The 61914-nt window shown below is 40.5% G+C and overlaps 1 protein-coding gene across 4 annotated transcripts; it reads right to left on the bottom strand.

Annotated features, from left to right (window-relative positions):
* Positions 1-22344: 22344 nt before the first annotated feature.
* On the bottom strand, positions 22345-43278 carry tbx1 (T-box transcription factor 1). 4 transcript variants are annotated; one of them, XM_068006110.1, is made up of 9 exons: positions 43119-43278; positions 39649-39765; positions 38340-38676; positions 32846-32947; positions 30242-30413; positions 29983-30138; positions 27743-27810; positions 27452-27567; positions 22345-24847 (listed from the first exon to the last, which is right to left on the bottom strand). In XM_068006110.1, exons 1-9 carry the CDS (start codon positions 43141-43143, stop codon positions 24483-24485), a joined length of 1458 nt encoding a protein of 485 aa, XP_067862211.1. In that variant the 5' UTR covers positions 43144-43278; the 3' UTR covers positions 22345-24482. The 4 variants fall into 4 exon arrangements, with proteins under 4 accessions (XP_067862211.1, XP_067862212.1, XP_067862209.1 ...); XM_068006111.1 differs by lacking the exon at positions 43119-43278 and adding an exon at positions 40108-40436; XM_068006108.1 differs by lacking the exon at positions 43119-43278 and having other exon boundaries at positions 39649-40099.
* Positions 43279-61914: the final 18636 nt, after the last annotated feature.

Here is a 61914-nt window from a genome sequence, read left to right as displayed (position 1 = left end):
CTAATTGGAGAGCTCTTTCAAAGGGCCTCCGCAGGCACGATGGGCCGAATGGCCTCTTTCTGTGCTGTATGATTCAATTCCTGAAACAGTCGGAACTCTGTTCTAAAAGTGAAACGAAAGTTGAACTTTTGCATTAAAACATTTGGTACACCATTAGTAAATAGAACATTGTGGGGAAATCATACAAAAAGTAGGAGCATATCAATCTGTCTGTATCTATATATCTTTATCTAATTTTCTATGCAGTATATATTAATTTATTGAATATACTTTTAAAAAAACGATGTGGGGACACAACCCGTATAGAAACTTACGAATAATATAAATGAATCATATCAAAAAGACTTGCATCATAACTGTGACAGATACAGTAAACAATAATTCTGTATATGTTATACTTAGAATAACATGCTCACTATTACTAATACTGGTCAGTAGAAAGCCTTGCATTGATACACCGCCTTATCACGCCTCTCAGACACGTCTCAGAGCGCTTTGCACGCAGTGAATTACTTTGATGTGTAGCGATTGTTATGCATGAAAACCACAGACTAGTAATATTGCTGGAGTGGTTATTTTTCAGCACAGACCTTTCCTCCCAGATGAATATTACTGGGATGCCTGGTATCCGTTGTTGTCCTGTTGACTTGCATATTTTCAGCCATATGTCCTTTTTTTTTCCTACTTGCATCTGTTGTACAGTAACTGGCAACACACAGGAAAGGAAATGAAATCAAAGGCACGACTTACGGGCTTCAAAATAAAAAGTTAGGAACGAACTAGTCGTGGAAAAATCATAAAGTTACCCCGCTCTGCTGCTTCGACCTTGAGAGTCCCTGACAGCTTCCCATCACTGACTCACATCTCTGCAGTAGAACAAACGTTTAATGGGGTTTCCGTCTATTCTGTGATAAATCGAATTCTTTTAATATTGCAAACAGATGTAGGCAGAGATTTACGAAAACATAATGACCAAGGAAGTGTTGAGAATCATTTGAGGTAAATTGGGAAGTCAATAAAGGGAAGCGAGGGTAGAAATGGCAATTCTTTGTTGAAGCTTGATCCACCACGTCTAGTCCCAGGTGCGTGTCAACAATGATTTATTATTTTAAATGAAAGTCGCCCTGATGATGGACTGCACGTCTTGGGCTGCGTTTGCACTAATGGACTTGGTGTGAAACGGTTTAGCTTTGCGCCGCTGACCATCTCGCGTAAATGCAGCCTGAATCTGGTTCAAGCACTTGACCTGATGCCAGGATGAAGCAGAGTGCGACTCCCTGAAAGAGAGTTTAGCTCCATCCACTTTGCTTTGGAGTCAGTTTGGCTCCTCAATCCCAGTTTACACTCCCACGTTTAGTGTTGTTGCGGAGCCGTTTCTGCTGTGAACCGATGCTAAACTTGTGTGTGTGTGACTGCGCCATAAATGTGAATTAATTATTGACTAAGAGTCAATTTTTTTTGACTGCTTCAACTCAAAAAAGAACTCTCATTTAAAAAAGGTTTTGATAGAGAAGACGTTTCTACTTGTGGGGAGAACAAAACTAGGGGACATAAATATAAGATAGTGACTAATAAATCCAATGGGGAATTAAGGAGAAACGTCTTTACCCAGAGAATGGTTAGAATGTGGAAATCCTACCACACCCAGTAGTTGAGGCAAATAGCATAGAAGTATTTAAGGGGAAGCTGGATAAACACGTGAGAGAGAAAGGAATAGAAGGTCATGCTGATAGGGTTAGATGAAGAGGGGTGGGAGAAGGCTGGTTTAGAGCAGAAACACCCGCATAGACCAGTTGGGCCGAATGGCCTGTTTCTGTTCTGTATATTCTATGTATTTCTTAGCAACCACCACCAATTAATTCCTACAGGTTACTCCTGTTTGTAAATTAAAGCAATTATACATTGGGGAGAGTAGGGACGATTGGGACACTGAACACACGTTCAAAGAGGTAGCTTTTCAAAAGACTTTTAAAACAAATGGAGAGCTGCTGCAATGCAGTGTGGGATTGAGACAGAGTTCTAAAGAGCAGAGGCTTAGTGACCGGAAGATTGGCTTCCAGGGGTGGAACAAAGGGAGTGAGGGACTAGCAGTAAACCTGAGCTGGAGGAGTGGACATTCAGGCTGAGACATGCGATTAGAGTAGACTGTCCAAGTTTTGTGTTTGTGGGCTGCTTAGGTGAATATCATGGAGCTCGGTGGGCCACATATAAAATTTAAATCAACGTTGCCATTAACTTAAATACATCTCTTGCGGTGGACACTAATAGGTCTTGGTGTTCTGGTTTACAATTGATCCACCAGCAACAGCAGTAAAGAGCTGCTCCTTGAAATTCCAACAGGACAAACCAGAGAGTTAAAAAAAAAATACAATCACAAATAGAACTGAGTTGCTTGTGGGGCACATAGGGCCATACTCTGGACAAACTCAGTCCAGAGAGATCTTTTGGATATGGTGGACTGGATTGTAAAGGAATTTGAAAATGAGGACTAAGACCTTGAAGTTAATGCACTGGTGGATATAGAGCCAAGGCAAGGACATGGATGATGTACATGTGGGGCTTTGTGTGAGAAAGGACTCGGACTTCAGGCTCTTGGTTAACTGGAGTCTGAGAAGGGAAGACTGGTGAGGACCACATTTTAGAAACTCTGTTCTATGAGCGATGAAGGCATAGCTTAGGATTTCAGCAATGGAGGGATGCAACATAGGCATGTGGACATGTCCTAGAGGTGGGACAGGATGGTAAGCTCAGGACAGCGGCTGAAGTTATGCACTGCCTGGTTTAGCCTGAGGAGGTAAATAGAACTGGAACCAGAGGCATATAGGTGCTTGAGGGCACTAAAAAGTACACCTTTGATTATGCTGATGGAAATTTTAGCTTGACCAAGGCTTGATGCCGAAAAACCAATAGGATATTAGAACAACTAGTCTTGGAGTCAGTGTTGCAGAAGTAGAGTTCAATGTGATCATCATACAGAGAACGCTGAGCCCATGCTTGTGGATGATACTGAGGGGTAGCATGTAGATGCTAAATAAGAGAGGACCATGGATGGAGCAGTGGTGCACAGCACAGGTGGCTGCAGACACAGGCATAGGAGGAGGAATTGTTTGAGGAGATGGAGTGGCTGCATTGGGACAGATGGAGAGTGCTGCAAAGAACTGGTGATCTATCAGGGTGCAACTCATAAAAGATTATGGGGGTGAATTTCTGCAGCAGTTCTCCAACTTGTTCATTGTCACTTTGCCAAAAGAGCCATGGAAACCCCCAAAAAATGGCATAAACAGCATTTACGCCATTTGCACAATGTTTCTGCGGCTCTACTGATGAAGTTATGTCAAACAATCTGGAGAACCCCGGAAAAATACACAACTTATATGTTTTAATACTTCTTTGAGATTTCATAGGTGATGAACATTAGAGCCACTTTACAATTGATTACACTGAGTCTGGCTAGTTGGAATATATAAGCCTGTGTGTCCTATGGCTCTGGATTCTTTTTCTTCTCTGATGTTAGTAATGACATACGAGGAAATATGTAAGAATAGGTGGGACAAGTAGAGTGGAAGCTTTATCACTTTACTGTTCAGCAAATGAGATAAACTCACAGTACACCCAGGTGTTAGAAATAGTTTCAACAAGTATCACTGGGCTATTAGTCAATGATATAATGTAATCAGAATAAGCTTAACACAACAACAACTTGCATTTATATAGCACGTTTAATGTAGTAAAATGTCCCAAGGTGCTTCACAGGACTGTTATCAAATAAAATTTGACACCAAGCCACATAAGATATTAGGACAGGTGATCAAAGAGGTAGGTTTTAAAGAGCGTCTTAAAGGAGGTGAGAGAGGTGGAGAGGTTATGGGAGGGAATTCCAGAGCTTGTGGCCTAGACAGTTGAAGGCACGGCCGCCAATGGTGGAGCGAAGAAAACTTGGATGCACAAGAGGCCAGAATTGGAGGAATGCAGAGACCTCAGAAGGTTTTAGGGCTGGAAGAGGTTATGGAGATAGGGAGGGGCGAGGCCACGGAGGGAATTGAAAACAAGGATGACAATTTTTAAATCGAGGCATTCCTGAACCGGGAGCCAATGTAGGTCAGCGAGCACAGGGGTGATGGGTGAACGGGATTTAGTCTGTTGCAGAAATGTCTGGCGTGACCAATATTAATTGTTTTATGAAGTTACATGGCTGAATGGTTGAAATCCTGCATTTAATCAAAAAACAATAAACATGTCTATGCTCAGGACAATCTTTCCCAGATGACTTTGCTTACAGGGTCTCCCTTCAGTTCATAGAAAGCGTTGACTTTCCAATAGGAATTGATTTTTGTGTTGAGCACAAGAAAACGCGTGGCGAAGCTTGAATTGTGAAATTAATTGTAATGATTTGGTGGCTGCTTTGGGATAGCTGGGATTGGAACCAGGATAACTCATTGCCATGAAAATAGATCACAGATGAGTGGCAGTGCAGGAGTAAAATCAGAAAGCACTTTTTCACACAAAGGTTAGTGAAAATCTGGAACTCTGTCCCCCAGAAGGCTTTGGATGTTGGATCAATTGAAACTTTCAAGAGTGAGATCCATAAATTTTTGTTAGACAAAGGTTTCAAGGGATACGGAGCAAAAGCTGGCAAATGGAGTTGAGGTACAGATCAGCCATCATCTAATTAAATGGCAGAACAGGCTCCAGGGGCTGAATTGTCTACTTCTGCTCCTGTGTTCCCAATGAAGCGTTGCATATTCTTACCGGTTAATGCATCAGAAATTCTTTGAAATATTAAATGCACGCAAGACGTGCAGGTACTTTTTGGAGACACTGGAGTTGTTCTTGGAATTATTTGATATGTACACTGGGTGCCAAAAACAATCAACCTACTATAAATTACCAGTTATCTGCTATCCACCTAAATGGTAAAATGATTAATAACATGATTGGTAGCAAAAGAACTGCTTTGATCTGAGGTGTTACGGCAGTCCTTGAATATTATAAGTGCTACTGTTTTCTTCCAGTTGCCTGGTATCAACATCACAGCAGTGGAAGGGTCTCCATAGATTTGAAGCACTCATATTACATTCATCAAGGACTCAGTTTAAAGATTCTGGAAAGGGCATTAAGCTTTTGGACTTTTTATTAATTTTGGGATAGTTTTGTATAAATCAAGTATTGTACTGCTGATTATTTGGTCTATTCTTTTGCTTCTATGTAATTATATTTTTGTAAATAAATTTGATTACAAGTTTTAGCCTGAATGATATGGTCAGGACAGCATGGTGTTTTTTACCTTTTTTAGAATGGCCAAACATATGAGCTGCAGTGCTAGAAAAAAAGTGTAATTGTCAGTCCTGCGGCACACTATCCCATACGTGACATGCACAGCGTTTTAAGTTTCAGATAATTGGAGATATGGATCTGATAACAGACATGCCTTTTTGCTGTGACCCTGAGTAAAGACTGCTGGAGACAACCTGAATTGTAACATCCACCCTGTACCACACCCTAAACCAGACTATTTATTTTATAAGAGTCTATTGTTTACTCCAATGTGCTGCATGCACAAAGAAAAATGAAGAAACACATCACTTTTTATTCAAGCTAATTTAAAATTGAAAGGTTAGGCCAACTCAGGCTTAAAGTTGGTATATTACTCATGCATTAAAGCATACAGTAAAATGAATTGGCCCAAAAACCAGTTGAGGGAGGATAGGGGAGGGGAGGAAATGGACAATGTTCACCACTGAGTATCCATTTCAATTGATATTCCCATATGATGACCAGCCAGTCACAAATCCAGATCACAGTTCATATCTGATTTACTGATGTTCACATGAATATGGTACAATACAGCTGAGGAAAATAAAGTGTTCTTTTACAAATTAGTAATTGTGTCCCAGTTGTGAAGTTTAAGGCAGTGCATACTATTACCATTAAACTTTATTGAAGAGACATGACATATGATAATTGCCAGTTACCATGACTTTATCTTTAGAACATATTAGAAGTCAAGAAGCTTTAAGAATACTTGAGCAAGGTCTCGATTAAGAGAACCAAGGTGGAAATTAGCAGCTCCACCTGGCATGTGATACTGTGTGTATCTCATGATAGCATCATGTGTGACAATGCATCCAAGAAGGCACGTATGGTTTGATTAGTCAGTTAGTATAACCAAGACATACCTGCTAACCTTGATTACCAAATGAGAATGCACACTTTCTCCTGCTTTTTAAAATATTAGAAGCAGAAGTAAGCCATTCACCGCCTCGAACCTGTTCTGCCATACAATTAGATCATGGCTGATCTGTATCTTAACTCCATCTACCTGCCTTGGTCCTGTATCCCTTTAATACCCTTGGCTAACAAAAATCTTATCAATCTCGGTTTTGAAATGTTCAATTGGCCCAGCCTTAACAGCTAGGAGGAGAGAATTCCAGATTTCCACTACCCTTTTTGTAAAGAAGTGCTTCCTGACATCACCCCTGAACAGCCTAGCTCTAATTTTAAAGTTATGCCCCCTTCTTCGGGACTTCCCCACCAGAGAAAATAGTTTCTGTCTATCTACCCTGTCAACTCCTTTTAATCATCTTAAATACCTCAATTAGATTGCCACTTTTAAAAATTCGTTCATGGGATGTGGGCGTCGCTGGCGAGGCCGGCATTTATTGCCCATCCATAATTGCCCTTGAGAAGGTGGTGGTGAGCCGCTGCAGTCCGTGTGGTGAGGGTTCTCTCACAGTGCTGTTAGGAAGGGAGTTCCAGGATTTTGACCCAGCGACGATGAAGGAACGGCGATATATTTCCAAGTCGGAATGGTGTGTGACTTGGAGGGGAATGTGCAGGTGTTGTTCCCATGTGCCTGCTGCCCTTGTCCTTCTAGGTGGTAGAGGTCACGGGTTTGGGAGGTGCTGTCGAAGAAGCCTTGGCGAGTTGCTGCAGTGCATCCTGTGGATGGTACACACTGCAGCCACTGTGCGCCGGTGGTGAAGGGAGTTGAATGTTTGGGGTGGTGGATGGGGTGCCAATCAAGTGGGCTGCTTTATCCTGGATGGTGTCGAGCTTCTTGAATGTTGTTGGAGCTGCACTCATCCAGGCAAGTGGAGAGTATTCCATCACACTCCTGACTTGTGCCTTGTAGATGGTGGAAAGGCTTTGGGGGGTTAGGAGGTGAGTCACTCACCGCAGAACACCCAGCCTCTGACCTACTCTTGTAGCCACGGTATTTATATGGCTGGTCCAGTTAAGTTTCTGGTCAATGGTGACCTCCAGGATGTTGAAGGGAATGCAAGCCTAGTCTATGCAACCTGTCCTCATAATTTAACCTTTTTAGCCCAGGTATGTCAGAAAACCCAAGCTATCTAGTTCATTGTATTAATAAAGTAAAATTTGATATCTGTGTGGTTGATGCATATTAGGTACATTAATGCAGCTTAGTTTTGGCTGTCTTTATTCGGATTAGCTAACTCAGCACAGATCACCGTTTCATCCTAGTGTCTTCGATACTGAGCTGTCAGTGGCAGCTGTGTCAGTTGTGATGTAAATGCATATTTAATGGTACCCAGCTTTGCTCAGTTGTAGCCCCACTCCAGAACCTGAATGCATAATGTAGTTGACACCAAGTACTCATGGAATACTGCATTCCTATATAGAATTACATAGAATTTACAGCACAGGCCATTCGGCCCAACAGGTCTATGCTGGTGTTTATGTTCCACACGAGCCTTCTCCCACCTTACTTCATCTAACCATATCACCATTTCGTTTTATTCCTATCTCCCTCATGTATTTATCTAGCTTCCCCTTCGATGCATCTATGCATTTCTGGAGGTATCATCTTTCAGATGATATATTAAAGCTGAGGCTCCATTTGATTGTTCATTGAAAAAGAGCAAGGAGGGGTCCTGGCCCTCATCAAAACAGATTAACTAGCCATTTATTTAATTTGCTCTGAATGTGGGATCTTGTTGTACCCAAATTGGCTGCCACATTTGCCTGTAATAAAATAGTAACTATGCTTCAACAAGGCATTGACTATGAAGTGTTTTGTAACGTCCTGAGGATATGAAAGGTACTATATTAATGCAAGATTAATGCAGTAATTATATAGAGACTAAGAATAGATACCTGGGAAGGATTAGAATGTAATAATTACACAAAGGATTTGGTAACGCTAGACAAACTACTTCAGGAAATGTAAACTTGAATGGTTTAGAACCATCATATGAAGCCCAGAATAAGATTCCAGACTTGGGTTTATTTCAGCATATTTATTTTTTAAAAATACATATATGAAATTCGTGTGGATAGATTCATTCAGTTTTAATTCATTTTTATTTTCAGACAGCAGTTCTCATTTGTGACTAGTGATGTCCATGTTGAAAATGTAATGACTGTGACGTAATTGCTGCAAGTTCACCACTTTATGTACAAAACAATACTGGGAAATTATGCTTGGTGTATAGGTCAGAATGTGATATAATGAATTCATGTTGTTGCCACAATCAGTGTAACAACTGAGTAAGAGTAGATGGAAAAAAAGTAATAGTTTCACTACAAAATAATATTGTTTTCTTTAGAGATGTATTCAAGATGAGCCATTTTGAGATACTTTTGCTGGAAAGCACGAGCTGATGTCATGTGATGTTGCTCTTGGGGTTGGAACGTGGTTGTAATGTTTAGCTGCTAACCTCGCCTGTCCCTTTAAGGCTGTTGGTCAGGCGCTCCCTGTGGAGAATGGCCTAAGTAGCACTGTTACATCTTTTGGCTTTTTACAGTAGCTTTTCACAGGTTTAGGATCTCAGACCACTCCTATAGGAGAGGTGTCTCCATGGTGCCTTCATCTGCCCAATACACAGGTAACTTGTAGCATGCCTAGGGATTGAACAGAAAGCCCTTGTTGCTGTTTTAAGCTTACTAGTTATATTACGTGCCCTCATGACCTTCCTTGACTTGGGAAGATGATAGAAAAACATGTCACTGGACCTTGGCTCAAGATTTAAAAACTGCCAAATAAATTTGTTAAACGGCAAATGAATGATTCAACAGCGTTAATGACACACTGTAGATGTTCAGGAGTTATAGGCTTAACCATCCTTCCTCAGAGAATTTGTTCTCGGGTGTGGGAAACGCTGGCAAAGCTGCATTTATTGTCCACCACTAGTTGCCCTGAGACGGTGGATCTTCTCCTTGGATTGCTGGAGTCCTTGTATTGAGGGTGCTCCCGTGATGGTGTTAATTAGGAAATTCCAGGATTTAGTGGCGTATAGTAGTGTAGTGGCTGTAGTACTGAAATAGCAGCTCAAGAGGTCATAAGTTTAAATCTCACCATGGTAAGTTATGAAACTTAATTAATTAAATCTGGTAATTTATGGGTTCCCCATAAGCTTCTGGATGGTCATAATAATCCAACTGGTTCACGAATGGCCTTCAGGAACACATGACTCTTAATGTTGTCTGAAGTGACCCAACAAGTTGTGAAACAACCACTACAAAAGATGGAAAATAATAAATAGTTGTACCCATTATGCTAAATTACAACATAACCAGGTCCCTGAATATTAACCTTTTATTTGATGGTTTGTTGCTGACTGTCCGTGGTGTGTCTCCAGTCTGTCGATGTCTCCCTGAGGACTTCAGATAGACTAATAATCAAATGGAACAAGACAGGCTGTGAATTTTATTTTAACATTTGACCGGGGAAAAGGAAATTTTAATATGTATCTCTTAAACTAAATAGAGCTGACAATCAAACATATATGCAAACAAAACCCACAGGATGCTAGTATTTGAACTGAATGGGTTGGCCGCTCCTTTGGATATCTGACACAGGCATCATGTTTATATTCTGTGGCTATTGTGTATCAAAACAAGCTGGACAGTTTTCTGTGAGTGAACCTGGTTTTTAACCCTATTTGTACTATGACAGAATGGGAAAAAAAACAGTACCTTGGCAAAATTGACAGGATGCTTCCTTTCTGTCACAGGCGCAGACTGAGATCAATTAGTAGCTAATTGCTCTTTCTGTCGAACATTTCTCTAAATTGGCAGCTGCTTGACCACCCCCCCCCCCCTTCCTTGGAGAGAAGCAACAATTTATCTCACAATCAGAAAAATCAGCAGGAAATAACTGTTTTCCTTTCTCTTTTTTTAAAGTTTAAAAAAAAATTGCTCACTTATAATTTAGTATTTCATAGATAGCTGGATATCGGGACTGTGATGGACATGCTTGGTGTAAGCCTTTGTGTGTATATGTGACTTCTTACAGGCGGCTCCAACTCCAGTTGTTGTGGAGAGCTTGCTGCTTTAGCAAGAACTGTAAACATCTGCATTTGGTTGGCATGTTAGGAAAATTATATTGACTTGGATACGATGTGAAAGAATCTAATTGTGGGGTGCAGTTATCACTAAAGCATTGTTAGGTCAGGAAAAATAGTGCTCTAATGAAAAGAAGTGTGATTAGAGGGAAAGTAACTACAAGTATGAATGAGTCCTCTTTATAACATGACAGGAATCATTTTGGAGTGCATTTACACCTCCACAAATGAACTGACAGTGAACCACTTTACACTGGCTCTTCCAATCCTAATCTTGCTTCCTGAGTTTGAAGTCTTTTGATTTTCAGACCCTTTGATGTCACAATATTAGGACGATGCCCCTAACAGTACTGTGCACTTCAGAGAGCCATGTTTACACCTGAGGTCAGGTGTGAAACCCCTTAACTTCAGGGAGTTTCACTACCAATGTTCTAGAGCGATCTGTAGTCAGGTCACTAGCGAGCATCACTGTTTATACACCAAGTGGAAAATACTTCATTGCAAAATTAAAGTTGGTGTATAAATGCCCCTCTTTACCACAGGCAATTGTAAATAGAGAGTGATTATACCTCCTGAAGATTTTAATTGGATCCACCCTATAGTGCCCCCCAGCTTTGGCTATCCAACCATGAAAGCCTCAGCAAATCTGCCCTATTTCTGCTTATAATTCTTATCTGCTGGTTTGTCCTGTTCCAATTCCTTGGGCCTGGAGGTTTAGAAAAGTCTGTTTTCAGCACTATTTCCTCATTGGTAGAAAGATCCAAAATTACAGTAATAAGGTGTATGCAAATTATTGGGAATGTGGATTTAAACTTTATATGTGATTGGGAGGCACCATGACAGCATCAACGTGGTCCAGTAAGACCAAATAAAAACAGAAAATGTTGGAAATAATCAGCAAGTCGGGCAGCATCTGTGGAGAAAGGAAGAGAGTTAACATTTCAGGTTGAAGACCTTTTGTCAGAACTGGAAGAAGTTGAAGATTAAATAGTTTTTAAGCAAGTACAGAGTCAGGGAAAGGGGGGGGGACAGGGAGGAAAGAACAAAAGGGAAAGTGTCTGATAGGGTGGAGGGCAGGAGTGCTTCAATGACAAAAGGGATGATGGTGCAAGGCAAGGAGGGTGGTAATGGGACAAGTAAAGAAACAAAAGATGGGTCTAGAGGAGCTGTAAATGGCAACAGCAGAACCATTACCAGCACCTGCTGTCTGAAAAAAATGGGAACAGTGGTTATGATCAGTAGTTATTGAAGTCTTTCGATTAGGCACTTTACAACCTTCTGGACTCAACATTGGTTTCAATAATTTCAGATCATAACCATTGCTCCCATTTTTTTTTCAGACAGCAGGTGCTGGTAATGGTTCTGCTGTTGCCATTTACAGCTCCTCTAGACCCATCTTTCGTTTATTTACTTGTCCCATTACCACCATCATCCCTTTTTGTCATTTAATCACTCCTGCCCTCCACCCTATCACAGACCTTCCCTTTTGTTCTTCAAAAGCAAAATACTGCAGATGTTGGAAATCTGAAATAAAAACAGAAAATGCTGGAAATACTCAGCGTCTGTGGAGAAAGAAAGCATTTTCTGTTTTTATTCCTTTTTGTTCTTTCTTCTCCCCACCCCATTAAAGACTATTTAATCATCTTCAACTTCTTCCAATTCTGGTGAACGGTCATTGGCCTGAAACGTTAACTCTGTTTCTTTCTCCACGGATGCTGCCTGACTTGCTGAGCATTTTCAGCATTTTCTGTTTTTATTTTAGATTTCCAGCAGCTGCAGTATTTTTTGCTTTTGACCCAGTAAGACAAAAGATGGACAGCATTGCCTTAGATTACCATTTAGTTTGATATTAAGTGTTACAGTAGCAGAAAACGTCGCTAGATGGCAGTGGTTCGTAATTTTATGAGAGACTGTATCAACGAACAAGGAGTGTTTGCAGTAGTCTACAGATCTGCACACCACTGCCAGGCATCCGGACATCTATCTCTTAAAGGGCAGTTCTGATGAAAGGTCTTCGACCTGAAACATTAACTCTGTTCCTTTCTCCACAGATGCTGCCTGACTTGCTGAGCTTCTCCAGCATTTTCTGTTTTTATTTCTTAAAGGGCAGCTTGTGGTATATTAATACATTATTAATTTTGAATGTGCCAAGGACGTGCAACTTTGTGCACCTTCAAAGAATGGCCGCGTCTATGGTTGATTTGTATACAACGTACTGAAGCATCATTTATTTATAGGCTTCGTCTAAAACTCACTCGCTCCTTTTTTCTGGGCAATTTTTTTTCTTCAGAGTTTGGATCTGGTCTGAAATTAATTTCAGTGAATCACTGAGTTATTTTAAAGGTGATCTGAACTCGGGCTATTCTTAAATGCGCTACACCGCAGTTTCAAATAATTTCAGATGCCCGTGTGTAACATCGGTGGTGGGGAAAATGCAGAATTTTTCTGTGAAGATCTCTTGTTTCGGAGCGTAACGGGAGCACCTCGGCTTCAAAATTAAATCTAAACTCTGTATTCAACTTCCAACTCTCAAAACACAGACACAGCATCTGCCAAAACCAGGCTACAGAATATTGTTGTTATTCACAGTATTTTAGAGACGTAACATTCTTTTTTAAAATGTTGGTGTAAGTAATGATACAATGTCACCTCAACTGATTAAAACACTCCCTAAACACAATGGTGATGAAACTCACACAGGACCGATTGAGGCCCGCCCTCAGGTCCCTTTTTACCCTGCCCTCTGTACTAAATGTTCTGTACCTATTATTATTTCTTTGAAAAACAAAAAACGAACGGGATTCCCAGAGAGATTGATAATTGTTATTGGATTGGATGTTAATGGATTTATTGTATTGAAGTCCCATATTAGATTTCCGGCAGCTGGTTTCTCTCTTGTAATTTACAGCATTCCGTTTCCCTGGACCTCTCGCACACTCTGTATAATCATCCACCACACACCAAAAATACGTGACCCTCGATTTCGAATTTTCTAAAGGACTTGTCCAAATTTATTTTAAATGTAATGTTATTGCAATATCTGGTTAATAATGCCAGTTGCTAATCATGCCCACCTATCGAAAGAAAGACTTGCATTCATATAGTGCCTTTCACAACCTCAGCCTTTGCAGCCATGGAGTGCAATCACGGTTGTAATGTAGGCAAGGCAGCAGTCAATTTGCACACAGTAAGCTCCCACAAACAGCAATGAAATAAAGAACCATCTGTTTTAGGGATAAATATCGGCCAGGACACCAGGCAGAATTCCTCTGCTCTTGCAATTACTGCCGCGGGATCTTTTAATTCCACCAGTGAGGGCAGATGAAGTCTCATCTGAAAGACAGTACCTCCCACGGTGTCGCCCTTCCTCAGTACTGCATTGAGGGGTCAGCCTGGGTTTTGTGTTCAAGTCTCTAAGAGTGGGACTTGAACCCACGACCTTCTGAGTCAGAGACCAGGGTCTGTTGAGGCGAATGGTATGCTATCGTTAACCCGCCTTATACATATCTGTAGGGACAATTATCTGCCCATAAGAACACCCCACCCTCAACAAAGACGAATTCGGGGACCATCAGACTGGAAGGTCGAGGCAAGGTCCCTTCAAGGTTGTTGGTTGTATTGGCTTCGCCGAATTGGAAAGGCTACCTCGAGAAGAGGTTGAGGCTTAACTAAATCATGACATTAGACGTGGGGGATATATGAAGTGTTGCCCATCAACTAGTTAAGTAGATATTGCTAATGCTATGTAATTCGATTTAGAACTATTGTTCTAGAATCCATCACCGTTTTATATCCATATTTTTGATGGTTCGATAAAATATAATGATTAAAGTAATTTAGATCACTATTGTTGAAGGATGCAGCATTTGACCTACAACAATGAACAATTGGACAATGTGCTTCGGCGTTACTGGGAGAAGCAACAATTGTGTTGTATGATTTCTTTAATATAATTGTGGCGTAATTCGTAGGGGCCACATTATTTACATAAAGATAGCGTCAAAAGAAAGAGCAAAATCGTGTTGAAAACAAGTGGACCACGTTACGTAGCAATAGGTGATGTAAATAAATGCAATGGGGTAAAATCGGACAGTTGTTATCCTCTTGAAAATAAAGATATAATTAAAATGTCTTCTAAACAACCGCACTTAAATAAGAGATAATTTATAAGGTCCCTTCTCAAGCACAAGTATCGCTGCGATGGTTGATTAATACTGAAAACTGAAGCAGGATTATAAAGGCTGTGTCGCTTTCGTTTATTGAGATCTTAACTATATTTTAATTACTTTTAGTTTATATCTTCGAGCGATAATGTGAGTTACAAAGAGGGCTAGAAAAACAGGGTATGTATAATTGGAAAACGATTATATTTGGGAACGAATGCTCGATGAGGAAGCCTTTTTAAACGGTCTGGCATTGACTTTGTAAAGTGATAGTTAAGCCTCACTATTGTAAATCTGGATTAAAAACTTTCCGATACATGTAATTTTAAAAGCGCCGTTACAAATAAAATGTATTATCAAAAATCTTTGAAGTATATATTGAATTATTTCAAAATGCACAATTATCCAATACTCTCTGGGACATCAATATGCATAAGTTATTGTAAGATTCACAGTATTTACATTCAGAGCTTCCTGTTACTAATATCCTTTGGGTAGTTGGGCCGGCCAAGTGCCTACATAAAGCGGGATTTTGTCTGTACTTACAGTGAGAGTAAATGGGTGGCTGCAGCAGCTATAAATGGGAAAATTCACCATTATCTGAATAACCAAAGATTAAACCCCCACACCGTTTATAAAATTTCGATAATAACAAATGGAACTGGGGGTGAAATTGATCAAATCTCACCGTTCAGTTACTCTGATTTTTTTTAAACACACAAATACATCTCTGAGCCACACCTTGCTTTAGCGGTGATTGTTTTGAACCCAGTTCTGTCTATGTTCAATATGTTTTCGCCCCTCTGTAGGCTGTGTACAGACCGGTACAGTAGAGGCATTAAAAAGAAATGAAAGGAGAACAAACACAGCTGGGTTACAGTAACGGAAGAGTTTGTGCCTCTCAGTGTGACCATCTTCCTGATGGGAGAACATTGAATCCAGCTCCATCTCACGCGAAGGGAGCTCGATCCCAATTTCGGCTTTCCGTCTGCCTTTTCCTCTACAGGAAGGAGCTGGCAGTAGGACATTAATTTTCCCACTATTCATCAGAATAGGGGGAGGGGGAGTGGAGGCCGAAAGCCAGGCGCTCTGAAAATGATGCCTTAATAATGGGGGCGCAGTACCTCACGGTGAAATGGCAGCATATGTGAGCCGAGGGGTTATCATCTTACACATTGTATCCATTCTAAAAGCGAATCTTCGTTAGACGATGAAATGAGCTTTAATTTATGAGATTGCAACTGGACAGCTCAGTAATAGTTTCCCGTTTGGATTGTGGCACAATTAACTCTCATCTCCCTGTGTGACTCTCCTTTTCTGTCTTTTTTTTTCTCTTTACCTCTGTCCCTGTCTGTCTGTCTGTCTCTGATTCTATCTCTCTGTGTCTGTTGCTCTCTCTGTCTCCCCTACACTCTGTCTCTTTCTATTTCTCTATCACTCCCTCTTCCTCTCTGTTCCTCGCTGGCTGTACCTGATTCTTTTTCTTTTTTGTCTCTCTTGCTATCTCCGGCTCTCCTCCTCTCTTCTGTTTACTTTTTCTTTGCCTCTCCTGCTTTCTCCCGTTTCCTCTCCTACTTTCTCTCCTCTCTCGCTGCCTCTTTCTCACTCTGTCTCTCTCTCTCTGCATCTCTCTCTATGTCTCGGCTTCTTTCTCCCCCTCTTTCTTGCTCTCTGCCTGTCCTGCTTTCTCTCTCCCTCTCTGTCTGTCTAACGATGTGTGTGTGTGTCTGTCTCTCTCTCTCTCTGGCCGGGCTGTACACCGGATCCCTGTTTGCAAACAGGACTTTCACTGTTAGAGAGACAAAACCCCCATCTTCCCCAGTTTAAAATCGAGGATATACCCGGGGCATCTTAAACTGCTTGAAATCCAAACACTTAAAAAACATATATGCCCAGCCTTGGGAGTTTTTGGGAGAGATTTTAGTTAGAATGTAGGGGAAGAAAATCAGGACAGTGTTTGCAGACGATGATTAATGCGGACAGGAGGGAAGATATTGCACATTGTATATATATTTTCATTTCTCCTCGCCTTCCTCCCACAGTCTACAGTTTGAACCCACACGTGGCTTCACAGACCACAACTACCCGACTGTCCGATCGGATCTTCTGCTCTTTTCACCCTCACTCGTGTCCTGCATCAGTAGTTGCCTCTTCACCAAGGCTGGGCATATATGATTTTTTTTTTAAGTGTTTGGATTTCAAGCAGTTTAAGATGCCCCGGGTATATCCTCGATTTTTAAACTGCGGAAGATGGGGGTTTGTCTCTCTAACAGTGAAAGTCCTGTTTGCAAACAAGCGTCCGGTGTACAGCGCGGCCTCGGGGTGAGTTCAAAACGGGAGACAGTGAATCGGACAGGAAACAGCATCTTAAAAATATATGTATTAATCAAGATCACATCACTGCAGGTATCAAGGACTGAGGTGTGTTTTCTTATCGGACCTTCAATATAGTCCGCTGCAAAGTTCAGAACCGAGACAGAGTGACCAGCACTGGGAGTCTTGTCTATTTAATCCCACAAACCAATAAACCAGGCGGGTTTGGGGCTTGGAATTCGGTGTGAATGTTTTTTTTAAATGAAATAACTCTAAGTGTATGTTCAATAATTTATATTAAAATATCTTCAGTTCGGATTTGTGCATAACGTTTCTGCTAAATGCAAAAAACGCACGATCATCGACCCTCCCAGCTCAGTTCAATGATGAGAGCACGGTTTAATGGGACGGCTTGAGACCGCACATATTCAATTCTGTAAAGGCAAGTTGAAATAATTAATATGCAGCGTGATTTACCCCACCCCTTTGTAACACCTGGCATCGGCGATGAGTTTGTTGTTTTGTATAAAATTCTGGAACCTGTTGAAAAGATTGGAAGCAAAAAGGTGGAGAGTTATGGCGACCATCACAATTTTTGGAGTGTTGTTTGTAGACTAGGTGATGGGCGAGGTCAGGAGAATTCAAAAGGTTTTGTTCAATTTTTGGAATGTCGAAGAATTGGAGCCGGTCCATGGCCTTGCTTGAGTTGACGTCGCTGGTTTCAGATCTTACACAACAGCTGAAATCCAATTTCTCAGAAATACCCGGATCCGCAGAGACACGGAAACACGAGCAGAGCCAGCACCCACCTCAGGCAAACCACAAAACACCCGCGGGCAGCGGCCCACAATTGTACTTTAGGCACGCAGGGAGACTGTCTCAACCGGCTTCGGTCCTTTGTGAACACATCTGATTATTTATGTATGAATGTGAGACTGGAGATCATAGATAAGGATGAAGAGGGACATTAGGTCCATTTAATAACATCTACAATCTCCATTGTGGCGCCCAACTGTTTCTCAAACGATTCCACAATATTTGTTGTCTTGATTTCCCTACTCGGAAGTCCATTCCACGAGTTAATTACTCTTTATATGAAAAAAAACTGGTAGGTTCTAGACTTCCGTTTTATTATTTTGTCCCTAAATTCCCATACCAACTTTGCTGCATTTAACTTTTCTAAAGGGTTTAAAAGCTCTTCCATGCCTCTATTTAAGGGCCCTTCTCCTCTCTCGAACTGCAAACACAGAATCTGGGTTTGACACTGAGTGTTCCAGTGGTCACCGTACAGACTCCACAGAGCCGAATATGAATTCGGATCAGTATAACAAGACTTATCTAAACAGAATTGCGCGTTAATCCAGATCAGTATAACAAGATATATCTAAACAGAGCTGAAGATCAGAAACTGATAAGCGTAGATTTATTTGCTCATTATATTTATCCACATCACTTATATTTGTTTCATATATATATAAATTACTTAGTATAAATATTTAACTTATCTAGCGTTCAAAGAAATATTACAATAAACCAACTGATGAAACGAGGCATTAAATATTTTACATAAAACACTTCGGTCTGTCTGCAGGTACAAAACTGATCAACAACGTGAAGTATTTTCTTCAGATGCTGTGCTGAAATCCATTGAACAGAAATTAGTAACTAGGTGAAATAATATGAGGGCGGAGGAACCGAAAATAATTGCCACGGAGACTGGTTTCATAAAATTGGAATTAAACATATCTGTGGCCCTGTGATTCTCAGTACACAATTCTTCCTCTCTCCGTTACCCCTACCAATCCTTTTTAACTCCCTCCTTCCACCCCCCTCTCCCCTGTTAAAAAAAATTAGGTTGATTTCACAGAGTTAACAATATTTGTCAAGCCCGCGTCTAATTCATCGAGAAAAGCCTATCACAATTCAAGAAGGAAATAGAAGATTGAGTTGTGTTTATTTATCTGACGACCTGTAGTAAAGCCTATGGACGTTCACCTCAACATAATTCTTATGCAAATATCTGTTGAAAATGATTTTCCAAATTGCGGTTGACAATGTCATACAACTATTGTGTTTTTTAAAAATCTATTTAGATCGGGAAAGCGAGATTGTGAATGGTTATTTATGTTTTGATATATTTTCAGGTGTTTTTATATGACAATATTACCTACGTTTTTTGTACTATTAAATGTAAAAAAAAACGTAGAGCCATCAAGCGCATTCTGATCACTTTGGAAAGAAAATTGTTTTTACATTTCAAAGATCAGTAATATAATCGCGTCGAATTAATATTTTACAAATCGTTTATTCGGTTAAAAAACCCACAAAATTGTTGTTTGCAATATGGGAATGTGATGGTTTATTCCTAATGCGATTAGGGGGGTCGCAGCTGTGGAAGGATTGCGGGGTCAGAGAAGATACCTCCTATCTAAATAATTCATTGATCATATTTGTGTTAAGTGATAGTGGATAGGTCGTTCTCCCAGGGAGACTGGTGTGAGTTTATTCCCACTCACCGAGTGTTAGAATAGCTCTCAGCTATTTCCCTCTTTACAGTCAAAATAAGGCGAGCTCGGCTCAGCCGCCCCACCGTGTGATAATCAGCGTGGAGACACGGTGAGACACGCCGCCTTAATCCTCTCCTGCACTTTGAGCAGGATGGTTTCTTGTTAAAGAGACTTGCAGCGGACCTACGACACGAGGAACACAGGGACAGGAGTAGGCCATTCAGCCCCTCGAGCCTCTTCCGCCATTCGATTAGCTCATGGCTGATCCGTATCCTAACTCCATCTACCCGCCTTGGTTCCTTAACCATTTCAAAATGGCAACGCATTTGAAAAAGGACCACTAGTGAGAGGAAAGACTTGCAATGATACCTCCGGACATTCTGTCACGGCCACCTGGTCCAATCCCCGGAACATGACGGGGGCGGGCGGCACGTATTACGGTTCATTCCGAAGTGTAAGTGCTCCACTTCCTGTGAAATCTTAAGCAATTGCAACAGAACGATAGTTCCACTAGTTCTTATCCCCGTAGTCACTGCCTAATCGAGATTATATACTCACCTTCACAACCACCTTCTGTCTGGTTGAGGAAATATTTGTGAATGGAGGAAGCAGATGGCCCCAGAGGGACCTGATAATGGTGGTTTATATAAACCCCTTCTTGTTTCCGTACACGGTATTCCTCAAATCTGTAGTCGGTATTAAATGAAAGTTAATTTATTACTGACACCTGATATATTATTGATATTAAGCGGGGATTTTGCGTGAAACCATTTCTCATTACTCTCCTATGTGTAAATATCACTTTAAATCCACGTCGTGTGTGAGCGGGTACAGTGTTGGTTAATTTAGCTTCCAACCTGTGTAGGTGATTATTAAAAAGTATCAGTGCGGTTTTGGAGAAGGGGGGTTTAAGTGTTGCAAAACCATCTCATTGCGGTTAAGTCTTTTATTTAACCATGAGCCAACATTTCATGTCAATTCCAATAATCAACCACCCCCCCCCCCAATAAACAAAGTCGGTTTTATTGCTATTGTTGAACCCATTACCGTGGGCCATATTGCGCGCACTCCCCTGCCTATGGCCATCACTTTCTACCGCCAGCACTCTTAAACAAGCCGAGTTAACAGATTCTGCCTGTGTCATGATCACTGCACCTGGAATAGTGTAAAGCGCTTTGCGACGATTTCGAGAGGACGCTGTCTAAATCCCAGTCTTACCATGTTAATGGCCATTTAGTTTTACCGTTGTTTTCAGACTCGAGTTGTCAGCTCTGGTTGGACCTATTCCTGGAGGTTTCATCACAGGATCTGCCGACTCCACACGCCCCACCCAGTCATTCAGCCATTTTCCCCATCTCCAATATTTTAATAACTAATAAACCAAAAGTATTCAAAGAAAATGAAACAAACCACACATTTTGTTTTAATACCCCTATTGATTTTTCTCCCGGGTTTGCTCGCAGCAATGTCCAGGAGGTTAATCTTTGATTCCTGGGGACTCCAGGGCAATCCTGGAGTGTTGGCAACCCTATGTCAGACCGTGGAAACTTCTATGGGTGAATATCAAAAAAGCCAATCCGTGATACAGACTCCTCTGCCGGGGTTGGTCAAATTTCATTTAATTCATTTTCCGCAGCGCCGCCGATTGCATTTTAAATTATGTTCTCCAATTAGATAGAAAATTGGAAACTAAAGCTGCATGTTTTATTTTGCCTCCAGAGGCCCCGGGTGTAATGAGACGGAAGGTGTCGCTAAGTTTGAACATCAGCCTGACTCCTTGGCCCGCAGTCAGGCATAAACTGGGTTATTTTTCTAATAGAGTGGAGAACGCGCGAATGTTAAGGAAACAATCAGTCGGGCATTAGAATTGATCTATTTTCCTGAACGATCCTTTATACTTTGGTCCAGGCGTCTGAAGTCTGTTTTAACACAGTGAATTGTAAGGAACATTAGGAACAGGAGGAGGCCATTCAGCCCCTCGAGCCTGTTCCGCCATTCAGTGAGATCATGCCTGATCTGTACCTCAACCCCTTTAATCCAAATCCCTCGATACCCTTACCTAACTAAAATCTACCCGTCTCAGTCTTGAAAGCTCCAATTGATCCCCAGCGTCCACAGCCTTTTGGGGGAGAGAGTTCCAGATTTCAACTGCCCTTTGTGTGAAGAGGCGCTGCCTAACTTCACTCCTGAATGGACTGGCTCTAATTTTAAGGATTAAAAGGCACAACTGCACTAAACACAACATTGATATTTAAGTCTATAAAATAGGAATAGCCCATGATTAAAATTTCATTAGACGATTCAGTGTCATTAATTACTCGTCGACTAGATTTTTAAAATCTGAAGTGGCGATTCCATTAAATTAGATTTCAATTCTGGTGAAGAGTACACATCCCGGGAATGAATCTATTCTTTCTCTTTTACATGATGTGTTTCCAGCATTTTCTGTTTTTATCTATTAGATCTAACGCTGTTTGTAATTAACTGGCAATTTACAACAGTTTCACAGCCCACATATTACACAATGAAACATGGGCTTTGATAAATAAATACATAAAGAGTTGTTTTATGTTTTATAATCACAGTGGAAGTCTGAGAGGATTTTTAGTTGAATTATTTTAATGGGCTTGATAATAGCCGTGTGATTTTCAAGCTTTTCTGAGTCAGAGGCCTGCTACAAATATTACAGTACTGCGTGTCTGTATCTATAATCAACCTTTTCTAATGGGTTCAATTTACTGATTCCAGTGTTAATCCTGGGAATCTTTCTGGGTTATGTTTCTAAGGTCGGATCTCCTGGACCTTATCTCCTAACCCCAGCGTTCAAAGCGGATGTCTCCTGTGAAAAAGATAACGGCGCCTAACATTGTGCAGACTGTGAGTGGGGCGAATAGAGAGGAGGGAGGCGGAGAGAGGCACTTCGGGTGAGATTTGTTTAGTTTCACGGTTCCTGATGTGTTCATTGGTTTTTGTAAGAAGGGATAACATATAGAGGTACAAAAATAGACTCAAAATAGAAAGAGGTATTTGCTCTCTGACAGGATGGGTTTCTAAAACACTTTTTTTTATTAACGTGATATTTATTTATTAAAGACATCTTCGCTTCGATACTATTTCTAGTAACTTGGGATGATGGTGACAAGGACCAAAAGTTGGTCAGTTTGTACGCTTCCCATTTATTTTTCACACATACTCTTGCATTCGAGGTGTTAACCGAGCACATCCACATCGTCCTTGGACTCCATCCAATATTCTTGACTGTCAAACGGCTGTCAGCTCCCGGGTTTATCACATTTACAGGGAGCCCGTACACTCAGCAAACAGGGTCAACCCATCACAGTGTCTTTATAAAGTCTAAGTACAGTGGGTAGCTTCAAAAATTGTTGTCAACATACATTTGGAATTTTTTTCCCTAAATGATAATAATGATGCTATTCACTAGAAGAGAAAAAGGAACATTTAGTCTTTCTTTAAATTTACCAGTTTATATAGAAAATTACAACACGCTGGTTCATTTAAAAAAATACGAAAGCCATTTTACAACAAACAACGTTTTCACATTAAAACAATATCGATCTCTAAAAGGTAATGGTTACTATCTAAATATACAGTATCTACAGGTTAAATATCTACACTTATCTACACTATCCCTGTTTACAGGTGCCATCCTTTAGGTTACTGTTACTCCTCCACACAGTCCCTGTGTTTTTAATATAATCATTTGCGTCATCCACATTGCAAGGAACAATAAATACCAACTTCATTCCGCGATATGATCAGTGTGACCAAACCTTTGGCACTATAATTTGAATCGGTAATATCCGTATGTGTATACACAGTTCAACATGTCACAAAATAACAACATGGCATAACGATAAGTACCGACTAGTCGGCGATTTTGTTGTTGTTCTTGTCGTGTTTCAGCCTGTTTCAGAACACATACAGAAATTAAGGCATTCTCTGATAGAAAGCAGAAGGGACAAGAAATACAAGCGATTTAAAATCCGGACATAGAAATAACGTTAGGGCTGATTATCTGATCGCACATGCCTGTATTTGAAGAGTAACACAGTAATATATGTAAAATACATCCTCACATCCATTTCCCAAATATAATATTTAGTTGCAATCTGCACACAAAACTAGAGAAATATATATATATATATATTTTAAATTACAATATTACAAATGCTTGGATCAGTAGGTAGCTTTTAACTTGCATTGTATATCTTATCTGAGCGAATACAATAATTCATGGTGGGTTCTGAAATGATCTTTGTTATTTTCGTTTAAAATGTAATACTTAATGCACCGGGAATGTGATGTGCTGCTCTCATTTTATTTGTCTACATGGCCACCGGTATTAACACACAATCAAACGACTGTACTGCCTGAATGATACAGCCATTGCTAATACAATCGAAGCCACACTGTAACAGAAACTCGTTAAGCCTTTGGACTACGTGGTTAAATTTGATAAGTTCGTGCCATTGTGAAATTGTCGCCACCGTCCCCGTAATAAACAACATATGGCTTCTCTCAAAAGCTGAAAGTGCAACTCGACACCTTTGCCGTACAAAACAAAAAAAAAACAAATAAAACTCCAGTTGCCGTTTTACGTTATTATCCACAGTTTTCAGTGCAGTCGTTTCGCTGAAGCCACTTCGCTCACTTTCCTCTCCCTCCATTTCCCGCCACGTGGGGACGGCGCCGCCCACTTTGGCGCCAATCCCTGGGAAACAAGAACCCCGCCCGCGCCTTTTCCAATTGGCTGGCCAGTGCCGTCAATCTCCCGCCACGCAGCCCGCTGATTGGTGAAGCGCCGCGTCAATCAATCAAACAATCAAAAAAAATTTTTAAAAAAAAAACCAATCGCAACTTTACAATTAAAAAAAATGGACCCGCCCACTCACAAGCCAATCACGCCTGTAGCCCCGCCTTCCAGCTGCACTGCCATTGGTCAGTGGGCTATCAATCAACCGCCGGGCTGTCATTGACCCATCAAAGTGAAATGTCACTCAACCTGAGCGCGTGCCGGTTCCAACACGGACCTCTCTCGAACTGCAAACGGTGATAACAGTTCAATTAAAGCAATGAGACAGATAATTCGCCCTTTTTTTTGTGCATCTTCTTTAGTTTGCAGCATTTAGTAGTTTCTTTTTGTTTAAGTACGTAGCAGGAAATCCTTGAGGTTATCTGTGCCCATAGTCATAGTTAGTGGGGGCTGCACTGGCAGGGTACATGTTTGCAGTGGGGTTCATGTGGTGGTAGCTGTGGCCCGCTATGCCGGGCAGCGGGTAAGGGGTCGGCCTGGCTTTGGCACCGATGTAAGCATCGTGGTATGAACGGTACTTGTAGGTGTGATGGAGGCTGTCCGGTGGCTGCGTGTGGGGGTCCAGCCGCAGTTCGTGAGGAGGGCTTGGCCGGGTGAGCGGATGAAGTCCGCCGGGGAGAGCCGGGCTCAGCACCCGGGACATTAGCTGCTGCTGATGAGGATGTTCCGCGTGCATGGCTGTCCGGCTAGGATCCCGGTCATAGTCACCTCTGGTGTCTCCATCTACAAATACAATGTGCCAAGGTTTAGAGTCCCACAGGCTGAATTTTATCTCACAGAACATCAACTTATCAAATCATGAACCATCAAATTATGAAGGGGTTTGATAGGGTACAGGTGGAGAAGATGTTCCCACTTATGGGGGTGTCCAAAACTAGGGGCCATAAATATAAGATAGTTACTAGTAAATCCAATAAGGAATTGGAGAGAAAAATCGAGAGAGTGGATAGAATGCAGAGCTCCCTACCACAAGGAGTAGTTCAGGCAAACAGTACAGATACATTTAAGGGGAAGCTAGATAAGTACATGAGGGAGAAAGGAATAGAAGGATATGTTGATAGGGTGAGATGAACTAGGGTGGGAGGAGGCCCACGTGGAGCATAAACACCGGCATGGACCAGTTGGGCCGAATGGGCTGTTTCTGTGCTGTACATTCTGTGTAATTCTATGTATCTGAAATCCGTTCCTGTTCCTGAACAGTTGGGCAAAAGATTGGGCTGTTCTCCCTTCAAAAATGACAGGAAATGCAATCCATAAATTCTATTGAAGGAATAAATGCAAAGCAAAGTTAACACATACTGGAATTAGCTATGATATACGAACCCTGCATTACTATGTCAATGCTTAGGCCATCGGCCGTCTGAAAGTGTGTTGCAATAAAGTGTGCACCTTTTTTAAAGACTCTCAAAACAACCAAGATTATTCCTGCAGAGAAATGTTGGTAGCAGGGACTAATGAAAAAAGAAATGAGATTTTTAAATGAGGAGATAACGGATGGGGTTTTGGATGTGTGTTATTGTTGCGGTAGCTCGGTGGTTTGAGCGGGGACAGGGTTCTGTTCCTGCAGGGCGAACTCAGCCTCTCACACTTCCGAGGTGAATAATATAAGCACCTTATTTGTGGGTGTGGGGAGGAAGCAGGGTACTGTGCGGGGTACTGCTAGTCCCATTGTCACCGTATCTGTACACGCCTGGCTGTTGAGCAACATAAGTGAGGATCGGGCCAGCAAACCCCATCAAAAACGTGTTTGAATGAACTCTTCTCTCCTTTCTCCCTATGATTTGGTGCAACAAGGGATCCGAAGGATTTCTGAGAGAATAATTTAGTTTAACTCGTCTCAACACAGGAACTCCTTACAAATCGCTGTAAACAAAAAAAGGGCAGGGATACGGTGCTATTTAAATCCTGAAGGCTCCAAGAGCGTAAATTACTTGACCATTGCACCAATTCTTTTATTGAATGTTGTGCTGTGGCAAAAGGGTATTTCCTTTTTGATCTGAGGTTGGATAATCAATTGCTTAGAAGTGCGTGTAGCTTGTAAAACAAAGCTGCTATTGGGGTAATACCGTGAACGTGACCACCAGCGGTATTACCCCATCAGCAGCTTTGTTTTACAGGCTACACGCAATTCTAAGCAATTGCGGCTCTGTCCAACTGGTAAAGAAAAAAACTTGCATTTATATAGTGCATTTCACGTTTTACAGCCAATGAAGTATTTTTGAAGTGTAGTCACTGTTGTAATGTAGGAAACACAGCAGCCAATTTTCGCACAGCAAGATCCCACAAACAACAATGTGATAATGGCCAGGTAATCTGTTTTAAGTGGTGTTGTTTGATAGATTAATATTGGCTAAGATACCTGGGAGAACTCCCCCGCACTTCTTAGAAATAGTGCCATAAGATCTTTTGCAATCACCTGAGAGGGCAGATAGGACCTTCGTTTAACGTCTCATCAGAAAGCAGGTACCTCCGACAGTGCAGCACTCCCTCAGTGCAGCACTGGAGTATCAGCCTAGATTATGTGTTCAAGTCTTTGGAGTGGGATCTGAACCCACAACCTTCTGACTCAGAGGCCAGAGTGTTTCCACTCTCGTTTAGCAGCATGTTTACTAAAGTGTATGAGAATGTGCGTTTCATTTGAACTATCATAAGTGGCTGTAGAACAATCCACGGTGGATCTGGACACTAGGGGCTTTAGTTTGGCATGTTTAATACAGAACTGCACATTGTGCTTAGAAACAGGGTTGATAAAATTATTACTGTAGCCTTGAATTGAAATGTACTCTTTAATTTTTAGAACCCACCTCACCTTGCAAATAACAATGATGTTAAAGTTATTCATTTCTATTTTCCAGATCCATTCTCTAAATTCACACAAAATAAGCTAATTGGGGGACAACGAGTCCTCCAAAATCAAGAGAGAAACGCGACATTTAATTCACATTAAACATATAAGATCCTCGAAGAACAGAGAGTTCGCCCAGTGTCCTGGCCAACATTTCACCCCTTAACCAACTCCACCAAAGACACATTAACAGGTCATTCATCTCATTTGCTGTTTGTGGGAGCTTGCTGTGCACAAACTGCCCGCCAGATTTGTCTACATAACAACAGTAACTGCACTTCAAAAAGTAATTAATTGGCTGTGTGAAGCGCTCTGGGATGTCCTCAGAACGTGAAAGACGTTATATAAAGTAATTTCTTATGCTTTATATATATATATTAAAAAGGGCTCACATAGTTAGCTTTTCTGGAAAAAAAAGCTACAACGTTTGGCGGTATTAACCCGTGTATTTGAGACACAGAATGAAGAATGCGAAGCTGTACCTTTCTCACTGCCGTTCTGTTGCGGTGATGAGACCAGGTTACGGTTTCTGGCGAAAGCGCTGATTAACTGTAAAGAGCCGGGTCTGTGATTCCTCGGCCTAAAATATGGCACAAAACTGTTCATTCGAGAACATTTATATCAATCTCAGGTACTGTGTGGTGTTTTTAAATAAATGATGACATAAATTCTTTTCTTTAAATTATCAAACCATAAACAAAGGTTAAAAATAGTCATGTTATCAAATGAAGGTCACTCCCTCCCCGTCCCTTCCATTAAAGAAACGGACTTACCAGTCTTCGGGATCACAGTCTCTAAATCCTTTTGCAAATGGATTGCTTGCGATTTTTAGTTGTGTTATCTGAGGAAATTAAAAATAAATACTTATTTCCAATTCGGTTTTGATGCAACGGTGGAACTGAACTACTAGTCTATAAAAAACAAGTTTGATGTCTCTATTTGGGGGGGTGGGGGGGCTCCTCTCTAGCGCTTCCTCTTAAATATATTTACTCCAAATATTAAAATACCCTTAATGGAATTCGCGCGGCCTGAAACCCAGATCTAGTTAAAAGTGTATTTGCACCCAATGGTCAGCGTGCTTTGGTTTTTTTTAATGTGTTGGATTGATTTCAAAATAAAAGGTAAAATCTAAGGTCAGCCTTTTAAAAACAACAAAAAAACCCAAAACGATAAATAAATGGGCACTTTACAATATTCATTTATACACTAATGCCGCACGCTTAGCCTTTATAAGTCAGGTTGATGTATGTGAGTTTGTCACAGTCTATAAAACATACGTTGCTGATAATCGGTCACTTTTAATGGCCTCTATAGCCATTTTCTCCTTTGTTTAAATGCACGGAGGAATCACGTTACAGCGGCAGATATAGCTGCATTAAACATCTTACTAATATAGCAAACTATTAAATGATAGCTCCCTTGCATATACAGTGCTGTCACATACAGAAATGTTCAGGCGCGAAATTTTATATTGTTGTTAATTCATGGGTAAAATATGCCCCTGTAAATTTCCGGAATGGTTGTAAAACAAACTTTAATCCGTTATTGACAGTTGCAGACGGAAAGGTCAACTGACGGAAAGCAGGAGGTATGGCAGTCAGACTTGGAACAGCTGTTCACAGACATCAGGACCATGCCAAGAGTGTTACACATCGGTATTTCATTAAAAAAAACTCGAACTGAAACAGATTTACAGGCACAACCAGTATTGAGAGATCTCTTCATATTCTAGTTCTTACAGACTAATATTTCAGGGGTTTGGCAAAAGCATTGTCATTTAAAGTGGAATATAGCCCACTTGGTGTATATGTAACTGAGCCCGCACCACCTTTGATTGACACTTCTTGCTGTGACACTTGCGTGAAAAAAAATAGCGGGGCCTTGAATTTACACAGATAATTGTGTCCCAGTGGGTTTTAGGAAGTTTTCTATAGTCATAATTGCAGGTCGGGAGCCTTTGGGGTTGGCTGAATGTGCAACATTATGGATTTGGAGCTGAGCTCCCTCAGCTATCAGGTTCCGCGCAGAAGTTTTGGGAATGAGTTGAGCAGATGCACTGGAATGAGGGTACGCATTTCCCCAGATACTCTCCAAAACAGACTTCAACTCTCAAACGGCAACCGGGAGCTGCCAGTTCAAATCTGCCTTTTAAAAATCTGCTTCATGCTCCAAGCTCTCTGTAATCAGGGTTCATGCATGCCAAGCAGAGATGTACAACAGATGACAATATGATTTAGCGCGAAGATCCGAAGGCATGACACTGGTGACACATATACATACTTCAATTTTATATGCACGTAGAAAGCGAGCGAGACAGAGCATAAGAATCCTTTTTTGTTGTTTCAACTTTTTTTTTAGTTCTTTCGCCACAGTGAAAGCCTTACGTTAAATTTCAATAAATTTAAAGGGGACAAATAGTTTATTTTTCCCATCTGCGCATTTGATTCCTGAAGGGAAGCAGAGCAGCCCTGTGTCTTTAAGTGCTGCAACACAAAGCGATTGCAAGTGACTACTACAGTGAATTCACTGCAGACGCCGCACGGCCTTTGTTTGGTTAAGATTACCGATTTATTTACAGCTCTTAAATCAGTGCCATGCATTATATCTTCTACCGTCGCAGAATGTTTATTTAAACGTGGATATAAAATGGAATTACCACTATTGCAGTCCCCATTGCACCCGATTTCCAGTATGTTAAAACTGTTCAGTTATTTCAAAAGTTAATACATAAATAATAAAAGTTCACAGTTTATGATAAATGACAGTAATTATGATTCAGAGACCAACCATTTCATCAATTTTTAAATGCAAGCTAACTGCCCTACAATGGTGCCCAAGTCTGGCAGTTAGCTGCAGTAAGTTAATGATTGCTTCAGATTTGTAAAAAAATCTTTCCAGATCGTCATCGATCATTAACAACTTTGATGAATGAAGTATTGCAAATCCGACAGCCCCGTCAGTGCGAGGGCAGAGGATGATCCCATAATGAATAATAATCTCCAGATACACATACCCGGTGGTTCTGATACGCCGTGACCGCTGTAAATCTCGTCTCCTCAAATAGAAACGTTTTAAAGTTCTCCTCGGCGTACTTTTCACTATCTTTTCTTGGGTCAACATATACGACATGAAACCGCGGCTGGTATCTGTGCATCGAGTTTAGGATAATCTGCGTGAAGAAAAAAAAATAATAAAGGAGATTATTTGAAAATTCATGGGTCTCAGTTTGGCAAAAAAAATCTAAATGGGACGTAAATCTTCAGTCTACTTACATGACCGTTATCATCCAATAAATTATTGGTTAGTTTTAGCTTGTCGAAAGAGACTATTTGTTTCATCCATTGAGCGCCCTTGGCTGGTGAGTCAGGATGATAATGTACTCTGCCCGGGGTGGCTGGATCTGCTTTACCGGCCACCAGCCAGGAGGAACTGTGGAAGGCATACCTGCAGAAAGCAAAAATAAATAAATACATTCAGTCAGCCGGACAGTAAATCAATAAGCACGGGCAATTAATTAACTGAGCGCAAAAAATTAAAGAAACGCAATTAATCAATTAAGTTAAATTAGAAGACGAACCAGGTTTCAATTTATAAGCGTGTCAGAATTTCCACTGCCCTTGTTTTTTCAATCGGCCCGATGAAAGGTACGTTAAGATGTCCTGCAAAACCCGAATTAAAATGCAAAAAATTCAGCCTAATAATTGCGGGTTTTCATGATTGTCATTTCATGCTTCGGACGCAGGGATTAAAGAGTTTATGGTGAAAACATACCCAGATATATATTCATAGCGCCATCATTGATAGTAATTCGAAGGTTAAGTTGGGAAAATTGGATAGGCTCAAAATGGTATGGAAAGAGGAACTAGCTTATTAGTAAATAAAACACACCACAATAAACTCAGAACAGTGGAGGAGACGCCTTCGGCGCGCGCATATTCTTTCCTATAAAAGGCCTGCCTAATCTAAATCACTTAAATAAATAAACATCTTACATTTTCATTTTGCAGTCACCATATGCACCTTTAGGCTTTCTTGAAATCACTCTTAAGAGATAAAAACTTCAACACAAGTCGATAACGGAACTCTCCCACCCCTTTCGCCCCAACATACAGAGTCATATATGATCAGGTGCTAAAAAACACAAAAGTCTTTTAATTATCCAGCACCATATTCTGTTTCCACTAACACATATTCCGATGAAAAATCTATAAATTCGTGGATTTACGGCCAGAATAAGAAACCTTTTTCTAATAGACAGAATTATTTTTATGTGTCACCTGCAAACCTTTAAAACTGGTGCAAGAAAATGTGTCGAATCGCAGTGCTTGGGTTCTTTGAGAGAGCAAACCTTTATTCAAAAAGTTTTATGTATAATTCACCAATGTGTAAATTAATTGAACACCACAGAATATTATGTTGGTTTTATTTTTTGAGAAACGTGTAACAGAGCGTGGGGGAATGGCGCCCTCTCTTTAAAAAATGTAAATTTTAGAAAAAAGCAACTTTTAAAAAGGGATGCAGACTTAGTCACGCAGCAAAAATCCCGCGTCTTTTTTTCATAACTTGCAAAAAGCCTCGAGGAACATTCCTTTTGAACACAGATGAAAGACGACTGGGTGTGTGGAAGGTGACGAGTGTCAGGCGCGTTCGGTTAAAGGACACTTTCTTTCCCTTCCATTATTTTGTATTTTAAAACACAGCCACAATAAACAGTTGCCGCAACTGTTCATTCACACAAAGTATTTTCAGCAGCTTGCCAGAAAGGGTTATATAACGTGGCCGGAAGCTTTATTTCAACAGCGAAGAGCTAGGGAGAGCTGCTAATTATTTTATTTTTAAAATCTTTTCATTGGAGCTGCAGCCTGTTATAGGGATGAAATAACGATTGCCCCTTTTCATTGTACATTTTCCATATGTTGTCTTGAACTTTTCCTCTCTGATCTTCAAGTCATAACCAGTGTACATTTCCGGCGTGTGTATCGATTATTTTATTTCGGATGAAGACTCTTTAAAGAATACTCTTTTTTTTTGCTTGCAGTTACAAGCCGCTACTGAAAGGACGCCATCCACAGTACACAGTGTTTAATCCACACAAATCCTCCGTTAATGTAGATCAGAACTAGCCTGTTTCCTGTGTCAATATTTACTGCAGTAGCTTTGACTGAATAACTACTCAACATTGTAACAAATGGATTCAGGTTAGTTTACATGATACACTGGATAATGTGTGAGGACGCGCTGCGTGATAAGACTTAGCAATAAAAAAAACATTCTTCGTAAGGAGGGCAATTAATAGAGCAAAATGCTGCAACAATATTGCATTTTAATAATGGCTGCTTTTATTATATAATCCAACCCTATGCTTCGGTATTCTGAACAATCTTCGATAAATAACATAAAACGCAAGTTCATTTGCAATTTCATGCCAAACGGGAAAAAACACAGTATCCAAAACTTACAACTGTCCTTTGCAATAAGCTGTTGGTCATAGCCAAGTTAACACTGATCTAGCTTCACTTGAACTGATTTAGATTGAGGGCATCATTTAATTCACCTTTTAACTGCAAAAGCCGCTACGTGTACAGATCCTGGGGGAAGTCCTGGGTTGCAGTTTAAAAAGTGTTCTTCCGTGTTTAAGCAGGGCGATTGCTATATATATATATACAAAAGCAAAATTAGAGTGATTTTTTGGCACTGTAAGTTGGCAGGTAGCGATGTGTATTCTGCATTGCCGGTGGTTATTTTTATCTCTCGTTGTTGTTGCCCTGAGGAAATGTCCGTCTAAAACTGCTTCACCGCCAATGCTAAAAGCAATTGGGATTTGTTTTTTCCCCCCGCTCTCTAAAGAAATATTGACAAAGTTTTATTTTACTTGCCGGTATCTTTTGTCGTCCACGGGCACAAAATCCATGAGCAGCATATAGTCAGACATGGGATCCATGCCGAAAATCTTCACTTGAAAAGTCGGGAACATTCTCCTGTGAGTGGGGAAAAGGAGTGAGACGATTAAAACGCACAGTCACTAATTGGAGAGGTGCGTTTATAGAGAGACAAAACCTGCTGGTCCCAACTCTCCTACAATCAGCGGGTCACAGAAAGGATCTCCAGCTCCCCCTTCCTATTCCTGATATCCCTCCCTGGAAAGGACCTTGGCAAGTCTTTTTTTATATATAACCTACAACGTAAATTGTTGTTGTTACTCACTCAGTTCCCACCTGGGGGAAATCCAGTTACATATTTCATATATAGCTGCTTCGGTTCATTGCCTGGGTTTCTGCCCAAATCGGGTCGATTCACAATAAATCACCTTTGGTACCATACAAAGGGCAGTGCTTTGCTTACCCCTCGCCTCTCCCAAAATATAGGGTCAAAATAGTGCCAACGGGATCTATGTAAAGCTACCTATCTGGTAGCTCAGAGGTCTACAGCCTTGCTCCTTTTCTGAAAGTTAAGGCCACGCAAAGGAATGCCATAATGATTCCACTATTGCTATTTTTCTAAAAAATATGACGGAGAATTGGAGAAATCAACTCCATTCAAATACTCAGCAAAACCCTGTTCATTTTACAAGTTAAAATATAAATTGTGTGCAGAAATGGGTATCACTTCATTCGGATCCCAGTGTAAAGATTTAACTACCAAGTCTGGCGTGCGGACATCTAATAAACTATTACTTTTAAAGTGAAATTTAAAAATGCATTTTATAATAGATACAGAAGATAAGACGAGGTGCTCGTTCATAAAAGGATCCCAACAGGTGATAATTGAAATTAGTTGATTGCAAACTCGGTTACTGCAACATAATATTAAATTAATTATGTATGGACCAGTCTAGATACAAGAGTTCAGTCAGCTGTCTTCAGTTCAGTTAGGGATAATTTAAGGATTTTCTATTCTGGTCTGTGCTCTAGATACAAATAAAATATATCTACACAAAATAAATGGCTGTTACAGGTTATTTTGTGGTTACGTGAGATTATTTTACAGGAGTTTTCATATTACGTAGCCTTGCATCTAATCCTAACCCTAAAGTAGGCCAATGCCCACTGGAACTGCTCTAATTAATCAGCCTGCATTGCTGTGTATGTGTTTGTGTGTGTGTGTGTGCGCAAGGGTTAATAAAGTATGTCCCTTAAATGACCACATCGATAAAAAGAACACGAATTTATAATAACCGAATTTTAAATCTGACAATCTTCATTTCTCCCATAGGAAAATGTTTATCTGCTCAACAACATTTTAGATGAACGTAAGGAAGGGTGACTTTAAAGCACAGCCAGAATCTGGGTAGTAAAATCTTCAGATAGAAGGGTAACGATTTACCCTTTTAGATTATCTATTTTCCCGTTTAATAAAAGAAAGCGAAATGCACTTTTGTCAAAATAGGTTGCTGTTAATATTAAAGGGTAGGGGCAGCGAGCAGCAGAGTGGGATCAGACTGGATTGCCCGTGTGCTCACTGCATGGCCGAATGGCTTGCTTCCTTGTCGTAACATTCTATGATTCTGAGTGGAGAATGTTCGCTACTTTCCTGCACAGGTTACACAGGACATGTTTTAAGGTTTCCATTTCTGTTGAAGGTTATATTATCCTGTAACATTCACTTGTTGCTGTATAACGATCATTCCCTTGTTTTTCCCTAAACATTTTTTTTTTGCCAGACAGTGTGTTAGAGCGAACAATAATACATTGTGTACTGAGCTCTCCTGAACTTTGCAGGGCCTGTATCCAATGATCCGATTAAAACCGTTCACTGAAGTCTGATACATTACATTTTATTTTAATTTAGTTGTGATTTCGGCACGCTGTGTTAATTTGACTCATTGTATTTAGAAACTACAATAAGTAATGTCACGACGTTTACTACGCTCCAGGCTACGGAAAAGAGCGTGCAATTTGATTTAACCTCCTTTCTGACTGACTCGTTGGGAATGATTCTTCTCGGGAGTTTAGAAAAGCCCTGAATTATTTACAACCAAACACTCCGCATTAGTCTAAGCGAACTGAGCAACCTTTCTGTAATATAAAATCCCTATGCTATAACTTCCCACCCGCGCCTGAATACCTATCAATGTTTTTCTCTCGAACAATCACAAGATATTCCGCCGCACTCATTGCTATGGGTACGCTGAGGAACGGATTTTTCTTTTATTCATCTGAAGCAGACTTCAAATAGAAAACTACACAATAGTACACAGTGGTGCATAGCCTATGCGCCGAGTTACCTGTCCTGGTGGCATCAATATCTGAATGAGGCCTAGATTCACTGAGCAATTTAGAAGGACAAATTTAGTAGGATTATCCGGACTTTATAAACGAGTAAAACGTTCAGAGATTGACAATAAACGTTCTACCATTGCAAGCTCCAACTTTACCAGTCTGGAAAATGGCAGTTGTTTTTTTAATGTACAGTATAGAGTTGTGCGTAGTCCAGGATTCGGTCCTATATACACAGTCCTGTTTTAAAATTGGCTTTTACTTGTTTCATTTTTCTCTCTCCAATCTGACTTGTCAAATAAAATTTACAGTTCAGCCATTGAGTAAATTTTCTCCAAGAAAGATAAATTGTTACCGTGTAATAGTTTTCATGCATTAGATAGAAAGCCCTGTAAATCACAGTCCCTTTTAAATAACCTGAGTGTAATTGTGCTGATTTGTTTATATGATGGATATATGTAGGACATATATAAATATATATATTTGCTTAATTTTAGAATATGCTTAACTCCGTTTAATATTTATAACGACTTTGCATAACGCTTTATGCCCTAGCCACACTTATAGGTTAATTTTACATCGTCTCTCAAACTGGCCTGAAGCAAAGATATAAATCAGTAACACACTCTGGAGTAGGTTAATTATCTTTTAAAAAAAAAACTTTTACGAATTGGGAGACTTTGGCAAGAACAAGCATTTCCTTTCCGTTCTGTTTTCCCAGCATTGTGCGGGCAGAAAGAGGTTTTATTTCGAAGAGTTTTTTCTCTCTTTAAAACAACTGACCGGAGCTGCAACACACGGCAGGCGGAATTTAAACAGCCATTGTCAGTCCCATCCACGTTCAGTGGCCGAATCATTTCAAAACAAACCCACACTCCTCCATTTCTTCAAATGTATTTTTTGCAATGTAAGTGGGGGGAAAAGGCCAGTCAAATGTGCACACACAAAAAAAACAACAATTACAAGATGCTAGTCCAAAAAAAACCTACAAGCATATTTGGCACTTGTTAAACGGATTAGATTGATTTTATGCCAGGTTTACAACATAAACGAGCGCAGAAAAACCATCAAGGAGCCAGAATCGTTTGAGTCCGTGCCATCAGACTGATTGCTGTTATGGTAAATAGCTGAAAGTACAATAGGAGTCAAACTAATGTAACACCCACATTCACATTTACTAAAACTTACACGGGATAAATTAAAGGAACATACTGGCAACGTCAGAGCACCGACTTCAAAAACAAATTAAGATTTAAAACTTTAGGTTTCTGTAGAGTTGAGATAAGGTAACCACGAGACACCCATTAATCCAATATTAATGCTGTTCACCAACCCCTCCCACCAAACCCCCCCCTCCCGAACCGCCATTTTCTGCCGAACAAATGAACAAGATGAAGTGCAGCTCTAAAAACACTGAATTCTGCGACTGAAGGCACTGAATAAAAAGGAAACGCCGCCTCCCGATCGACCTGTTTCAGATCATGCCCAGATATGCGCTGCTTTATTTCTTGAATTCTTTTTGAAGCTGAACATTTCTCGGTAACTAATATACCCGTGGCATCGAGGCCACTCAATCGGATTTAGGTTCACGGCTCCCCGTTCATAAACATACTGGAGTTAAAAAGCACGGCCGGCTTAGGTGAGATCTTAAACCATTTGCTGAATTGAAAACCACGATTAATTGGGGATCTTTACTAAAACTGCATTACCCAGAACAACCCAGACGCCCCAAAACAATCTCTGTTACTATTTATGTTATTTTGCCCGGAGCTTCATCCCGATTTAAAATGGACTTGACTTTTAATTTAAATATGGAACTCTCCCGTTCCTCTGTTTATATATGGCGATTATCTAAAGATCCATAAAGAATCGACAGTACCAGGGGAAACTAACTTACCAAGTCTTAAAGACAAGAGAGACCCACAGATTGTAAGCAGGAACCAACCAGGTTTTAGTTTGATAGTAATATTACAAACAGCTCACAGAGCCTTAAAATATTTCACAGATGTTTTAATCTGAATTTTACACATTTTAAACCAGTGTTGGAACCCAGAGCTCTGCTCTCCCGCACATTGATTTCTCACTGCGCGGAGTTAATTGGACATTCTGCAGGTTTACAGCTGCCGAGGGGGGAGTGGAGGGGTTTGAATTGGGTAAAGTGTGTTTACCCGATTTATCTCGAAATAGCGAGCAAATAGAGTGTGCACAAAGCCCTCCGACAATAGGAACTGCAGGTCAGAGACGGAGCAGAGCAGCGCCCCGTTCTTTATCTGTTTTCACAATCTCCCAGGTAGAAGTTGCCGCTCGTGCGACATCCTCTCTTTAAGAGAAAGAAGTGAAAGAAAGAAAAACCCTAGTTACAGATCTGATGAAATGAAAGAAGGACCTGACTCCTGACTAACCTCCCAGACCCGAGTTCACCGCGGGGTAATGCGGTGTGTTCGAACAGCTCGCCTCTCAGCGACTCAGGCAGCTCTCCCTCAGATGTTTATACACAATATTAATATTATTAACTCGCATCTATTACAATCCTTTCAAGGCCAGGCTATCTGAGTTGTCGGCTAGTAATTGGAGCGAGCCCAGTCTCACCATCTCAAGTGTGCTCCTTTAGTATTTCGGTTTCGGTCACATTCGAGAATTTATTGATGGTTTCAGATAGCGCGTAAAAAGAAAGGGCGGTATTTAATTTAGGATTTCGGAAATAAATCTAACCTTGGTCTTTAAACGACTTCGAATATAAACTAACGGGGAATAGCAACTGCGAGTTTTATCCCACACAATTTAAACATTTACCTTAAATCCCTGGAGTTAATTGGTGAGAGTTGATATACGGTGCTATTTTTTAAAGTTTAAAATAATGAATTGGAGCGAGTTGACTTTTAACTGGACAATTATCGGTCAAATGTGCCCATACGAAAAGTCTGCAAAAAACCCGGATTGGCAGCTGGACATACAGATGTGCTTCAACCCAAAAGTTTTTTAAAAAAGAAAAGCGGGCGAAACGTTCCGAAAAGTTCATTTAAAGTTGAAAAAAAACACATTCATATTGAAAAAAGAGAAAGAACTCACACACACACAAACACACACACACCAAGAGCTCTAAACAATGCAAAATATGGCGGCTGTGTATTTAAAAAGTTGCCTGAATCCTTACCTCCCCGCTTTGGTGACTATCATCTCGGTCCCGAGTTGATTAAACTCGTCCCATAGCGCTTTCATCTCCAGCTGCACCGTGATGTTGGCCACCTTCGGGTTCTTCTTGACCGGCGCTTTGCTGGATGCGTTGACCGATGAGCAGTTGGAAGGGCCGGTGTCGGTTTCTGAGGACGGTGCGGAGCCGCTGCTCGCGAAACTGCTGTAAGTGTTGTGCTGGGCGGCCGAGCAGGGCTCGTAGTGAGTCTCGTGGCTGTAGGGGCCGGGGTCTCCGGGAGAAGGCGAGAGGTGGTAACCCCCGGACGAGTTCAAACTACTAATGCTGTTGGCAGTAAAAGCTGCAACATCGCAGAGATGAGAGAGTTGCGTTAACCAGGGGCTGGAAATCGCCGAGATCATTTCCCAATTTATTCCTCGCTCTCTTCCCACCCCCCTCCTTTAAAAAAAAAATTAAATCTTTTTTTCCCGCTTCTATTTCTCTCTCTCTCTCTCTCTATCGTCCTTTCTTTCGTTCTCTCTTTCTCTGTCCTTCTGTGCCTCTCCCTCTCCTTCTCCGATCTTAGTACGAGAGACTAACCCAATGGCACCGAAGTCTGCGCTGCGCTCCTGCACTGTGGTACAACACGTCTAGAGAGCTCTTATCTTCCGCTCAGGGCCTCCTCTCGCCATGAAACCGGTTCCTTTTTTTTTCTATTTAGATAAGGACCTACAGGTAATGTGACTTTGGTCGCCTTGGGACGAAGCCCCGATGGTCTGATTGACAGAGCGGTGCGCCTTTTTTTAAAGGTCTTTCCGACACCCATTACTTAAAAGGGGGGAAGGGGCGGGGGGCGTGGGGGGGGGGGAGACGTCGCTCACACAAAAAAACATTTAAACAATGGGGATCCACGATTGCATTGAAAACCCATTCAGACAATAACAAACACGGATCCACCATCAATAAATAAATGACATCAGGCTGATTATCAGATTGGCCCCACACGTTCAAAACCAGCCAAAACGAGCGCATTTACTTGTAGTTTTTTTTTTTGGGGGGGGGAACGTTTTCGACACATTTCCCTCTGAACACACAAAAAAAAGACACACACTGTATCCTATTTTCATATCGACTAATCGGTGACACACGGTTCGATAGCGATTCGGAGCGTTGAGGGCAGCAGCCCCTAGTGTACGCGGCGAACACGTATTTAAATTGCGTAATCGTTCCGGGAGACTTGTCTGAGTGGAATTCATTCGAGCGGGGCTGTCTTTTAGCGATATATACATTTATATTTCTTTTTTTTTTAAAAAGCGCTTGGGCTAACACCTACCTTCCATGTCCCTTGTCACGGTGCTAAAATGCATCCTACTGCAAGTTAGACTGGGGTCGAAGTGCTTGCCGAAGGCAGTACTTTGCAGGATCGCTTCGTTTCCTGGTTGCTGGCCCGCTGAAATCAGAGAGGCAATACTGAAAGCATTCGCCTTGGGAGAAAGAGCACTGTTTTCGTCCATAGGAGAGGGGTCTAAAAAGCGCTCCAATTGCCCCCTTCCTTTCCTTCTTTCCTCCCTTACAACACTGCAACCAAACACAAGAGATCCGAGTTTAACCTTTTGTTTTAGCCACGGATCTCAACTTTTTTTTTTAAAAAAGTTTTTTTTTTCTCCCTTTCCCTTTTCTCTTAAAAAAAAAGTTACATGGAGTGTGGGGCCTTCAGTACCCTACTGTTTCTTTTTTTTTCATTTTCCCAGGCGAGTTTTTTTTTTGGTGTGGAAATAGGCGCCGTTATTACCTCAGATATGTTGGCCGATTCATCTAAAAGATGTGTTCATTTTTTTTTGGAAAAAAAAAGTGTGTGTCTTAGTAGCTCCATTCCGCATGTTTTTTTCCCCGCAAACGCCCGCTGCGGATGTCGAACTCCACCATTCACCAGCCGCTTGGGTGATGTCACTCGAAACTTGCAGACGTACCTACAAGAACCAGCTACTGCAGGGAAAATGTCAAAACTGACGGCTCCCTTCCCCGCCCTCCCCCGTGCACTGCTAGAAATGTGCTTTCCATGTGATGTTTTATTTGAACAGGTTCCTGTCAATCATGGGGCAAAACATTCGAATCCAGCCAGAAGACAGAGAGGAGGGGAGGGCAGGAGGGGGTGGGGGGGAAAGAATTCACGTCATTGCGGATGTCCGGCGGGGCTGGATTCATTGCGTCTGCGGATCTGCACTAAACTTGAACAGTTTGTAATATTTTAACAGTGTGTAAAGATGGGTTCGCTCGCCTCTAATAGAAACGCCAAACAAATTAATAAATGCAGGGTTGCAACTATCAAATGCTATTCCAGATCTCTCTGCAACCCGGCCGGTTCCGCACATTTGAGGTCAGTTTAGGATAGGCAATTGTAGACCAACCAATAAATATAATTATAAACGCGATACTAATACATTCACGAGCAAGAAACTTGCCAAGGCAATGCGGATCTGCACGGGGCTAGTTATCTATGCATTATTTTTTAATCATCTCTAACAGAAAAGTAGCTAAATCCAACATTTGGCGTCGGAATGCGAGTTATTTTTGCACAGCTCATCAACGCGCAGATTCTTCCGATTCTGCGATTTCCTGGACGCTCTAAGTTCAGTTCCACGTTGAATGTTAACAATAACAAGGATGGTGTGTGCACGCAGCACTGAAGGAAAGTAAGCGCCAGGACTAGACTCCAGCAATTTCACATCGCCTGCCTGATCCTGAGCATTTTTCTCTCTTCCCCCATTTACACACAAACGCCTACACAGCTTTCCAATTTTGGGCGCCCCCCTCACCCCCTTAAGATCACGACTGCTCTGCATTTTTTCTATTACTTGAAATAAAGGGAAATCTCCGTTCATAATGCGTCACAATCATGCATATTACCGTCAGCAATCAACCCGATATTAACAGCAGTATTAATATTCGAGAGGTTATTAATAATCATCATATTTAATTTAAAATAGCGGACCTGCGAGATTTCGCTGCCTGAAGCTGCCAACGTTACACTGTCTTTTCTCACTATTTCTACTGTTAACACTTCCGCAGTAGGTGAATTTCAAACCATGTACTTGTTTCATTATCAAATTAACACGATCTAAAAAAAAAACTGCAAACTTTCGAGTTGGTTTTTGTTATGCGGTCAGTTGTTAGACCGAGGCTCAGTTTCAATCTGCTCCAGAGGAAAGCGCCCTCCTCGGCGGCACCTCGGGTTTCTTTTCCGATTTAAAGACATTTTTGATCATTTACTTTTCATAGAAACTCGGACGGCAGAATTGAGGGAAATTCAGGACTGGCTCCCAGACCGGTAGATATGTTATTGCTGTCGGACTGTACTGTGGAAATGAATAACGTTGACTAGACGTGGTAAACGTCCTAATATCTGACCATATGTTTTACACGCTCATTCACAATTAAATAACTAATTTAGTTCTGTGCTAACATCGTTTAAGGACTCGAGGCGCTTTCAGTCCCTCATTGCGGTACGGACTGTCGGGCCAATGCAGCAAGTTAATAATGCAGGGTTAAAATGTTCATGTTATGTTAGAGACCAACATATTCCACTGTTCTTTTTAAATTTAGATGAGATCCGGCGTGTTTATTAAGTTTTATAATAGTTATATTGTAGTAAGATGTTTTCAGAAAGTAAGACACCGGTCCTTAACGAGTTAAAACATACGTTGTAGTTTAAAACAGCGACAACTCTTGGCCCGCGTTGATAAAGGAGTCTGTACCCGGGGGCTACTCTTGGAGCAGCGGCATTCACTCGGCCAAGGAGTTGCAATCATTCAAAACGATGGGATAGGATTCCATTTAATGGCCGAATATCCCGGTGTAAGCGGGTTCTCCCTATCCCCGTGTACGTGCGGTCCTGGGCTTCGAAGCGGTGAATGGCTTTCATAATGTAGATATTTTTAAGATCGTCTTGTAAATATGTCTCATCTGCTTTAAACACTGGTTGGTAGATTTTCATAGTGACTACTAACCCCAATCCCTCCATTAAGATTTATTTGGTTATAAAGAAAAGGGCGTTAAATCTGCACGCGGTCTGACTGAAATATTTACTCCTTAAAGTAGCTGAAAGCAAAACTCTACAGATAAGAAAGACAAGGTGATTCATGTTCTGTCTGTGTAATGTACAAGCCAAAGCCGACGCTTTTAATCATTGCCACGTCGGAAGTGTCTTTTTTTTCTGACTCTGGAGGCGTTAAAAGATAAAACGCATTGCACGGGCAAAGAGGAACTGCTTAACCAGTCTTTTTTGCGGGATCCTCCAGGGAGCCGGCCGCAACGCGACCAGGGCAGAGCTACCACAGGCTGGGGGGCGGGGGAAAGATAGTCAATGGGACTCTCCCAGTGCGGCAACAATCGTCGAGAGATTCAAGGGACTTGACTCAGAAACTCGTGGATTTGTTGCTATTTAACAACTCCAGAAACTCAGCAATTTATTCTAGCAAGTTATTCTCTTTCTTTGGGTCTGCATCTACCCTCTTCGCAAAACCAACATTATATCTGCACTACATCCCACCCCTTAATGCATAGATTAGTTGATTGAAAACAATTTGGGAAAGCTCCAAACAACAAAAAAAAAACAGCATCTTTAAATACAAGAGATCTTGTTGGAAAAGTAATACTTTTAAAGAAGTAAAATATACTCTAAAGTCTGTTGCTACTCTCAATCAAGGTCAGTCAGTCAACTTAGACATTGTCAGAAATGATTAATGAAACCCCAGCTTAATTTAGAACCAGTGGCATTATTGTTCGGAATAAAACAATACTTACATTGAAATTGGTGATAAACAAACATTTCTTTCGGTACAGATTCTGTACCAACCTCTCTTGAAACTCCCCAAGAGTTCTTGTGCTCAAGAATGTTCTTTAAATGTTGGTTTTGCTCTCCTTTTTATTGGTTGTGCGCGTGCCTCTGGTCCCTCTCAATGACGCATCAATTTTACCTTAACCACAAAGTTTTAATTGACTCATTAACGATCAGTTTAATGGTTATGTACGTCATGTGCATTATATCTTAATCTTACACATTTCCACCATATCCAATGGGCGTGCAAGTTAAGCAATCGCCGTTTTCAATCCCCGGGCCTCCGCAATCTAGCCGAAAACAAGTAACGCACTAAAAGCCTCTGAAAAATATCCATTTGGTATGCTTAATATGTATTTCAAGATATGATTTTAAGGCTACATTATTAAACTACCGCTGACATTCTCAGTGCAATATATGTCCACTGTAAACGGCTCAGTATTGTTAAACGCATATTCTTCTTTTGGAACATACACACAATCTGTCTAAATTTGTCTAAATGTAAACCCTGCGCTGTCTACAAACCCATGCACCGAATAGCAGCTCCTAATGTTGACACTGGGCCTTTATAAATGAATTCTTTAAACTGAAATCTGAGCTTGATTAATGGGCCGGAGTTTTTTGTTACTGTAATGTTGAAACTGGGTGCCCTCAAAACCGTTCAAATAAACAGTGAGAAGGTGACTTTGTAACGTTCATTTATCATAAAGGGGAATTGCACAGAATAGAGGATTTGCAGCATCGACGGTGGGGTCTTTCCTATTACCTGCTTAGCTTTTTTATATCCATAAATCAGATAGGATTAGCCCTCCGTTAAAACCTTATCTTCTTTTCCTTAGAAACTGAGCTGACGGCCTACTTCAATTCAGAAACATGCGGGATCGGCCTGGATAAGTCTATATTGGCCTTTAAACAATGTCTGTCATATCATCAGTTTACTGACAGCCCATGTCAGACTCTGGACTCTACCTTATTTAGTAGAAGCCCTTTAGAGGCGTCATTCCCCGAGATTTTAAAAGTTTACATTCAAACTTACAGACAAGTCTGAGCACTACATTTCGGAGCCTTCAATTCTGACCGTTTCCCCCCTAAATGTGCACAGATACCTCGCTCGGCCTCACATACCCCGTGATGAACTTCAGATGCAAATGAAATTGACGCATGCTTGAAACTAACCGGCGACTAATCTAACTCCGGATTAACCCATGGTATAGAGTGGGCTGCAGCGACTGTGTTTTTTTTTAAAACCGAGTCTGCCAAACAGAGTTACTTGTTGAATGACTGCGGTGCTTAACTCGTGTACAGTGCGTTGAAGGTCCATTTCAAACATCCCGATCTCTCCCCCTCCCCCAAAATGATCTCTCTTGCTAATTTCAGGTTGACTTTATGTACCACATAACGTTTCGAATCAAACAGGTCGCGACCTCCCGAGTAACCGGTTAACATATCATAAGAATATCCAAACAACGTCAAAAGATCCACACTGTGTTAAAACTTCAACACCAAGCTTGAGAAATAGGAACGTTTACGAGACTGCGACACTTACGTGGGGATTTAAGTCCTTGAAGGTTTGCTTTCTTCCTGTAAAGTTTGTGATCAAACCCTTTTGTTTTTTTCAATGCGCAGATGACAGATGCTCCATTTCACTCCTTTTACTGCCTCAGCACTCTGCCCTTCATGCCGTTTCGGGACGTTTCTTCATGTTGTTTTCAAATGTACCGCAAACCCACGTATGGGTAAGATCGTCAGCTCTTCAAGCTGAAAGTTCAGCTCGGGACTGCTGACGGTCTCTCTCTCTCTCTCAATCTCTCTCTTCACACACACACACACACACACACATCTCACTTCAGGGCTGCATTCTGGTCCAATATGCAGAGGGAGAATGGAATTTTCATCCGATGAAATCGAGCATGTTTATTTCTTTGTGGTTTTTTTCCCCCTCTGGTGATTTGTTCACCCGGGTTGGCTCTCTCAGTTAAATAAAAAGTGAATGCCTTAACTACAGACCCGGAAAGGTGGTTGTAACTTGCAATTAGAGTTCTATCATGATTAGGAAGAATCAGAAATTCTTGATTCCTTTAACACTGGAGAACAAAGAGGAAACCATGTCAAATGTTTACACATTCGTTCTGTTCTGTTCATCCTCTCTCTCTTTCGTTCTCTCTTTCTCTTTCCAGATTTTGCAAGCAACTTCCTGCTTGCCTTCCTTTGACGCGGGTATGTCCGTACCAGGTGTTCGCGTTCACCTTGGATCCAATCGCCGTAATATTTAATGCCTTAATTGTTATTTTTTTCACCCCCCCAAGGGCCATCTGTTTTTCTCTCTTTGATGAAACCCTAATGTGCAGATGAAATATGAATCGATGTGACATGTACTGAAAACGTCAAATTACTTATGTAAAACAAGCAGCAAAAGGTGAGACCGCCTACATATTTTTTAATAAAAGACGGAAGTTTATAGCGAGGAAAGAGAGAAAAGAGAAATAAAATTAATGACATATAACCGTGCTTGCTCCTAAGGCTGCCGGGAACGTGGCAATGAGTGTCAATAAATACGTACTTAGAAATAATCCATTTACTTTTTGTTATTGGTCACATTCGATTCTTTGAAGTCACGAATTCAGCAAAACCGAGAATTCTAAATCCAGCCTGTGATTTAAAATAAAAATCGACCGACGGCGTCTAAAACAGAGAACAAGAGGCCAGAGGAACAAAAGTTGAAATAGTATTAATACACATTTTCAAACAGTCTTCTCAAATTGCCAGTCAATACACGCTACATACGCCCTGGGTGATCTTTGCATCAACGAAGAAAGATGTCTGTGCAAGTTTGGTGGGAGAATTCCCCGTGATATCTCTACACACCAAGCCTCCCCTTTACATTCAGCGCCCATACTGTCAGACAGAGAGTTTGAAACTAATCTTCTGATCATTACACGAAGGCAACATTTGTAAATTTGTTTCTTTAACCTAGAGGGGCTATAAAGGATTGTAAAATGCTGATTAGCTTCTTGTCAATCTTCACCAGGGTATGCCGTTATCTGTTCATTATAGAAGCTTGATGAACTATATATAACAATTTTGTGGCATTGATTTTCTATCTAACGTCTTTAATATCTTTGGCCACTTCTATCAACTGCCCATTTGAATGTCCATAGGACATTTACATTGCGATATTTGAGGCTTTGGATTGTGAGCTTGGGATGTACTGTTAGTACTACTAGAAAATATCAACAGCAACTTGCATTTATATAGTGCATTTAAGGTAGTGAAACGTCCCAAGGCGCTAAATTTATGTCATTTATCCTGATACTAAATGCACAATGGCAGATGTAAGGTGGTCAAAGGCTACCTGATAACAATCTAACACATGTAGAGCGGAGCGACAGACAGCGCCGGCAGGTACTGGAGTTGACAATGTGTTTACCTATTAAAGAAAGGGGCAATTTCCCTCCCCTTATGAAAAAAAATCAAGATTTAAAAATAACTATCCAGGCACACGTATCATCCGACGAGATCATTTACACCACTTTATGAACTCCAAAGTGAAATCGGAACAGTTCCGATTCCAGGCCAAGGTATTTCACGGGCATATAAATCTTTGTTGACATCGGTGTCACAGGATATTGTAACACATTTAACACAGATGGGAAACAGCAAGATATTTAGTTGCTCTTTTAATAGACGCCTTTCTATTAACATGCGTGTAAAAAAATAACGAGGTTGGGTTTTATAATGAAATTCATCCCCTAGCAACGGCAGAAGAGAATCAGAACCGCGTGATGTTCCTTTATTGGCACCAAATTTTCAAGCAGTTTCCCTGAGAGGCGATTGTAAGGAAACCAGAACGCAGGTACTAGAGTTGCATATTAAACCCCACTTGACACGCAAACTCTTCGTCTCTCCAGTGCCATTTTCCATCCAATTGTAAACCTGAGGAAGGAGGAAGCCTCCGAAAGCTTGTGAATTTAAAATAAAATTGCTGGACTATAACTTGGTGTTGTAAAATTGTTTACAATTGTCAACCCCAGTCCATCACCGGCATCTCCACACATTTTCCATCCAGACTTGCTCTTTATCTCTTTAAATAAACGTAACATAAATACATTTTAGATGTGGCGGCACAAAGTAAGTTTTTAAAAACGGGTATGGTGTAGTTAACGCTTAGAAAAGCTAAGGTATTAAATAGGGAGCATGCCGGTCAGAACCCTTACTATCTGTGTGGAGGAAAGTCGTTCTTTGTTCACGGTTTGATTCGTTTTTGAAGATCTGCCGATTTGACCTGTTTCCACGCTGCATAACCGCGTTGGAATTTCCTTTTACTGTTTTCTTTGCATTTCAAATAACAGAAACATTAACGTGATAATAAATAAACTCCCACCAGCTTGCTAAAGTCACACCTATTTCGCTGACCTTCGTGTCAACGAAAAGCGGTAAAGGTGCCGGTTTTCTGGTGTCGATTTTAATTCTGCGTTCTGCTAAAATAGCATCCCAAAAAATATCAGTTCTGCTGACTGCATGATGCATAATCTGTCTAAGTAACACAAGCAAAAAACACCGATTATAACACTGTCCACTTACAATCAGGAAGTGTGCTCGAAATCAATAATGGGGTTTTTCAAGGTGCAATTATAAAATGTTTACCATCTAACTATTAAAAATAACACCTCCGAGGTCGGTTTGTTTCGAAATCCCTCGGTGTCTATTTCGCCGCTAAACAAGATGCCTCACACGCTCGCTGGGATTCATCACCAAAAAAGCACGCCCAGGTCTTCTGTGTAAAATATGTGAAATACTTGGCACGTTTCTTTGGCAATTGTCGAATCCCCTCTCTCACAACTTGCAAAATTTCCAAGTCAGTTTCAGGTGCAGTGTACAAAATCCTCCGACCAGAAAGATCGCCTGAAAACCATTCCACACAAACATGGTCCCTACAATCAGGGGAGCTGAGATATTATCACAGGACATGGAAGCTCAGTGTTTACTATTGATATGTTACTTTAACAGTGGATACATTACGATGTTATTTGTAATCTCGCAATAGCACTTTTAAAATTAGAACTATACCATTTGATATTCAATTGAAAGCTCATTGGAATTTATCTTTTTGTAAAGTCTGATATTATAGCCGTTTGGATAATTGGGCAAGCTCTCCATTTTTTTTGGTTATGAGCTAATAACAATATCACAGGAGACATCCTATAACGAATGCAATAATTAGTTAGCTGGGATTTTTTAAAAAAGCTTGGCACCGTGGCCCTTCTTTGTTTTCGGCCCCATTGTGGGTCGGTTAAAGATGCCTGGGTTAAAAAAATAACATTTTCTGTGTCGGGAAGCCCTTTGCTATTGAGCCGCACTTCCTAATTAAGCAGGTGTGTAGATACACGCGATTTGCTACAGTTAATGTGCCCTTTATTAAGTGTTTGTTGTGCCTTAACATTTTAATAGGCTAATCAACAGCACCACTCCAGACTTTTCTTTGCCATTCACGTGTCCACCATCAAGAGTGATTCATGACCCTTTAAGTTTCCTGAGGAGACAGATATTTAACCCAGATAACGAGCTTCAGCAATCACCTGAAAGGCCGCCTGACCTAAAATAAACTCAATTTAACTCCAAGTTTGGCATAAAGAAGACAAACAACAAGAGGGGGAGAGAAAAAAACTAGCCCGGTCAAATGAATTCGCCTAATTGGCAATCTGATTTAGTACCGATTTGTTGATATGATATTTCGATGAGGGGGAGAGGAGGGGAAACAGAGTCGAATTTAATGTGAGTGCATTGCCTAGCGTGTAATTGTGGCTTTTAAAAGCCACATAGTCGCTAAATCAACAGAAGGTAGACAATTGGAAAAAAAGCTTTGCTGAGGTAAATCTTTCCTCGCCCGAATTTACCCAGCAGATCACTCCATCTCACGTACCAGGTTAGGACGTTAATCCTTCGCGCCTGTTTTCAGAGTACAAAAGAACGGTGGAATCTTTTTAAACGAACTTCTGGGGGAAATGGAAGGGATCTTTTATGGCTATTCAGAGTGTCTTTCAGCATCAAGTCACCTGGAAATATAAATGACCACTAGAAAAGGTTATTGGTGGTCCTTGAGAGTTTAAGATTTCCAGAAGCTTCCATAAGCACAGTTGAATCAAATTAATGGTAGATTTTTTTGTATATGCAGTATCTTATCTGCCAGTGTGTGTGTATTTATATATCCAGCAAATATAAACTCAGAACGAAATCTACGTCGCCAAATTGGAATAATTTATGTTACTTCGCTTTATTCTTTGTTGTATATTTTAATCTGATAATTTAAGAGTATGTTCTATTTACAGCTCAGATTTCACATGCTGCATATTTCCCCTGTCAAAAATAACACAATTGGGGATTCCTGTGTTTTTATCTTCTGATCGTATTTGCAATTAAGAGCCGTTTTCTTTGTAGTGCGTGTACACATTAACGTACAATCGTAAGCAAGAATACACTGGCATGTAGATTTTCTCTAAGGAATCCATCGTTGACAACTAAATATAAAATCACAATGTTTAACATCTGTACTCGGGTGTTTTGCATGATTAACTGTAAGTATATGTGTGTGTGTGTGAGATTATAATTGTGTTATACTACAATACTCCAGATGCTAGGCTGGTCGCTGACCCTTTAATATACTGTACACATTGTTGGTTAAATGGGTACCGTGTCTTAAAATAAAAAGGTGCTTTAAAACATATCAACTGTTGTTCTAACTATTAACAGTAAATAGCTTTGGGAAAATAACTTTCCTTATATCCAGTTAATACCTGCAGATTTAACGCTATGCAAAATTAAATTTACTAACTATTAATATGATTGGTGAAAACAGAATTGTATTTATTAACGTGCTACTTGTAAATTAATATTGGTCTTGGAAGAAGCACGGGTATTTTTCTATGTAGTTTTGCAGCTCTCTGATCACTTTTCAGTGCTGCCGTTCCTTATCCCACAGTCACCAGAGTAAACAGCTATATTAAAGGCTCATTTGCTCACCTGTCTGAAAAATAAACGCAAACCATTAAACCGTAGAGACGACTCAAAGCAGGAATGTTGCAGAATCTCCATAAACAGCATTTTCCAGATTATACGAAGATATTTCAAAATATGACTGACAATTCGGTTTGGTAAATACATCGAGCCTCCCTTAATTTGTAACTCTCGGGATGTGCAACCCAGTAAAATTATGGACAATGTGAAATAGAAAGTTTCTCCCGTTGATGAATTAATTGATGAGAATGACATAAACTATGAACATTAACCACAGGTATGGCGCACACGGACCAACTCGATCGTAAAACATGGTTTCAACAATTGCAATTTATAAGAAAAAGCCAATCAAATTCAAATGAACAGAGATTAAGGAAACAATACACATTTCAATATCAAGTATCCCTCTCATTGTGTTATATATATTTATAAGTAGCCACAAATGTCTATATAGGTATGTGAGGTGAATGGAGACTGTGCAACTTCTGCCCGCTAACTCCATTTGGAGAAGGAAATTCAATAAAACGTGTTCATTTTCTAATTATTTAGACGATTTATGGCGATTTTGCATTTGGAATTAAACTTTGTTTTCGCCTGAAATAAAATCCGCCATTTCATGTCCCATTCGATTATTCCGATGTATGTTTTAACCTGTAGTAATGTCACATACCCTTTATTGGGCTAGAAATTGAGATGGTTCCATTCGAGTTCAGTAATTACAGTCAATTATCTCTTTTACTTTGGCTGTTACTAATTTTATTAGGTTAAATATCCACGGTGGCTTCTATATTAAATGTATTTTCAATAGAGAGGGGTGATCTGTGCATCGTCTGCCCGTAATAATTCAATGTCTATTGGTTTTTTGTTACATTTTGCGTGTGTACACGTTTCTTATTTTCGCTGTCTGCATTCTAAATTGGCTGCGCCGTGCAGAATAAGCAGCGCCTGGCGTTAGCTTTACTCAAAGAACATTCTAAAGCTAGGCGACAACCATTTAAAAAATGTACGCCAAACGATCATTTTTGACTTCCTGTCAGACCGATGTGCCAATATGTCTAAAGGCATTTGAAAGGCCGATCTACGTAATCCGCCCCTTTATTATGGAGAAAAAATATAATCTAGCTTTACTTTCTCCCTAAAGCAAATTTAAATTTGCTACACCCAACTTTGTCACCTATTAGGACAAGTTCCAGTCCCAGATAACGTAACTTCATGTACAGAAGCTTTGTTTAATACCCTATTGACCCTTACAGCCATATACCTGATTTCACCTGAATTCAAAGCATTAATCAGCCAGCTATATGAAATTATGCTGTGGTTTACGAACTTAGTCTGAAATTCCTCTCTCTATTTTAGCGCAGGTATTAAATCCGGAGAGAGCACTTGAACCCTTTAAGCGTTCTGCGCTAGTATCAGACGGCATAATTATAGAGTTATTGTATTTCTTTCTCTGTCACAGATACTCGTTAACTAGGTGTAAAAATGGAACAAAAAAGCACAATGGAGATCAAATGCTGAAGTAAAAACATCGATTTAAATCGAATTATGTTGGTGTTTATCAGACGCCCCTCTTAACTCCCTTCACATCGTTCACCTGAGGAAGGAGGAAGCCTCCGAAAGCTTGTGAATTTAAAATAAAATTGCTGGACTATAACTTGGTGTTGTAAAATTGTTTACAATTGTCAACCCCAGTCCATCACCGGCATCTCCACATCTTAAAGAAACGACACAGGGCAATGAAATCAGGCGTGATACTGGAATTTTAACCAAATAAAACCAGCAACACTTAGATTAATTAGAACTGATCTGAAGATGCAGAAACTATTTTATAATTATCCCATTCAAATCCAACTCAAACCACCAAGATATATTGGAAGATTAGAGTAGCCTTTGATTAGATTAAGACAGTTGGTATTTCTGTATTTATTAACATTATGAGTAAGCAATTTCCTTTCAGACTTTTCAACTATTAGTCGTGGTATCATCTAAAACCTGGGACTGACTTCTTTTAAAAGAAAGTTGGATAACAGGAATGACTGCTCACCTTTGAATTACTCGTATTGTTAATAATAATAAAAATGAAATCGTTTAAAATATTTTTAGAACAGTGCACACTGTTATCATTGCACTCAAGGGTAAATAGTAACTCATTTGAGAAGCCTCGTCCTTTCGTATCGCCCAAGTAGTAATTGTTTCTTGGGTCTAGACCGTTCCTTCGGTAGCGTTTATTTGGGGAAGTGTTTTGTATCATTTAAATGTTCTGCCCTGAACACTGGTAGAATTCAATCTGACTCCCAGCCAGACAGTCTGGGAACTAGGAGAGTGGAGGAGCCCAGGAAAGCTGATCCCAGCTGGGATTTAGAGACTGGGGTACTCTTGACACTTTTTCAAAAACATTCAGGACACAGTGCAACGGTTTCTGCGCGGGCTAAATAAACTAAAAGGTTAGAAAACATGTCTATTTCGAGCTATGTTCCTCTGCATCAAATCGTTCCAACCGGACATGCGAAAAGTCATTGGGCATCACGCGGGGAGAGGCGAGGAGGATTGGAGAGCGTTAAGGATCTCACTGTGTCATGTCCAATAGTGCAATCCACTCACCCCTTACCCTGCACCTCAGACTGTATTCAGGATTTGATTATAAGAATATCCCATGACTTATATATTCTCTGGATGTTTACAGTAGACGGGAGAGAACGCATATTTTGTTGCAGAAAAATATTCGCTTCCAACTCAGCTCAAAGTCACAGATGTTGACTGCTTGATATCAAAGGTGGTCAAATACACTGGGACCGTGTATATTGTGGTCGAAAAATAAACACGAGTAGACGATTACAAAAATACTTTGAAACCACATTTGTTAATTAGGAGTTAAAGGCCCACCTGGCTATGTGTGTTCAGTGTTTAAACACACGCCTTTAATAGAAGGCACGCTTTCCATTCAGTTCCCATCTTTTCTAAAAATAATTCTGTTAATAATTCACAAAGCATCATCTTGTTATAGGGACCTGTGAGTGTACCAGGTTGAGTCTAACGCCCTGAAATATCTACTGAAAATGTATTAAGCTGAGTATTAAGTGCGAGTTTGACATACTTATGGAGCACCTGATAACACAGGCGTTGATTTAACTATTCGTATAAATATTGCGCTTTGCGCGTTTTTATTGATAAATCACAACTTGCACTTATATCGCGTAGTGAAACGTCTCAAAGCGCTTCACATGAGCTTAATCAGACAAAAATTGACACCGAGCCAAAGAATATTAGGACAAGTGACTAACAGCTTGCTCAAAGAGGTAGGTTTTAAGGAGCATCTTAAAGGAAGAGAGAGAGCTGGAGACGTTTATGGAGGGAATTCCAGACCTTAGATCCTAAGGCAGCTGAAAACACGGCCGCCAGTGGTGGGGCGAAGGAAGAGGCCAGAATTGGAGGAAGGCAGAGATATCGGAGGGTTGTAGGACTGGAGGAGGTCACAGAGATAGGGAGGGTGAGAGCATGGAGGGATTTGAACAGCAGGATAGAAATTCTCTTTTAATCCTTCTGGGTTGAGTACCGACCCATCTTCATTGCTACCAGCAAGGGTCTAAAGTGGAATGAGTAGCTCACAGACCCGTTAATATTGGACTAGTAAACCCAGCTGATTGAACTGTAGACATTTCCATCAAATGCCTCTCCCCAGAACTGAGAGGATATACTTACCAGGAAAAGCTGAACAGGCTGAGACTCATTTCTCTAGAAAAGAGAAGGCAGCGGGGTGATCTGATAGAGGTCTTTAAAATAATGAAAGGGTTTGATAGGGTAGATGTAGAGAAAATGTTTCCACTTGTGGGGATTCCGAAACTAGAGGTCATAAATATAAAATAGTCGCTAATAAATCCAATAGGGAATTCACCCAGAGAGTGGTAAGAATGTGGAACTCGCTACCATAACGAGTAGTTGAGGTGAATAGCACAGATGCAGTTAAGGGGAAGCTGGATAAGCACAGGAGGGAGAAAGGAAAAGAAGGATTTGCTGGTAGGGTGAGATGAAGTAGGGAGGGAGGAGGCTCCTGTGGAGCATAAACACCGGCATAGACCAGCCGGGCTGAATTGCCTGTTTCTGTGCTGTAAATTCGATTGAGCTGGATGTAACTCTTCCTCCCGAAACACTTCAACTCCTCCCATGTTCAGCTACTGTAGATTGAGTGCTCGCCTTTAACTTGGGGTCCAATGCTCATTAAAAATTACGGTGATCTGCACTTCCTGGTGGAATGCATTTAAAATGTTCTGATATAAACCTATTGATTAACACAAGTACGTCATTATCAGTTGTGGATTTCCCCGTGTTTTCAGTCCTAAATTGGAGCAGGCAGGCGAAAAAAAACTAAAGGGTGGAAAGTTCTTGCTTGTGAACCACACATCAATAAAAGGAACATTGCTTTAATTGGGAGCGAGTTTTCTAATTGACCCTCTTTTGGAATATTGAAAACTTGGATTTTCTCACCTCTGAGTCAGAAGGTTCTGGGTTCAAGTCTCACTCCAGAGATTTGAGCACAGTACCTGGGTTGACAGTACAGTCTAATACTGAGTCAGACGTGCTGTCTTTCGGGTGAGACGTTAAACCGAGGCCCTGCCTGCCCTCTCGAGTCCCACGGCAGTATTCGAGGAAGAGCAGGGGAGTTTTCCCCAGTGTCCTGGCCAATTTATCCTTCAACCAACATCACCAAAAAACAGATCATCTAGCGATTATCACAGTGCTGTTTGAGGGCTTTGCTATGCACAAATTGGCTTACATTACAACAGCGACTACACTTCAAAAATAATTAATTGGCTTTCATTTGAGACGTCCTATGGTAGTGAAAGGCGCTATATAATTGTAACTCTCTTTTTTCAAACAACAAATTCGTGGGCTCTCAGAGCCCGAGAATGATTAACCGGTGTTTTAAAAATAATTTAATCCCTGATCCCAACTCCCATCTCCTACAAAGTACTGATGTTAACCACCGTGCTCTGCACCGCAGAGCAATGACATCCTATCAAAGACACCACGGCCACACTTATTAGTTTATCCACTTTCTGCAGAGGTGACAATTGATTTTGGAACCCGTTATCGTGGATCTGACCTGCACTCATTGTGATAATACCCCCGAAATATAAAAATAATTACAGCTGATTGTTCAGTAAGCTTTATTATAAATGAGGGCTTAAGCAATTCAAAGTAAAGTTCCGAAAATAAGCTTGTGTTCCTTCATTTCCAGTGCATGCTTCTTGAGCAAGGCAGGGGTTTACTGAGCAGCTTATTAAAATACATTTATTGTCATCACTTTCCCGAGTCTCTAATCATCAGCATTTCACAATTGCTGGACCCGGATACTGATCGCTAACCTCTGGCAGACTGATCATTCCACGCTTGCTGTATCTCTCATCGCCCAGCTTGTTGATACAGTAGCGAAAACCGGCGATAAGGAATAATAATAAACATCAATCAATTCACAACCTCCATTCTTTATCATTTGATATGCATACATTTTGAGACCTTTCGATTTCCTAACGGTACACTGCCTTGCGGGCGTGTTATCTGTGTGTGTTGTGGGCACACAACACGTGCAACATTGGAGAAATCCGACAGGCCAGACTCCTCAATGCCTTTTGAAAGAGACTGAACAGCTCCACTTGTCAATTGAAAGGAATACAGAGCCGTGTATTCATATAGCGCTCAATAAGGCCCCTCAAACACCTCTTCACATAAATTGAGCATCGATCCTTAGAGATTGCAACACAGGCTGGCTGCTGAGGAAGGAGTGTTACAAAATCAGTATCAACGACCGTGCAGAAAACTCATTCAAATCTTGGAAAGAAATAACGCGTATGAAATGATTTTGTTGCCTGTTACTGAATGTATTGCACGTCTATAAATGGGCAAACAGACCCAGGAAAACTTTCTATTTAGAGGATATTTATATGTGAAAATACAGTGAGTCTTTTAAACAGTTACAACGTCATACTAATATTTACCTTACTTTCTAATGCATTGTTTTAATTACAATAGATCACACCCGCCCTCCCTGTATTCAACTTTGATTTGTAGGTTTGCAAATTTCCTCAAACCTTTTTTTGAGGACCAATGATTTATGTGACTCGATCCTCCCTTCCTGTCTAACTATCCTCCCTTCCTGTCAAGAATGGCTAATTGTTTTATTATTAACCAAAGGGATGCTTCCGGATGTTTCATTTCTAAATTATTGGGGGGACTTCGTTAGTTTGTAAATGTATGGAATTAACTTATCACAAATTCGGTGAGTTCAGATTTTGTTGGATGGTTCAAAGAGGAACTACACACGTTCCTGATGTAGAAGGGAGGGAAGGGGCAGGAGATATGACATTGGGGAGGCAGAGAAGTAGTATTTTAAAGTCCCAAACGCTGGTGCAAGTGGCGTTTTCTCGTTTTCTTCTTATGGTTCAGAATAGGCACTAAATCCTAGGACAGAAAAAACATCTCTACCCTCCCCCCGAAAAAAGTACCCCCCTCCCCCATTTACCTCTGGCAGGAAAGCAAAGCCTCGGATGCATATTTTGTGACACATTTTAGAAACGAAATACCCGGAAGTATCCCTCGTGGTTAATAACAGAACAAGGTTAACAGTCCTTGACTCCAAACTGGTGAAACCGCTGTGTATCAGCCGTTAGACAGGAAGCGGGGGTCAAGTTACGCCAACACTTTTCTGGGTGATTTTACTAATTATATGGGGACCGGATAGGGTCGCAAATCTCACCAATCCCACGCAGCACCCAGGCAGCAGATTTCAACGGCTATAATCCGTACACACCATTTGTTTTGACAGACTTCAGACGTACAATTCGTATTAAAAAAACAACACTTTTGATATTAGTTGCAGAGTGTTCCATCTTATGCTTCTGCCAGCATTAGCCATTAGGCAACCTTTCGTTATTAATTATTTCATTTCCAAGTAAAATTAAGGAACTTGACAACAAAATCTATGGGAAGTCTTTGTCCTCGTTCACACAATACGGAAACGAACTGGTGTCAAATTCCATCAAATTCCGGGACTCGCCGAGGGAACTGTTTGATTTATAAACTCCAGGGCAGAGCAGCAATAATGTTTTATATTGAAACAGTTTATTCATAATTCTAGGCGATGTTTTATTGTTATCAAGGAACATAACAGAAAAGCAGAGCCAGTTCGTGAGGCAAATTTGCTCGTTTATTACAATGTGAGTTGGCAAATTTTGGTTTCTGAGGTAATGAGGATGGTTCTAATCTGTCGATATAAAGACCTCATACAATGGGAAACACGACGGGAACTGGTGCCGAGTCTGAGGTTTTTTTTGGAGGTTCATTACCTTGAGTTGTTCTCACAGTTTCACTCAAAATATCTTGAATCCCATTCGTTTTGTAAAAACCCAAAGAGACACACTAGCCCCTGTATTCATCGTGTTATTTTCTACACCGGTTTCTCTAACAAAGTGGATATATGTACACAATGGGTTAACTGCAACAAAAGATTGATAATGCTCTTAGCACCGAACTTTGAACTGCTGGATGGAGAAAGGTTGAAATTTGAGGATGTTTTAAAGAAAAATTCTATGATCAAAGTTGCGGAATTTACCATTTTGGGGCTGGGTGACTTCAGAGAGAAAATAGAAGAACTTGCATTTACTTCTATCCTTATCATGTCGCTCAGAATCGTCCCAAAGGTTTTATTTATTTTGAAGCCAATTATCCTTATTATGTAGGCTAGAGCAGCAATATGTGCACAAGCAGCGAGTTCACCTATTTTATGCTGTTATTTGAGGGGTAGATGTTAAGAATATAGTTAAGACATTGCTCAGTTGGTAGCACTCTGGCCTCTGAGTCAGAAGGTTTTGGGTTCAAGCCTCACTCCAGAGATGTGAGCGTATAATCTAGGCTGACACTCCAGTACAGTACTGAGGGAGTGCTGCTATGTCAGAGATGCCTTCTTTCGGACGAGACCTTAAACCAAGGCCCTATCTGCCTGTAAACGATCCCATGGCACTATTTTGAAGAGCGAGGGAGTTCTCCCTGGTGCCTTGGCCAACATTTATCCCTCAACCAACATCACTTAAAAGCAGATTATTCGGTAATTATCACATTGATGTTTGTGGGAGCTTGCTGTGCACAAATTGGCTGCTACCTTCCCTACATTACAAGTGACCACACTTCATTGGCAGTAAAGGGCTTTGGGGCGTCCTGAGGTCGTGAAAGGCTCTATATAAATGCAAGTTCTTTCTTTTCTTTTATATACAGCAGTGCTGTCACTGGATAATTCTCATAGCAAATTATTTGAGGACACTTGCTGCTTTCCTACATTGTTCTCTGTACACAAGGATTTTTACCGTATACCCAGTTTCGTGCCCGAAAGCACATTTCTAGACAAGGACGGCGAAATAATAAATGTAGTTATACACTGAATGAAGCTTGAATGGGAAGGGAGATATAGGAAGTGCAGACTGGGTAGGGAGGGGAGACACTGCCCTGCATTTGAAGAGGAGACGAGGAGTTTCCAAATATCGCCGAACGCATCTCCTTTTGTAAATGTGATTGTACAGTTTCAACATTCGTCGAAATTAAGAGAGAACTGTTTAAACAAGTAACGGAATTACTCTGAATCCAACTGAACAGAAAACCAAGGAGATGGATCTGAGTTCGATATCGAAACCTGGAAACATTTGCAATCTAATAAATGTCAGACAGTCATCGTTAAATCGTTTAAAAACAGCAGTAACCCCCATTGAAACAAACAGCAAAAAGAAAGTCACACTCGCATCTCCTAAACTTTGAAAAAAAAATCAACATTTCGATCAAATAAAACATTTTGTTGGTCGTCAGAGATCGATTGTAGGTAGAAAAATCTCAACGACCGGACCGCATACAGAATTCAATTCAAAAAACAATGTGGCTATAGTCAGAGACCTTACAACAGGGAGAATCCCATTCCTTTAGTCCCCACATCCAATGTTCCCACACCCTGTGCCCCCACACCCTGGCGGGTGATGTCAAAGCGTCAAGTGGAGAAGGGTGAAGCGAATGGCATTTAAATGACTATAAGTATCAAATAAACCGATCAATTAAATAGACCCAGATAGGCGCAGATCTGGAGTGCACTGCCTGAAAGGGAATTGGATAAATACTGGAAGCGGAGAAAATTGCAGGGCTATGGGGAAAGAGCAGATGGATAGCTCTTTCAAAGAGCCGCCACAGGCATGATGGGCCGAATGGCCTTCATCTGTGCGTTAAGATTCTATGATATACTATAATATAATTTGTTTTGGAATCCCTTTAAAATCATTTCTGCAAAACAATTCTTTATTTGTTTTCCATGCTGCGATCCCGGAAAATATACAACAATCTCATTCAAAGATTTTAAAGTAAAGGACCAACACGGTACTCAAAGAACCAAAGAAAAAAAATTGAGATTTCACATCAGTTGTAAATGAAAATAAGACTTAGCCTGTTCAAATTTCTCTCCCACCATAATATATATCTCCTCCAAAAAAAAATCCAAACTCACATCGGTGAGAAGCGGAACGTTTAAAACCTCCCACGCCCACAATAAGGGACCCCCGGTTAAGCTAAGCCTGTTTGGACCTGGATTTCTATGGGAGACGGGGAGTGTCTCAGCAAAATATAATGTCCCCATTTTATTTATAGAGCATTACCAAAGTCACCAATGATCCTTATCATTACCGAAAGAGCCCTGTCTGCGCTTCGCACAATAATTCGAGGATGTCCCCTCCCAGTTAGTTCTCATCCTGATGTTTACTCAATACTTTCACAATGAACCGATAATAACAAAAATAAAACCTTAAAACAGAGAAGAAACACGGATGCAACTACATCAAAATCAAAATACGAGTTTTATGGAAACTAGCCGATGGATTTTTTTTTGCAGTCCTGGAATAGGTTGCAATATTTCAATAAATGTACCAAAAACTAATCGTTTGCACTTGGTTTGAATTAAGTATCTGTCTTCTTGGGTGAAATAGCCAAACAATATATCTTTTGTTTTGATTATTTCGATTGCAATTTCTCTGCTAGGAGTTCGCTGCCGGGACCCGTTTCACCAGCGGACCGTGGTAGAGAGAAGCTTTAGAATAAGCAGTATAGAGCGGCCGAAGAGTGCAGACACCGCCCCCAAAGAGCAGTCTAAATCCTGGGCCAAAAACCGCTGAACACCATCTCCTCACGGTTAAACCAGCAACAACTCAGCGGCTGTAATTAAATAAGGTGCATTGATAGCGCTGGGGGTCAAAGGATGGGGAATAACATCTCACTTTTTTATGGCTCTTAAGAGCTAAACGTGCATTTTTCTAAAGAGTTGGATTAAAATTAGGGGGGAAATAAATTCCATTTTTTTGCGGTGCGGAATAAATTTCATATGTTAGATAGAATAATATGGAATGAATTGAAAAAAACTGATGTACTTTAGCAATTTTATCAGTTTCAACTCTTGGACTTTTTACTAAGGGGTTATTTTACACACTTATCAATTTCAGCTGTTGCACTGTTTACTAAGGGGTTATTTTACACACTTATCAATTTCAGCTGTTGCACTGTTTTCTAAGGGGTTATTTTACACACTTCTCAATTTCAGCTGTTGCACTGTTTACTAAGGGTATTATTTTATACACTTATAAATTTCAGCAGTTGCACTATTTACTAAGTGGCTATTTTACACACTTATCAATTTCAGATGTTGCACTGTTTACTAAGGGGTTATTTTACACACTTCTCAACTTCAGCTGTTGCACTGTTTACTAAGGGGTTATTTTACACACTTCTCAATTTCAGCTGTTGCACTGTTTACTCAGGGGTTATTTTACACACTTATCAATTTCAGCTGTTGCACTGTTTACTAAGGGTATTATTTTATACACTTATAAATTTCAGCAGTTGCACTGTTTACTAAGTGGATATTTTACACACTTATCAATTTCAGATGTTGCACTGTTTACTAAGTGGATATTTTACACACTTATCAATTTCAGATGTTGCACTGTTTACTAAGTGGTTATTTTACACACTTATCAATTTCAGCTGTTGCACTGTTTACTAAGTGGATATTTTACACACTTATCAATTTCAGATGTTGCACTGTTTACTAAGTGGTTATTTTACACACTTATCAATTTCAGCTGTTGCACTGTTTACTAAGTGGTTATTTTACACACTTATCAATTTCAGCTGTTGCACTGTTTACTAAGGGGTTATTTCACACACTTATCAATTTCAGCTGTTGCACTGTTTTCTAAGGGGTTATTTTACACACTTTTCAATTTCAGCTGTTGCACTGTTTTCTAAGGGGTTATTTTACACACTTATCAATTTCAGCTGTTGCACGGTTTACTAAGGGTATTATTTTATACACTTATAAATTTCAGCAGTTGCACTGTTTACTGAGTGGATATTTTACAGACTTATCAATTTCAGATGTTGCACTGTTTACTAAGGGGTTATTTTACACACTTATCAATTTCAACTGTTGCACTGTTTACTAAGGGGTTATTTTACACACTTATCAATTTCAGCTGTTGCACTGTTTACTAAGGGATTATTTTACACACTTATCAATTTCAGCTGTTGCACTGTTTACTAAGGGATTATTTTACACACTTATCAATTTCAGATGTTGCACTGTTTGCTAAGGAGTTATTTTACACACTTATCAATTTCAGCTGTTGCACTGTTTACTAAGTTTTTTACACACTTATCAATTTCAGCTGTTGCACTGTT

Source organism: Heptranchias perlo, chromosome 25 (assembly GCF_035084215.1).
Source record: "Heptranchias perlo isolate sHepPer1 chromosome 25, sHepPer1.hap1, whole genome shotgun sequence".
Taxonomy (NCBI): domain Eukaryota; kingdom Metazoa; phylum Chordata; class Chondrichthyes; order Hexanchiformes; family Hexanchidae; genus Heptranchias; species Heptranchias perlo.
The sequence above is the reverse complement of the archived record's forward strand: the minus strand, read 5'-3'. Positions and strand labels throughout refer to the sequence as shown.

Bases quoted from the DNA above. Each gene is read 5' to 3' on its own strand.
- tbx1 (XM_068006108.1), bottom strand. From the start codon at position 39,829: ATGGACGAAAACAGTGCTCTTTCTCCCAAGGCGAATGCTTTCAGTATT. The intron at 30,414-32,845 runs GCAAGTAAAATA...TGCTTTCTGCAG, and splicing joins GTGGACGACAAAAGATACCG to GTATGCCTTCCACAGTTCCT. The intron at 30,139-30,241 runs GTAAGTAGACTG...TTCTTCACGCAG, and splicing joins TATTGGATGATAACGGTCAT to ATTATCCTAAACTCGATGCA.